Here is a 56536-nt window from a genome sequence, read left to right as displayed (position 1 = left end):
ATGTTGTATTTAACTGGAATGAATAGAAAGGAAAAGGTTTTTCCATGGGCAAGTCATGGCAGAGCATTTTTGGGATTCCCACCCCCCCCCCAACACACACACACACACACACACACACACACACACACACACACAAACAAACACAGTCATCCTCCTTAATGGATACCTGATCATCTATTGGATCATTCCTCTCCTCCCCTCCCCTTCTCTCTCCTCCCCTTCTCTCCTCTCTCCTTTCCTCTCCTCCCCTTCCCTCCTCTCCCCTCCTTTCCTCTCCTCTCCTCCCCTCCCCTCCTCTCCCCTTCCCTCTCCTCCCCTCCTCTCCTCTCCCCTCTCCTCTCTTCTCCTCATTGCTGTAAGAATGAATAAAGTCATCAGGGGATTAAAATAAGGATTTAATCCAAATAAGGATTAAGGAGATGCTTCAAATACAGTTTTTCTCCATTGTATAAACACAAAAAATGTAACTAAGTCTGAAAACTTGAAACTCATGCATCAACAACAGGACTCTAGACTGCTAAACTCGAAGCACAATTCCATTGTTTTCACTCAAATTCTTAATCACATTTTTGCAAAAGTCTAAGCACAAATCGCATCATTTAGCGCACTTTGTTCACCTGGAAAACACTGACCTTTAAAATACCACACCCTAATTACCATTGGTCTCATTCACTTCTCGCTTTGTCTGCCTTGCACAGGGAGATGTGAGCCGCTCTAGCCGGTGGTTCTGGGTAGAACCTGGTGCCAGTCCGGTCTACAGTATTCACACTGGTTTTGAGCAGCGTTCTCCCTGTGGGACTTCGGTTTTGTTTAGCACATGAAGAGGGTTTCCTCCTGTGGCGTTCATGTCAGGTTTCTGTCTGTTTAGTAAAGAGTCCTTAGTTGTGCCAACCGCTGCCTGCTGTTACTCCTTCATCCTGCACCGCACCTGGGTCCACCGCACACCTCAGCGTCACAGCCCCGCTTGGCATCATACGGGCCAGGGGGTAGAGGAGGCTGAAAGCCCGAGTTTTACACACCAATCAGGCCTGAGTAGCCTACGCACAGTCGAAGCGTGAGAGTGACTGGAAATGCTGGCTACGCCACCGGTACGCACTGTGTAAACCCTCGCAGCCAGCTATTGAACTCGAAGTGGCATCAAGTTTTAGAATGATATTTATCACTACTTTGGCTTGGATGTGATGTGGGTTTGTTTGCTATAGTTAACTAGCCAACTCGGTAACATTAGCGTAGCGAAATATGTGTGAAATTAGCATGTTAGCGGGTGTTTTAATATAAAATGGCCATGCCAACATAAAAGCTATAGCTGACTAGTGAGCCTGCATCAACCTTAATGGTATTCAAGTACGAGACGATTACATTTGTCCTCCCAATTTAAGATACACATTCATCTGTGGTAATAAGTACACAGCGAGCGATGGAATGTCTGGAATGCAAGCGCCGGCAGTCCGGAATGCGCGTTGGCATAGTAACGGCGTTCGAAAGACATGATTACATCACGTGGACACATTTTGGCACCCGGACACTATTTGCCATGTCAGCACCTGTCAAGGGGTGGGATATACACTCACTGGCCACTTTATTAGGTACACCTTTTCAACTGCTTGTTAACGCAAATATCTAATCAGACAATCATGTGGCAGTAACTCAATGTATTTAGGCATGTAGACATGGTCAAGACGTCTGCTGAAGTTCAAACCAAGCATCAGAATAGGAAAGAAAGGTGATTTAAGTGAATTTGAACGTGGCATGGGTGTTGGTGCCAGGCGGGCTGTTTTGAGTATTTCAGAAAGTGCTGATCTACTGGGATTTTCCCGCACAAGCATCTCTAGGGGTAACAGAGAATGGTCCGAAAAAGAGAAAATATCCAGTGAGCGGCAGTTCTCTGGGCGAAAATGGTGGTGGTGGTGTAATGGTGTGCGGGATATTTTCTTGGCACAAATCTTCAGCAACTGTGTGATGTTATAATGTCAATATGGACCAAAATCTCTGAGGAATGTTTCCAGCACCTTGTTGAATCTACGCCACGAAGAATTAAGGCAGTTCTGAAGGCAAAAGAGGGGGTCCAATCCGGTACTAACAAGGTGTACCTAATAAAGTGGCCGGTGTCGTTATTAGGCAGCAAGTGAACAGTCAGTTCTTGAAGTTGATGTGTTGGATGCAGGAGCAATGGGCAGGAGTTAAGACCTGAGCGACCTTGACAAGGGCCATATTGTTATGGCGTCTGGGTCAGAGCATCTCTGAAACAGCCAGGCTTGTGGGGTGCTCCCAGGCTCGTGGGGTGCTCCCAGGCTTGTGGGGTGCTCCCAGGCTTGTGGGGTGCCTGTTTCCTTGTTTATGTTTGTTTATTTATTTGCTCCCGGTCAGCAGTGAGATGTGCTGGACTGACAAGTCCGATCCACGGCGGCTCCACCTCACAACTTACAGGACTTGAAGTTGAAGGGTCTGCTGCTGATGTTCTGGTGCCAGACACCAAAGGACACCTTCAGGGGTCTCGTAGAGTCCATGCCTCGCTGGGTCGGTGCTGTTTTGGTGGCACACCGATGCATGCATGCATGTTAGCATATTACGCAGGTGGTCATAACGTTTTGGCTCATCAGTGCTTGTGTGTCACGATGGTGTTGTTGTGAAGTGGCAGCTTTTGATAAGCTTTTCAAAAACTAAATGTCAAATCCAACTTAGCGTGTAGTATGTAGCTCCTCGCACAAAACACTGAAGGCTTCGAAATTCATGAAAGCATGAAGGCCTTTTTGACACAGTGCCAATCCACACACAGAGACATCAAAATGTCTGTTTTGTTTAGTTTTTTTTGGCAAATTAGTTTTTGTCTGTACAAATAATCAAAAGTATAAAACAACAGTATACATAATATGTCTATATTGTAGAGTATACAGAATATGTCTGTTTTACATTTAAATGGTATGAAAGATTGAAAATGTGATTTATTGAATTGTCAAATTTATGTAAATTCATAGAGCTTCTGAAATGCTGATTTAAGAATCAATCGATCAAAAAGATGCTAATTGCTTGCATTACTTGCTTCACTTTTACCTGAGGCACAATTCCATAAACCTGCCTCAACACGCACACATACACAGACACCCACACACACCCATGTTCGTGCGTGCTTCGTCTAACCCCTCTGGGTTAGACAAATGATGGCATACTCTCAACGAGTGTGTTTGTGTTGTTGATACAGTGTCATACCTGCATATCCTGCATATTGATAATGGCAAGCCTTGTAAAGGGTGTGTTTTGTTTCTGGCATCAAGTCAGCATCTCCTCTTCACTCTCTGGAGACAAGTTTCGTGGGAACTGATCGAGTAGGTAAGCTTGATAGGTATGAGTGGAGCAACGGTCACGAGGTTAACCACCGCCCTTTCTGGATAGCTATGCCACTTCCTATCTTTCCCATCCCTTTAACTATCCCTTTAATATAATACATACTTATTGGTAGAATTGGGAGATTATTGCAGCATTCAAAAACCGCTACTCAGTTAGAGTTGTGGAAACCCTCCCGTCAGTGTTCCAACAAGCCCTGTCATTTGTAGAGCGTGGCAGGTGAGGACAGACTCGTTGTAATGGGTGATTTCTACCTCCACCAGACTCCACTGGTTTGATTCCTGTAGGGACTAAAAGTAGGCCTACAGTATACAACACTTTATTAGGACCACTATACTGATAATAATAATAATAATAATAATAATAACTTTATTTGTATAGCGCTTTTCCTGCAAACGTTGCAGCTCAAAGTGCTTTAATCATTATATAATCTTAATTTAATTATTTTGTAACTTAAATGCAATATTAAAAGGATGGGTTTTTATCATCTTAATTTAATTATTTAGTCATTTAAAGGCAATATTAAAAAGATGGGTTTTTAGTCTTGACTTGAACATACAGTATGTGCTGAGGTTGCATCCCTAATGTAAACTGGCAGTGCATTCAACAATTTGGGTGCATAAAATGAGAATGCAGCCTCACCAAATCTCTTCTTTTGTACATTTGGTACACAGAGAAAACCAGCTCTATTGGGCTGATATGCTAGCAAATATGATGCTGGGTAAGGCCTCCCTTTGCTCTCAAAACAGCCTCAATTCTTTGTGGCATTGATTCTGCAAGATGTTGGAAACGTTCCTGGTCCGATTTTTCAGGTGCACTTTTCAAGCTGTGAATCTCCTGTTCTACCACATCCCAAAGGTGTTCTATTGGTTTAAAATCCAGTGACTGGCAAGGCCACTGAAAAACACTGAACTCTTTATTATATACCAGTTTGAGACTTCTTCTTCTTCTTCTTTTCGTTTCTCTGAAGCGTGGTGGTTATATGACAGCTTCCCATTTCTTTACACAGTCTGCAAAGTTCTTTGAGCTGCAAGGGTTGGGTAGTAGAGGGCAGACAAGGCAGTTTGAGACTTTCGGCTATATTTTCAAAACGATATAAAAATATATCTAATATTGATAATCTGAATCCAATGTAATTATCACTATGTGCAAAGAATTGTTGAGTCTTTGCTTCTGTGCGAGAAGAGAGAGAAAGAGAAGAGAGAGAAACAGAGAGAGAGAGAGAGAGAGAGAGCCATGCCTCACCTTGCGATCATTAGACGCCAGCTCTACCTCCTGTGTTGATGATGTCCCATGCCCTGTCCTTGAAACAACTTTCTGCAAACAAGCTACGTCGACACAGGCAAACCACGTACACGCACAACCAGTACACACACAACCACGTATACACACAACCACGTATACACACAACCACGTATACACACAACCACGTACACACACAACCACGTACACACACAACCACGTACACACACAACCACGTACACACACAACCACGTACACACACAACCACGTACACTCACAACCAGTACACACACAACCACGTACACACACAACCACGTACACACACAACCACGTACACACACAACCAGTACACCGTACACACACAACCACTTACACACACAACCACGTACACACACAACCAGTACACCGTACACACACAACCACTTACACACACAACCACTTACACACCCAACCACTTACACACACAACCACATACACACACAACCACTTACACACACAACCAGTACACACACAACCACTTACACATACAACCAGTACACCGTACACACACAACCAGTACACACACAACCACGTACACACACAACCAGTACACCGTACACACACAACCACTTACACACACAACCACGTACACACACAACCACGTACACACACAACCAGTACACCGTACACACACAACCACTTACACACCCAACCACTTACACACCCAACCACTTACGGATAAAGCAGAGGCCGAGCGAGGGCAGTTCGTGTCTGGGGAGCGGAGCTTGGGGGACGATACAGGGCTTATGCCCCGCCGAGCAACCTGATTAATTGCACTCAAGAACCGATTGGGGGTGGGTGTCATTTGCATGCCGTATAGGGCTGCCGGCTGGGAAGATAGGTAGCCGGGGTGCGAATTTGCGGAACCTAGGATGGTAGGGGAAGGTAGGGCAATACCGCTACCTGATTGGTTGGCGAAGCAGGGAAGGTAGGGCAATACCGCTACCTGATTGGTTGGCGAAGCACTCATTAAGAGCCCCCTCATTGGCTGGCGAGTCGCCAGCCAATGAGGGGGCTCTTCACGAGTGCTTCGCCAACCAATCAGGTAGCGGTATTGCCCTACCTTCCCCTACCATCCTAGGTTCCGCAAATTCGCAGCCGGCGTTGCAGGACGAGGCACCGACTTCACTTTTGCTGTTTCTGTGTGCAGAGCATAACAGTTTGCAATAAAGTGTTGTCATACATGTAGTAAACACACATGCATCCAAATGTATGGATGTGTATTCTGAACAATAACACACACTTTTTTTCTCTCACCCTCCTCATTCAACAAAAGCGCAGTAGAAGAAAACTTAAAGGTTCAGAGCTTAATTACCATTCCTGTATAATTAGCCTAAAACGCCTATCCAATGTATACCCAAAGTAAATTGAAAGCTGTTCTTGAAGCATTTGGAATAATTGCATGGGGTTTGCCTCCTTTTGAAGGTAACACTATATTTTAGTGTCAGGGAAATAAATAAAATTAAAAATGTCCACATCGTCACCCGCCTAAGACCCTTACCAGGGGCCTCCATAATGTTGTTTGCTTAGGGCCCCCAAAAGTCTAGGGGCTCCACGTCCACTCCAATCGTGAGGGAAAACAATTTTTCAATTGGAGAAAATCTTCCTGCGCTTGGCTGAACGTGTGACTAGCTATGAAAAGACAGAGACAGACAGCTCTCAACTTTGAGAAGATGTCTAAAAAGTCCAAACCACCCGATGGACAGAAACAGGTAGCTTGCTGGATGTATGTCATGTCAAACCTACAGCCACATCTGGTGCGCTGTGCAAGCTAGCTAACTAAAGTCTAACATAGCTGCAGGGCTCTCAAGTCTCACGCATTGGGCGTGAGACACACGCATTTCAACCCATTCACACGCTCACACGCCACACCTTGTATTTCTCACGCAGAGAAATTACCAGGGGCGCCCACCAAGTTGCGCCGCTATTTTTAAAAATAGAACAGGTAGAGAATCAAGTGAGTTCCCTCTGGTTCCCCTAGAGTTCAGAATGCCACGCACCAGCTAATCAAATAAAAAATATATAGCTACCGAACAGCCAATCAGAAAATAATAGCATTGCTGTATCCGGGTAACATTTTGATATTCCCGCTACAACAAACAACGTTCTGATTCCAACGACACGGGCTGACTGGAGCTATTGATTCAGATGCTCGCTACACAGAAGAGGACAGATTATTTGAATTGATCATTCACATCTCGAAGTGGCTACAGACTGGTCGACGTGGGAGAAGACCATATCCTTTGACGCTGAGACTGTGTGTGTGAGATTTATTTTTATTTTTTTTACACAAATTGATGTCATTTATCAGATCAGACCCCGTCCCCCCCCCGCCGCCGCCAAAATCTCACTCTGAACTCCGTTCAAAACTTGAGAGCCCTGTAGCTGTTTAGATTTGTAACAGTTAGCTGGCTGGCCTAGCCCATGAGAAGCTAGCTAGTGTTGTGCTGGATTGAGGTCACAGTCACCTTAAAGTATACGTATTTAGTGATCCATAATTTGCTAATCTTGAAACAGTTGAGGTTAAATGTTGTTTTCCCTTTAGGACTCAGTCAGTGTCAGGGATCCTCAAGCAAGCAGTGCCATGGACATAGGGAGTAAGCCATAGCAGCCTGATCCAAAATTCATAGCAGTAGGGAGTCAGGTGAGGTTGTCTAAAAATGATAGTGTGATTAAACATGCTTTTAAACATACAGCATTTTTGCAGTGGTCACTGGTCACACACTATTAATTTTCATTAGACAAATATAATTCCCTGCACACGCAGTTTTTTTCACTTGCTCTGGTCCCTACCAATGTTGTGACCAAACCTACTCTCTTGATCAGACCAAAATACCAGCCCCATTCTCTCAGAGGCAGACAGCAGGTTCCCTGTCACTTCCTGTCATATGCAGAAATCACTCTCTATTGGACCATTGACCATTATTGACCAAATGACTCGAGCTCTATATTGATTATTGGCACACAAGAACATGCTTATGTTTGCATTCTCTTGTGAACCCACTGTCTACACCTGACTCATGATTACATTTACAACATGATTAGAATGCTTACACAGCAATCAGGTAACGCTAATCAGATAAAGGACACAATGAAGCACACTAGTACTCCTGTTAGTCCCCTAATAAGCTACAGGGGACACTATGCTGTGATCATTTGCTCATAGGAACACTAAGACAATTCATGTACATCTGAGCTTCAGAGGAGTACTTGAATGCCAAAAGTCTGAGGACACAATTATGCTCTGGGGCTGTGTTTCCTTGGGTGGGCTAGGCCCCTTAGTTCCAGTGAAGGGAAATCTTAATACTACAGCATACAATGAGATTCTGCCTCCACATGTGGATCACCTCCACATTCTTCTGAAGAAACATCTGTCTTATCTCTGAAGTCAGCTGGCTTGGTGGGAGGAGGGACTGTAGTTCCAGGGTGCAGTTATATAACCTTTAACTGTTATACAACAAAGATGTGCATTACCTGATTGATGTGTAAGCCTTCTAATCATGTTGTTAAAAATGTAATCATGATACCAGTCACCCGTGACTGTGTTTAGGCCCTAATTCAATCAGTTGTAGACAGTGGGTTCACAAGATAATGCAAACAGCAGTTATATAACCTTTAACTGTTATACAACAAAGATGTATAACAGTTAAAGGAGTTAACTTATGGAATACTTTTGAAAAGGAAATGAAAATGTGTAGTACACTAAAAGGATTTAAAAAATTACAAAAAATAAGATGATTAACAAGTATAAAACAGAGGTATAAATATAGTTTTTGTTTGGTATTTTTGAACTTTTTGATAACATGCGTGAGTAAAATGTTGTTTATACATGTTTCTATGTCTTGATTATGCACTCATAAGGGGAAAACCACTAATGTAAAAAGGGTAGGCGCATTAATATAGTTTTTTTGTTTAGTACTTTTGAGTTTTCTGTTAAGATGCGTAAGTGAAATTTTGTTTATAAAAGTTTCAATGTTTTGATTATGCACTCATGGGGAAAAACCATACATGTAACAAGGGTAGGCGCAATAAGCCATGGCTTCAGCCTACACCTTTTTGGTCCTGGTGTTACGCATTGTGACTGTGTACATTTTTTATATCTGTATTATGAATTGTATAAGGGACCAAAATAAACATTCTCAATCAAAAAGAAACATCTGTCTTGGTGGGAGGAGGGACTGTAGTTCCAGGGTGGGTGGGATCTGAGATGGCCAGACACTATAGACACTATATAACTGAGATGGGCAGTTTCCTGACACCATCACCGAACATCACCTCTTTCACTCTCTCTTTGACTGATTGCAGCACTGACTGACTGATCACACACCTGGAGCACCGCTAGGTAAGTCCAAGATATTATACAAGGGTCATTGACGGATAAGACTTTTGAATGGGCCAATTTTAAAATACTAACAATAACAATATATTTGGCCATTATTCAAACATTTGGAATGTAGTGTACACATGCATTTATGCAAAAAAACCAAATTAAGAGATGTTAGTGTTTTTAAAGTTGAATTAATAGGACACGCCCTTAAAAAAAGTCATTTGGGGCGACCGTAATTTATCTAAAAATTCATATATTTCCTTAACATTACTAATATTTTAACAAGTATCAGTAATTAAATAAACTGTTTAAGAAAGACAGGCTTGTGTGCCCTTTCATTTTTTGTAAACCATGTCTTCACAAGTTTATTCTATAATGGCAGTGTCTCCCTCGTAATGCAGTTACAATACCCATTTTTGTTCTAAAACCCATAAAACTGATTTAAAATGTGTACAGATAATATCCACTTAAGCATAGTATACAATTGATTAATATTTGAGCCAAAACTGATGGATATTCGATTTTGAATTTAGTACAGTAATTGCCAATAGTTGGTTACCCCACATGACAGATGGTCGCCCCAAATGATGAAAAAACCGCAAGTAGTTAAAAGTCTATTTAAAATTTACACAATACAGTTCAGACTAAAGAAAACGGAACAAAGTTTTTATTACAATCTTTTCAAGTGGTCAAGTCAAAAATATTCTTAAATTCATTCAAATATCACAGAACAAAAAAAATGTCAAACGTAAAACGCGTAGGTTACAAGTTTCGTCAGGAACATTCAAATATCACAAATTTTAAAAACATTAAACATTTAAAAAGTTAAAGTGCAATGCACATTATATGCTTCAGGAACTTCTTCAAGAACAAATATTTCACAAATGTAAATTTTCACATCCTTGTCATCTCATCTTTGGTTTTGTCAATCTATGAGAGAGAGAAGGAGGGTTAAGTAGCATCACTTTTGTGTACCCTGGTAGTCACATTGCACAGGGATCAACAATTTCAGTCAATAAAAAGTAAACAGTTGTATATGGAATAAAAACTAAACACCAACACAGTTCTATAGAGTCAATAAACAATAAACACCAACATAGTTGCATGGATGAAATCAACACTAAACACCTACAACACAGTTGTATCAGTTCCCTGTATATGACCTACAACACAGGCTGGTTGGAGCAGTGGATCATTTGTTACATTAAAACGATGTTTAGGAACATCAGCATGTAACAAACTAGGCTATTTCCATTTAATTGTTACTGTAATTTCATTGTCTTTGCTATTGTCATTTCATTCTCATTTGTCACTTCCATTTTCTTTTCGTTCCTTTATTTCCCCATTTTATTGCCATTTCATTTTCCTTACTCATTGCATTGTGACCAATGACCATCTAATCATTGTGACCAGACTCATGGTAAACTGCAGGCATTTCTTTAACACCAGGGGCCTCATTTATAGAATCTGGATAAAATGTGATCTTACCCTTGGCGTACGTAGAAAACCATGTCAAAATAGTGAATCATAAAATGTCAACGTGAGTCAATTTGACAGTGGAAACGATCGTAGCTCTACGTCAGGTCTTGACTTGACGTACGCACATTACCTACTAGTTATGCAAAGTTATTACAGGCATGTGAGCCGCACTCGAACACGTTAATGCCTACTTAACTGTAATTCATGCGAAGTGAAAGTGGCTCGTAATAAAATTAACAATGTTGTTATCAGCCGAGAAAATTAGTTTAATTCAAGATTTAAAGGGAACTGATGTTTATGATTGTATTTCAGTCTTCCTTTATATGCCATTAGGCTATTGTATGGTGTAATCATTCTAAATTGAGGCGTGATAAAGGCAGTCGGGTATATCCCAGCCCTCCTTCAGCCGCATCCTGCCTGATGTGATCAGGGGAATTCGGGGGCGAGCGTTTGCGACCGCGCGTCTATTTCTGATAAGACAGTCGATCTCCTCCTCAGTAAAGTTTCTCTTCTTTTGTTTGTCTACCATCATGTGAACTCGTCAAAGGTGCTGCTCAACACCTCAATCAAGCCTATTTATAGCACTTGGCTTAATTCAGCTGCTATAATTGAGCCGCTATCACAGGGCGTAAATACAAAGCTCATTCACCTGCGTTCAATTTCAAGTATATTTGTTATTTATAGACGGAAGTACGTACGACAGACGTACGCAATTTTAAACAAGCACAGCCCGTTTTATAAATAATGCTTACGTCCATTTAGAAAAATGTGCTTACGTGCAAGTTAAAGATGACGTTCAAGTAAATTTTTATAAATGAGCCCCCAGGCATTTCTGAACTTTACCCAGTCTTGGCAAGTCAGCTTCGAGACGCGAGAAGCATTCTGGTGGCCTAACTTACATACAAACTTAAGTTCAAGATATTACAGAAAAGGTCATTCCTAATCCTACTAACATGACAGTTCCAAATACACCAGAGAAAGATATAGCCTACTGCATGTTACCTATAGTTTTTTACCTTTCCTTTTTCCTGGCAAGATAGTCGGCTCTTGCTGCAGGGTCTGCGTTGACCCGCTGCCTGTATCGAGCAGTCTTCTGTTTGCTTGTTTGTGGTGCCATCTAGAACATAGGTTAAACTAGTTAAACATAACTAATACATCTACAATTACCTAAATGGAATGTCATGCTATACAATTTTTTACATTTCTTTCATAAGATTGCACAATAATCAAAAAGAAACGTTAATTCCTAAATAGGAATGGAAAATGACTGAAATGTAGACAAATATGTGTTAAAGTATACAAAGAGTTATGCTAAAACAAAGAACTGTATGTATATAAATCATTAATAAAATATAAATATACAGAAACTACAAATACAGGACGTATATCTATCATGTAAGACACTCAGCAGTGGTCGCCCCACATGATACTAGGTCACCCCAGATGATGTTTTCAAGTTCAGTCAAATATTACAGGCTAACAGTTAGCTACAGAAACCAAACTAGCTACTTCTTACCACATGTCACTATCAAATGTATCATCAAAATATAGATTTGCAGATAAAACGTATTATTCACAGTTTTGTGGGGGTCGTCCCACATGATATCCAAAAGTGGCAAGTACATGACAGCAGTTAAAAAATAGATTTATTTGCAAATATGAGAGAGACTTACTAACATGCCAGTTGTTTCTCTGGGTCCCTCACATGTGACTGGCGGATGCAACATCTGTCCTTGAGGTGGTTTCAAAATAAAAGTCCCACAATTGTGTTTTCTTGATGGTCGCCCGAGATGATATTTCATAAAATTAACATATTCGGACAACATTCGTTTGTATTTTCTGATGGAAATATAAGTGCAAATGCTTAATAATTTTGTCAATTAATGTAAAACATGTTTGAAATTATGCCAAATAGAGCAAGGGATATATTTAAATCGATTTAAAGTGATTTTAAACCGGTTGTCTAAATAGAAGTCAAGGCTGGACGGTCGCCCCACATGATGTTTTGACACTTCAGATAGCAGAAAAATTACCAATAACTAAAATGTTTGGAGAAGTTAGAGTGGTTATGTATATGGGGAAGGTATTAGACATACATGTTATCTTTTTATGTATTTTTATGTTTTTTTGAAGGTAAAAAAATCAGTTGGACAGAAAAAGTAGGCGTCACGTCATTGACCCACAATCAGACAATCATTTAACTCTGCTCCTTTCTCTTATTTCTGACTGGGTCCTAGTGCTGTCTAGTTTTGAAGTCTGTGGTCAGGCTTAAGAAAGCTAAATCAAGCTACTTTCTAAGTGCTATTTCAGATTCTGCTGGTGATCCTACACACTCTTGGAAAACAATGAATGCCCAGAAGCGTTTAAATTCCTCTTACTAAAGACGTTTTTGATCGATGAGAGAGATTATTCACCTCCTAGCAAATCTTTGTTTTCAACCATTCTCGACTTGTGATGTAGTAGATGCTACATACAATTGCCCAATATCCATGCTACCTTGCCTTTCCAATGTATTAGTCTCATTCTAAATGAAATTCTCATTCTAAAACCAATTTGGCTTTAGACGTGGTCATAGCACAACCTTAGCTGCAACACTTATATGAGATGTTAAATTGCCTTCTTTAGAAAACTAAACATTGTGCTGCCTTATTTATAGATCTCTCCAAGGCATTCGATACGGTCGACTATTACTTGTTCAGAAGTTGTCTAAATTGGCCTGGATCAGGCTTCATGTAGATGGTTGAACATGATTTAATGGACAGAACACAGTGTGTGTTAACTGATGGTGTTAAATCAGGTTTCTGGAAATAACAAAGGGTGTTACACATTGGAGACATTGTGGTTGGGTGGTTATGTTTTTTTTCTTCTTTTAATTAAGCATAATCAAAAATTGCATGAATTCAAAAACACCCCTCAGACAGAGATAGAAACACACACACACACACACACACACACACATACATACACACACACTCTCCTCCATCTTATTGTATTCCATGGATTAATATTCATATTCATTCCTACCCATACTTTTCATTGGTCAATGTTGATTGGTGGATCCAATGTCTGATAGCTAACAACTCTGCATTGTGTTAATTTATCCAACCCTGTCAAGTCACGAATGACAATTGGTAAATAGCCTAGACATTCTAAAATGCTACTGTAGTTTATATCTCTGACGGTATCTGTTCTAATTTCACAGCACCCAGTCTCTAGTCAACTCATCTACTACATCTCCTGTGGGTCATAACCAGAGATCAACATGGCAAACATGTGAGTGGCAGTCAGCACATTGCACTGTTATTCCAAATGTTGACCTGTAGTTGATAACTTCATTGATATTCAATCAATATATTTGCTTTGATAACTTATCTTCACTTTGTTACACAGGACTAGTGGCATATCATCCAAACTTAGAGACATTATTTTGAAGAGCAAGCTTGTGCAAGAAGGACCTCCTGCTCGATATCAGCTCTTACCAAAGAAGGATTGTCTAGATGGTAAACTTCAAGGTGAATCATTGTCCAAACTAAGAAGAAGGACCATTGGAGAGAAGGATCCCAGTAAGATTAACAAAACCGTACTGATAGTGGGAGAAACAGGAACAGGGAAGTCGACTCTGATCAATACCATGGTCAACTATGTCTTGGGAGTAGAGTGGGACGACGATGTCTGGTTTGACATCATCGAAGACGAGAAAACAAGTCAATCTGAAAGCCAAACATCAGCAGTCACTGTTTATGAGATCTTTGGATTTGAGGGCGGTAGAGTCCCGTACTCTCTCACCATCATCGACACTCCTGGGTTCGGAGACACCAGAGGGATCATCGAAGACAAAATAGTTGAGGAAGAATTGTATCAGCTGTTTAGATCTGAGAATGGAGTACGAGAAATTGATGCAGTTGCCTTTGTGATGAAGGAGAGCACTAATCGACTCAGTGACAGACAGAAGTACATAGTTGCAGCAGTTGTGTCTTTGTTTGGTAAAGACATGGAGAACAACATTGTAGCCCTATTGACATATTCTTCTGGCTTGGAACCAACTGATGCTCTGCAGGCATTGAATGATGCTAAAATACCAATGGCTAAAGACCATTCCAATAAAGCCGTTTTCTTCCAGTTCAACAACTGTAGAAATGCCTGCTCAAATGTTCAGAAGAAGGCAACAATGAAAGAACAGCGGGTCTTGAAAGGTCACTGGGACATGTCGATGGATGGTCTGGAAGAGTTCTCAGAATTCCTAAATAACGTAGAACCCCAGAGCGTGAAGATGACTGAAGGTGTATTGAGGCACCACAAACAGCTGGAGTCTTGTGTCAACAACCTAGTGGAACGCGTCGACTTGATGGATGTGAAGCAGACAGAACTTGAGAAGACTCAAATAGCCTTGAAGGCCCATCAGGCTGACTTGAAAACATTTAAAATGTCGTCTGAAATATATGTGAAGGAGAAATTACAAATAATGACCTCCTGGCATGGACTGACCAGACAAGCCACCACTTGCAATATGTGTAAGGAGAACTGTCATTTCCCAGGATGCTGGTGGGTAAAAGATCTCTCATGGTGTAGTGCGATGACAGGTTATAACTGCACTGTTTGTTCAAACAAGTGTCACTATACTAATCATGTCAAAGCCGATTATATATGGGTAATCAAGCAAAAGACTGTTGCCTTGACAGGTGAAGATTTGGCCCAAAAATATGGAATTGCTGACAAAGAAGCTCTGATTCAGGAACAGGAGAACAAGTTGGAGGTCGACAAAAAGAAGAAAGCCAAACTGCTGATGGAATGCTACGAAATTATTCTTGAACTGGAAACGACCGGCTTGGTTATTTCACTGTCCACTGCAGAGCACCTGGACTTCCTGATTGAGAGCATGAGGAACATAGGAAGCGAAGACTATGTTAAGAAACTGGAGGAGATGAAGAAGAAATTTGAGGAGGAACGTGGTGGAGCTTTTAGGTACTTCAGTTTCAGCAGATCAATGTAGCTTTAATTGGAGGCATCTCCTCATCTCCAGACATCTCCCATTATGTTGGACAAATAATTTTTCACTTTTGTTTTTTGACGAGCTCCAAACCATGTGCTGTTGTTCCAATGCAGCAAGTGTTCAAGAGCTTTTTTTCCATACCATATTGTTAGCTAGTCCATATATGGTCATTTGCTTTGGAGACATTTCCTGACATCAGCTTGCATCAACCTATCTTTATGGGCAATTTTCACAAAATCACCTTTTTTCCATGGGCCAAGTCCTTTGTTTTAGCCTTCAAATTTGTAATTTGTCTTAGCCTTCAAAGGAGGCACATTTACATTATTATAACTGGTTCCTATGACTTCCTAGGTCCAGAGTTTTATTTAATTTTTTTGTTTATAACTTGTGTTATTTTGATTTGATGTGATGTTTTATCTGTAAATCTATGCAAAATATGCATAAAATATATGTGTGAAATGATGAAGAAAAGAAAATCCATGAAATAACAATATTTGGAGAATCTGTTCTCAGTATGTCTAACAGTGTGTTATTAGAAAGATTGGTGTGATTCTCGTGATAAAAAAATAAACATAATTCTAAAAGTCATCTGTATTTTTATGTCAAGTTTTATTTTGATATTAGTAAAGGTAAACAAAGCATATTAGTGTGTGGTGTCTGGCCTAAAAAACATTACACATGGGACTGTGTACCATTACACATTATTAGACAATCCAGTTGCTCTGAAACATGCCCCATTAAGCAGAGATTACTTGACTGATGGATAGATGATTCACTTATTTAGACACAAGTCGCTTACAAGTGTTGTAAGTTGCTTTGGATAAAGGCGTCTGCTAAATGCCAAAAATGTTAAATGGTAACAAATACGACCCCCACCCAAGTTTTCTAACAAACTGTAGGTATTTAGTGAATGTAAAACTGTTATGATATTGCATGGGTTCTTCATCACTTAAATTTGTGTCATGTAAAACAACTTGATTTGTTTGGCTCGATTGCGAGGTTTCACAATTCCCGACATGCAGACCTTTTCACCAAGCCGTGACACATTTTTCATTTGTGCTGCTTTTTGGTTGTAAGTGAATTCAATTTCACATGCAGCTGAGGGTCATCACCTGTTGTTCTCCCTGTGATCTCCAGCCTCCCTGCATTAACTGACCAGATGTTAACACTCAGCTTACAGTTTTTACCTGATTGCCGACCTTTGAAACCATAATATAACCTCTAAACACTAACCATAAAACCGTACACCAAACCAGCAAAACATTATACATCTCCTGCAAAAGCAAACAATTCTTACAAAAACTCTTCAAACTCTTTTTAAAAGTTGTGTTTTTGTGTCAATACAGTACTGTACCGACCCTGGTTAAATAAAGGCTAAACTGTAGCGAACGTTGGTTCCCATGGCAGCGGGACAATTAATTAGGGATGATGGGGTTCACCTGAGTGGAATTGCCTTCGCTGACAGAGACTCTCCAAACTGACCACAACCACATACACACACAACCACTTACACATACAACCAGTACACCGTACACACACAACCAGTACACACACAACCAGTACACACACAACCACTTACACATACAACCAGTACACCGTACACACACAACCAGTACACACACAACCAGTACACACACAACCAGTACACACACAACCAGTACACACACAACCACGTACACACACAACCAGTACACCGTACACACACAACCACTTACACACACAACCACTTACACACACAACCAGTACACCGTACACCAGTGGCGTACCGCAAAATCCCGAGGCCCACCCGCAAGGTGGCGGCGGGGGCCCTTTCGCAACGGAGGTTAACTCAAACGGATGTAGCGGTACATTTATTTTAAGGCTGCATAAAGCCTACAGCATAGACCGTATGGTTGGCCTGGACAGCTATCAGCTACAGCGCGCTGGCCGTTTGCTCAGAATCATTCTGACACCGTATGTGTGACTGTGTGTGTGACATGTCCATACACAAACGGCAACAAGAACAGACCGACAGGCTACACACCACCCCGAGTTAATTTGATTCATAGATTAATACATATCTCGAATAATATAAAATAATAGGCTATTCTTACCTTAACAATGACCAAAACGTCCTCTCCTCCTGGCATTAGTCTGTGCGAAGTCCTTCACTATGTAACATAGTTGTTTGTTAAATCCATTTGACGTGCGCGCTGACTTTCAATGCTGAGAATCGCTAGTCTGGAGAGTCTGTCCTGGGACATGGTGCTTCTCAGATAGCTTTTGATAATTTTGAGTTTTGAAAACGATCTCTCGGCCGGGTCAGCCTGCTGCAGTAACACTGACCTCCACAGCGGTGCCACAGGTGCATCCACGACGTTTGTCCCTGACCCAGGGCTAACTGCATCCCTACCCGCGTTAGTCGCAGATGCTGCTTTGGGTCGGTTTGTGAGAAAATATGACATTTTGGGAAGTTTCGCTGCATTTTGTTACATTTTATATCGCTCTTGCTGTTTTTGCGCACCACTGAGGTACTTTCGCTTGCTCATTTTTCTGCAGGGTCTTGTGTCTCGCTGCACACAACACACTCAAGCAGTAACTGAATAAACAACTCGGGTACCACGCACTTAACTGTCTGTGCGGAACAATACTCCCAACCCACCGTGGGTGAATTATGTCAACCCACCACAGTATCCAATGTTAGGGGGCCCCCTAGAGGCTGGGGGCCCCCCCGCGGTGCGTCGCTTGCGGGCCCATCCCCTACGCCACTGCCGTACACACACAACCACTTACACACACAACCACGTACACACACAACCACGTACACACACAACCACGTACACACACAACCACTTACACACACAACCACTTACACACACAACCACGTACACACACAACCACGTATACACACAACCAGTAGGCGAACATAATCTCAATCAAAACGTTTGAGATGGTCTGATGAGCTTGGCTCCTTTACATAAATGCTCACCGTAACATTCAAATACGATTAGGTAATCACAATAGAGAAGCAAAGCGAACAGATCCTTCTTAAAAACATATGTAATCACAGATTGATATTCAAATAACAGTATATTTAACTTCCCATTGGAAAGGAAAAACATGTCACTGCATGATAAATATGAGATACCAATACAAGTCGTCACAAGACCAACTTACACGTTACAACTGCAAAGGAATTGACAAGTGGTGAGGGTGTATTATTATTATTATTATTATTATTAATATTATATAATAATTGTATTTGCCATGCAATCAACTTGTCAGTCAATTGTTGGAATTTGGCATTTGGTGCTCTAGGGACTAGGTGTGACTTCTTCAGGATGTCTACCAGGCTTATTCAGCTACAAATAGTTATACACATTGAGATCAAGGCTGACACCCAAAATCCCTCTACATATGGTGCATTACCCTGCTAGAGGTATCCATTAGAAGATGGGTACATTGTGGCCATGAAGTAAGTAAGTAAGTATTCTATGTCTTGATTATGCACTTATAAGGGGAGGCGCATTAATGAATGAATGAATGAATGAATGGTCTTTATTGTCATTGCTACAGTACAGGTACCAAACAACGAAATTTAGGAGGGGTGGCTCCCCTGGTGTTAGGAAAGAAAGAAAAAAAAAACACTTTTAAAAAAATCACAAGAAGGGAAGGAGCTGGTTTACATAAATAAAGGCTATGTACACTATCCACTATACTATACTGTACAGATAGACGACTAGGGTTGTCATATTGCACAATAGTGTTATTGCACATTTATTTAAAGTGTCGCAGTTTGCAGGCTTGAAATGTACATATTTGTGCCTCAGCACTACACCTGATTTTTTCAGTCCAGCAGCTGCCATCAATCCGTCCAGACTGTCCAGGGCCCAGAACCTAGGTCTTTGCTGTGTTCAGGGCCTGGACGGCCCTGTGGTAGAAGCTGTTCTTCAGTCTGTTTGTCCTTGCGGCCAAGGTCCTGAACCGCCTTTTCGAGGGCAGCCTGGTAAAGTGTTCGTACCCAGGGTGGGTTGGGTCCCTGGAGATCTTGGAGGCCTTCCTGAGACAGCGTGTGTTGTACAGCTCTTCCAGAGAGGGGAGGGGGGCGCCGGTGATCTTCTGTTCTGTTCTCACGACTCTCTGTAGCACATTTCTCTCCGCGGTTGTGCAGCTGGAGAACCAGTTGCAGATGCCGTAGGTGAGGATGCTCTCCACTGCGCCGCGGTAGAAGGTCACCAGTATCTCCTGCTTGTTGTGTTCCTTCCTGAGGACTCTCAGGATGTATAGCCGCTGTTGTGCCTTCTTGATGGTGGCTTTTGTGTTGTCCTTCCAGGTCAGGTCATCCCGCATGTGCATCCCCAGGAATCGGAGGGTTCAGACTCTCTCCACGCTCTCTCCGTCGATGAGCAGGGGCTGGATCTCGGACTTTTTCCTCCTGAAGTCTACGATGATTTCCTGGGTCTTTGACTTGTTCAGCAGCAGGTTGTTAACCTTGCACAGCTTGCTCAGTTGCTCTACCTCATCCCTGTACGCCGCCTCGTCCCCCCCCGAGATGCATCCCACCACGGTGGTGTCGTCTGCAAACTTTACGATGGAGTTGCTGGGGTGGACGGGGGTGAAGTCGTAGGTGTAGAGGTTGTAGAGGATGGGGCTTAGCACGCAGCCCTGGGGGGACCCAGTACTGAGTCTGAGGGCTGTGGAGGTGTGGGGGCCCACCCGCACCCTCTGGGGGCGGTCGGTCAGGAAGTCCTTGATCCATGCACATATAGAGTGTGATAGACCCAGGTCTAGTAGTTTGGTCACTACCCTGTCTGGAAGGATGGTGTTGAAGGCGGAGCTGAAGTCCACAAAGAGCAGTCTCGCGTAGCTGTTTCCCCTCTCCAGGTGGGATAGAGTGGCGTGGAGAGTTGTCGCGATGGCGTCCTCTGTGGACCTGTGGGCTCTGTAGGCGAACTGGTATGGATCCAGGTTGGGCGGGAGGCGTGTGAGTATGTGGGCCCGGACTAGTTTCTCGAAGCACTTCATGATGATTGGTGTGAGTGCCACCGGGCGGTAGTCGTTTAGGCAGCTCACCGTGCTTTTCTTCGGGACTGGGATGATAGTTGAGGTTTTCAGGCAGGGTGGGATGGTGGCCTGGGACAGGGACTGGTTGAAGATGTTGGTGAAAACCCCGGCCAGCTGGTCGGCGCAGTCCCTCAGCACCCGTCCCAGGACGCCATCTGGCCCCGAGGCTTTCCTGGGGTCCACCGCCTTCAGCACGCGTCTCACTTCATGCTCTGTGAGGGTGAGGCTGCTGAGAGCTGGAGAGAGTGGTGTTTGTGTTGTGGTTACCTCCGTTCGCCCCTCGTCGAACCGGGCGTAGAAGGTGTTCAGCTTTCCCGCCAGCAGGGGGTCGTCCTCTGCGGCTGTGAGCCTGTTGGCTCTGAAGTTTGTCATGTGCTGAACCCCCTGCCACATCCGCCTGGAGTCGTTGCTCAGGAGGCGTTCCTCAATCTTCTCTCTGTGGTCTGCCTTGGCCGCTTTGATTCCACGCTTTAGGTTAGCCCTGGTGGTGCTGTACACCGGTGTGCTCTTCCCTGCGAAGAAGGCGTTTAATAGTAATTAATTAATTGTTTTTTGTTTGGTACTTTTGAGTTTTCTGTTAAGATGCACAAGTGAAATGTTGTTGTTGTTGTTTTTGATTATGCACTCATGGGGAAAGAAAACATGCATGTAAAAAGGGTAGGCGCAATAAGCCATGGCTTCAGCCTACACTTTTTTGGTCCTGGTACGCATTGTGACTGTGTACATTTTTAAAAATATATATATATGTATTGTGAATTGTATAAGGGACCAAAATAAACATTCTCAATCAATCAATCAAGTAAGTAAAGCTTTATTTATATAGCACCTTTCATACAAGAAATGCAGCTCAAAGTGCTTTACAACAGGAATAAGAACATAAAGTGAATATAAAAAACACATATAAAAACATATACATGCATAGAATGAATATAAAAGCAGGGGAAAACAGTAAAAAGAAAAGGTAAAGATCTAACTTTCCATATCCCTTTCATCTCCCTACCTTACACAGTCTTTTTTTTTTTTTACACAACTTTGTTTATTGAAGTTTTTACACAGTCTTTCTGTACTTCCCACTGGCTTGAAGGGATGCACATGGTCAGCAACCATGCTCAAACAGGCTGCGGCTTTCAAGAGATAATTGATTGGTATTAACCGGCCCACAGTGTGCCAAGAAAACACTCCCCACAGGATTACCAGCTTGGACTGTTGACAGGTGTACAGGTGCTACTATTATAGCGCTTGGTGAGTGTACATCTGACGCTGGTTTTCTCTGTGTACCACATGTACAAAAGAAGAGATTTGGTGAGGCTGCATTCTCATTTTATGCACCCAAATTGTGGAATGCACTGCCAGTTTACATTAGGGATGCAACCTCAGCAAATATGTTCACGTCAAGACTAAAAACCCATCTTTTTAATATTGCCTTTAAATGACAAAATAATTAAATTAAGATGATAAAAACCCATCCTTTTAATATTGCATTTAAGTTACAAAATAATTTAATTAAGATTATATAATGATTAAAGCACTTTGAGCTGCAACGTTTGCAGGAAAAGCGCTATACAAATTAAGTTATTATTATTATTATAATTATATGTTACGGTACATGTGGGAAGACGGTTGAATACACATTGAAATCAAGGCTGACACCCCAACTCCCTCTACAACATGGTGCATGACCCTGCTGAAGTAGCCATTAGAAGATGGGTACATTGTGGCCATGAAGTAAGTAAGTAAGTAAGTAAGTAAGTAAGTAAGTAAATCTTTATTTATATAGCACCTTTCATACAAGAAATGCAGTGCTTTACAACAGGAATAAGAACATAAAGTGAATATAAAAACATACATAAAAACATATACATGCATAGAATGAATATAAAAGCAGGGGAAAACAGTAAAAAGAAAAGGTAAAGATCTAACTTTCCATATCCCTTTCATCTCCCTACCTTACACAGTCTTTTTTTTTTTTTTTTTCACAACTTTGTTTATTGAAGTTTTTACACAGTCTTTCTGTACTTCCCACTGGCTTAAAGGGATGCACATGGTCAGCAACCATGCTCAAACAGGCTGCGGCTTTCAAGAGATAATTGATTGGTATTAACCGGCCCACAGTGTGCCAAGAAAACACTTCCCACAGGATTAGGATTAGTTGGGGATGTGGGAAAACTAGGGTTAGGGTTAGGTGCTAGGGTGCTACGGTTAGGGTTAGGGGTAGGGTTAGGGTTAGGGTTAGGGATAGGATTAGGGTTAGGGTTAGGCATGCCAGCATGTACCAAGTCGACGTAGCACCTAACCCTAATCCTAGTTTTCCCACATGTACCGTCTTCCCACATGTACCGTAACATATATACTTGTTGGCTGCTCATCCCTGGTTAATGTGATCACTCTATAACCTTTGCACTACTTATGTTTACATTACTACCTTTGAACTATTGTATATTGCACATTGCACATGTCTCCTGACATAGCTTCTTTTATACTTCTGCACATTAGATACTGTATATAAACTACCTCACTGTACATAAACTACCTCACTGTACATAAACTACCTCACTGTTCATAAACTGCCGCACTGTACATAGCTCATAACTGCATATTGCTCATAACTGTATATAACCTCTAAACTATACTGATGTTTACAATACTACCTCTGCACATACTATATATTACATAGTTACCTATCATTACCTCGTTCTATTTATATCATGCCTTTATATCACTATTTGTACTTCTGGTTGGATGCTAAACTGCATTTCGTTGTATTGTACTTGTACTCTGCGATGACAATAAAGTTGAATCTAATCTAATCTAATCTAATCTAATCTATACACACACATTATATGCAATCTCTGTTCGATAAATTGCTTTGGATAGAAACATACAGTGTACAGTGCTGAATGAGTGTTAGGGCAACAGCTTTGACCAGATACTGTATTTCCTTAGCAGAAACACTTGCTCTAATGCAGTGTTGTAGTCTAGTTGTTTCTAGTGGGTATACTGTGATTTTTCCCTCCAGCCTCATTTCGGAATGCCATAACATTAAATCTGCGCTCCCTGTCTAACATTATATATATCTAACATTACATGTTACAAGGCTGATCTGTGCATGATAGTGCTGCATTTTGACATATTTCATGTCGCATTTCCCCCCCGTTGATGGTATATGACACTATAGTCAGTCCCAATGGTCCAAAAGTCAAGTGCTTCGTAAAACACAGACGGGGTGAATTTTATGAATGAAAGTGTGAAAGTTCTGTCACAAAACGCTGTTACGTATCCTCACACATTTTTAAATCCTTGGCCTTTCCTAGTGGGTATACGGCGTAGTCCTGCGTATCACGTAGACTACACCACTGCTCTCATGGGACTTGAGAAAGTACCCAAGTATTCAAGCCATGTCAAGTGACTAAGGGTAGAAGAAAGGTACCTCACACCCCTTCATACCTGAAGACAATATAGTCTGCCCGGAAAAGATAACACATGCTGAGACTTGCTGAAAGCCTGTGAAAGCTTTAACATTTCTGAGTGATTTATTTAAGTTTTCTCTCTGGTCTGAGACCAAACTGGTTTGCCAAGTTCAACACAATTGCCTTCATCAGGGTCAATCAAGGCAAGGCAAAGCAAAATGTGTATTTTCACACGATTGACCTTCTACATTTACATTACATTACACTTTGGACATTTAGCAGATGCCTTTATCCAAAGCGACTTAAAACAAATACAATAATATATACAATAGTATATAACAAATACCAAATATATTTTGTCTAATTAAGTGGACCATCTATCCATCAATGATCATAATCTATGCCAAAACTAACAACGTCATTTATTAGCTTCCAAAGTTGTACTTCAATGTATATTTGTTTACATTTTACATTTTTGGCTTTTAGCAGACACCTTTATCCAGAGTGACTTACAACAAATACATTTGTCAAAGTAAGTGAACCATCTGTCCATCAATCACAGCAAGAAAAAGTAATCTATGCTAGGGCTAGGGGCTATTGGCTGTGATAATGCAGATTTTTCTTTCCTGACACATACTAGTTTCACGTTTCAAGTTTATTGTTACGTCATATTACATAAGTGCAAGAGAGTGAAATTCTTAGGCTTCGGTTCCTGAGAGTGCAGCACAAGACAATAAGGCAATAGACATAATTCAAGATAATAAAAAGGTGACTATAGTACAGGACATAAGTGACAAATAAGATTATTTACAATTAGCAGTATCTTGCAATTTGTAGACAGTAAGAATCTAGGCAGTTTGAGCCTGATGGCCTGGGGGAAGTAGCAGCTGGTTAGCATCTGAGTGTTGGCCTTCCGGTTTCGGAAGAGCCTACGCCTTTTGGACGGCATCGGTTCAAACAGTAGTTGGGGTGGGGTGGGGGGGGTGTCCTCGATCACAACATGACCTTTTATAACACCAATAATAATATTATAACACTAAATATAATTATAATCATTATAATACTTATAATAATAATATATACGTATATAAAAAAATGTAAAAAATAATTAAGCAATATCACACGAGAGGGAGTGTGTTATACTGAATATCAGCATGGCTGTGATTCGGTCGTAGGTACGAGGCCGAGGTCGTGCTGTTATTCAGTATAACAGCACGACCTCGAGTGTGATATTGCTTTTATACAACAGTTCTACAGCGCGATTTATTAGTTAACAGTAATAAGCGACAACAGATTATGATTTGTTTGTTTATTTAATCATAAAAATAAACAAAAAATAGTTCCGCAACTGAACTTCAAATGGACTGTTGCCTAGTAACCTGAACACAAACATGTAGTCTAATTAACGGTCATTTAGTAGAACATCTGTGCGGCGGAGTGATACATAATATTATAGTTAAAAGTCCCAGTGCTGTTATACTGTATATCGTAACTCATGGAATGCCTCTTGTCCAATCAAATTACTTGGTCGGAACTAACTGTTGTATAAGAGTAAATAACACATATATAAAAAATAAAATAAAATAAGAGTAAATAACACCAATAGCATCGGAAAAATACTGATTTGTTAAAAAAAATATGTTTTACTGACAATCAAACTTTATTCATATAATAAGTTGTGCATTGAATGCAACTCCAAGTGCTGAACATAAAAACAACAGTAAAAAAAACCACAATACAATAAAACAAGAGGTAGGAGATTAGATAAATAGACAAATAGTAGAAACAATAGACAATAGTAATACAAATGTAGTGAAATGAATTGCAGGAAAATCAATGATATATTTGACTGAAAACGTCCTATGTAAGGTGGGGTTTTCCACACTGTTACCTACCTAGCTGGCCTCACCTTAGGATTAAGGTAAAGGGCACCTGCAGCCTGAAGGCTCTTAGGTTAAGGTTACTAGAATGTGTGATTTACACCACAGGGATTACTTTCAAATGTCATTTGTTTGCAAGCCAGCTGAAGTTAAGGCAACATTCAATGAGTAATAAAAAAGCACGGTGCTCTGGTGGTGGTGACCTTTACAAAAATACTTTCACTGCCGTAACAAGTTTGAGAGGTATGTGTGTGTACCTGCCTGCCCTTTCAAGGATTGTAATTACTGTATCAAAGTGTTATCATTGTCCTCGTTTGACTTTAAAAGGAGTCGAGAGACCAAATCTCCTCACTCACTCTTCTCTTCTCCTCTCCTCTCCGGCCAGAGCAGTAAGACAGCAGCAGACCTCGTCACCATGACTTCCTACTCCAGCAGCAGCAGCTACAGGTCCTCCTCTGGAGGCATGGGTGGTGCTAGCCGCATGTCCATGGGTGGTGGAGGCAGTAGCCGCATGTCCATGGGTGGTGGAGGTGGCGGCATGTCCATGGGTGGTGGAGGTAGTCGCATGTCCATGAGAGCCGGAAGCGTGTACGGGGGAGCAGGTGGCTCTGGGACACGCATCTCCAGCTCCGGCTCCTCCAGGTCCTTCTCTGCTGGCGGTGGTGGTGGCGGTTTCGGCTTCGGCGGCGGATACGGTGGCGGCTCAAGTGGCTTCAGTATCTCTGGAGGGAGCATGTCCGGCAGCGATAAGTTCACCATGCAGAACCTCAACGACCGTCTGGCCTCCTACCTGGTCAAGGTGAGCAGCCTGGAGAAGGCCAACGCGGAGCTGGAGATGAAGATCCGTCAGTTCCTGGAGAGCAGGATCTCCCCCTCTGCTCAAGACTTCGGCAGACACTATAAGGTCATCAGTGAGATCCAAATGAAGGTACTGTTAATAAAAAGTTTTAAGTACCTCAGCGTGTATGTTTGTGCGTCTGTTAGGGCTTCCACACCGGCAAAGTGTGAACATGGGCTCGTTCGCCAGACAGCGCCAACGTTCGGAGGTTCCCAAAACGCGAACGCGAACCGGCACGGTTCTTTGTCGGTGTGAAAGCCCTATGTGTGCGTGTGAACTCCTCAACTGTTAAATTATGTTGGGCATGTTCTGTGAAATTAACCTTTTTTAAAAATGTGTGTGCAGATGCAAGATGCCATCCGTTTTAATGGAACCATTCACCTCAGCATGGACAACGCAAGGCTGGCAGCAGAAGACTTCAGGATGAAGTGAGTCCCCACCTGATATTCACTAGGTTACTGTAGACTACATACTACATTCTACACACTAGACAACAAATACTACACTGAACAAAAATACAAACGCAACACTTTTGTTTTTGCTCCAGTTTCTCACAGGTTGAAATCAAAGACCTAAGAGTTTTTTTCTATGTACACAAAAGGCCTATTTCTCTCAGCCTATTTCTCTGAGCACTTCTCCTTTGCCAAGTTAATCCATCTACCTAACAGGTGTGGCATATCCGGATGCTGATTAGACAGCATGATTATTGCACAGATGTGCCTTAGGCTGGTTTTGAGGGAGTGTGCAATTGGAAGGAATGTCCACCATAGCTGTTGCCCGTGAATTTAATGTTCATTTCTCTACCATAAGCCGTCTTGAAAGGCGTTTGTGGGAATTGGAATTGGAAACGACTTTGCAGACGGCTTATGGTAGAGAAATGAACATTCAATTCACTGGCAACAGCTCTGGTGGACATTCCGGGAGTAAGCATGCCAATTGCACGCTCTGTCAAAACTTGCAACATCCTTGGTATTGTGCTATGTGATAAAACTGCACATTTTAGAGTGGCCTTTTATTGTGACCAATAAAAGGTTATGGCACATCTGTGCTATAATCATTCTGTCTAATCAGCATCTGGATATGCGTACATAGAAAAAGTCTTAGGTCTTTGATTTCAACTCATGAAATATTGGAGCAAAAACAAAAGTGTTGCGTTTATATTTTTGTTCAGTGTAAGATTAGTGTTTCAATGCGGTTTCCCCAGATACAATCACACACAGTGAGCTAGGGTTAGGGTTAGATAGAATATTATGGTTAAATGTACTTCTGTATGTTTCAATAATGTAACAAAAATGTACGGTAGTTTTAATAGACAACACAACACACGGCAACAACAGATGTACAGACGTATAGATGGTAGGTTGTTAGAAACCCAACAGAAACCCACCAGAAATCCACCAGAAACCCACCAGAAACCCACCAAAACAGAAACCCCTATTCATGTCATGCCCTGTCTATGTGTCCAGGTATGAGACTGAGCTGACTATGCGTCAATCTGTGGAGGCTGACATCGGTGGGCTGAGGAGGGTGCTGGACGAGCTGACCATGTCCAAGAAGGACCTGAGCATCCAGATCGAGGGGCTGAAGGAGGAGCTGATGTTCCTCAAGAGGAACCATGACGAGGTGAGTCTCTAGCCTGGACACCAGACTGGTCAACACACACAGTTACAGCCATAACCAACATTATACAGTAGAAATGACACACAGCTACAATAATTACATATGGGGATAATGTCATATTGGTTAAAACAGTAGTATACATATCTAGGATAATGCCTGGGCTTTAGGTCAGCGGGTTCTGTAATGTTCTGTAATGAACAGAAGACAGGTTCATACTTTGTGTGTGGTGCGATACAAGAGACATGAGTTGACCCAGACTGTCCCTGTGTCTCTAGGAGCTGCTGGTTGTTCGCTCTCAGTTGGGAGGTCAAGTCCATGTGGAGGTGGACGCCGCACCTCAACAAGACCTCACTAAGGTCATGTTTGAGATCAGAGAACACTACGAGGCCGTCGCTGCCAAGAACCAGTCTGAATTGGATGGCTGGTTCCAGGCCAAAGTGAGTGTCTGAGAATACAGAGGAAGTAGCAGTAGTCAAAACAGGAAGTAATAGTCAAAATAAGAAATCTATGTGTTTCTATATAGCCATGTCTAATACAATATGAACATAATTGATTGTTTTTTTAATATTGAATATTCAGTTTCTTCATTATTCAATTGTGTAAATATTTCAGTCATTTCTGACCCCTTTTCCTCTTCTGGTGTCACTACCCCTGGTCCTGTGCAGACGCAAAGCCTGAATAATCAAGTGAAGACACAGACCACCGTCCTACAGACCAGCAAGTCCGAGATCACTGAAGTCAGAAGCACCTTGCAGTCCCTACAGATAGAGCTCCAGGCAATGATGAGCATGGTGAGGACTGCAATACACACCACACAAAACCCAGCTTCTGACTTTGATTAATTACATTTAATATAGTATCATCATTTATGCAGCGTACAATGGAGAGTATTACTGTTTTGAACTTTACATTTACAACCTTTGAATCTAATGTTCTGATCTGACACCGGCAGTTGATACAGTATTTTATTGCCCAAATGCAGGTCATTGTTTGGTCTGTTATTTATTCTACAACGTAAATATTGACAGTGTCCTGTGTAGTCTCTATGTGTCCTGTGTAGTCTCTATGTGTCCTCCACAGCTATAAAGCCTGCGCTGTATGAATTACTTTAAATCCTTTTGGTTAGACAAGTGTTATTTAAGCAATATCACACGAGAGGGAGTGTGTTATACTGAATATCAGCACGGCTGTGATTCGGTCGTAGGTACGAGGCCGCAGGCCGAGTACCGAAGATGATCACAGCCGTGCTGATATTCAGTATAACAGCACGACCTCGAGTGTGATATTGCTTTTATACAACAGTTCTACAGCGCGATTTATTAGTTAACAGTAATAAGCGACAACAGATTATGATTTGTTTGTTTATTTAATCATAAAAATAAACAAAAAATAGTTCCGCAACTGAACTTCAAATGGACTGTTGCCTAGTAACCTGAACACAAACATGTAGTCTAATTAACGGTCATTTAGTAGAACATCTGTGCGGCGGAGTGATACATATAGTTTAAAGTCCCAGTGCTGTTATACTGTATATCGTAACTCAAGGAATGACTCTTGTCCAATCAAATTACTTGGTCGGAACTAACTGTTGTATAATTGAAATCAATGCATCACAGTAGCTCCACTCACCTCCTGTCCTGTGTGTCCACTACAGAAATCGTCACTGGAAGCCACCCTGGTAGACACCCAGAACCGCTACTCCATGCAGCTGTCTAGTTTCCAGATGCAGGTGACCAGCCTGGAGGGCCAGCTGGTGGAGCTCAGGGCCGACCTGGAGCGCCAGGGCAACGAGTACAGGATGCTGCTGGACATCAAGACACGTCTGGAGATGGAGATCGCTGAGTACAAGAGGCTGATGGACGGAGGGGCTTCAGCTGGGTGAGAACAACACCTCTAACATATCAGTCCATTCATTAGGTTTATTGAGATATTATTGAGGGTTGCAAGGGCAGGGGGTTATTCCATCAATGTCGCTAAAGAAAAATACAGGCTTATTTTGATACATTTTGTGAGAGTTGTTGATGGAATACCCCCCCAGGTTTTTGGGAGTGTTGCCTGAATCCAGTCTTAGGCTCTGAACTTTCTCCTGGAAGCAGAAGTGCCCTCAACTAGTGACATGTGTCCCACTTGGTTATTTGTCCCACTTGGGGCAATTGGTATTGGCGCCAAGTCAAAGTCAAGTTTTCACAAGACACATAAGAAACTTCACGAACAGCATAACAGAGTAAATAGGTATAAAAAGAATGCTCGGTTTGAGTTTGTTTTGTTCATTCCACTCTGGTCTCATTGCTGTGTTCTGATTGGTCCACAGCATGTCCATGTCCATGTCCGGGGGGTCCTCCATGTCCATGTCCGGGGGGTCCTCCATGTCCATGTCCGGCGGGGGCATGTCCGGGGGCATGTCCGGCGGGGGCATGTCCGGCGGGGGCATGTCCATGTCCGGCGGGGGCATGTCCTCCTCCAGAACCAGCAAGTCGGTCACTATGGTGATGTAGTGTTGACAGAAAGCCTACGAGTTCTACTAAATAAACCTTGCCACATCTACAAAATGAAAAAAAAGGCTACAATCTGACCCTCACAACACACCCTGCATGACTGGAAGGTTTCATTAATTAAAGAATGAGTCAAAAATACTGTATGTTTTGCGTGTTAAATTTTGCTTAGCAGCGGTGCATTTGTACTTAAGCCAACATGTTTCTATCTATGCATAGTTGTGTAGCTTTTTTTTTCTTCCCGTTTGTACATAGAGAGTGATTAATGAGAGAAGCCAAGGTGACTCACTAAATTCTTATTGCTATGGAAAGGCATTTTGGCCTAGAAACATTTACAGTTTCTTTCCCTCAAGCTCAACGCTTCTGAACCCTTGCCAGCATCATACAGTTTCAATCACATGCAAATGCATTTACTCTCTGGCACCTCTCTCAAAATTGCAAATGCTGAACCCTTTAAAATGATTAAGCTACTATGTTTTCTATCGGAAGACAGTATTTTCTTTGTTGTTAGGTTTATTAGTAATACATAGGAAGGGTGCATTTGCCTTGGTACATGGGTTAGGGTTAGGGTTAGGTGCACTAGGAGGTGCATTAATAATAATAATAATAATAATAATAATAATAACAACAACAACAACAACAACAACAATAATAATAATCATGATCGTAATCGTAATCATAATCATAATGATACATTTATTTTAAAACCGCCTTTCTCAGACTCAAGAACACCATAAAAAATACAACATATACAAAAAAAGAAAAAATACGAAAAGATAAAATCGTAGTCAAGACCAAAAATGTGCAAGAGCTCAGGCAACTATAGGGAATAATGTTACTCAGGACCCATGGGACCCAAGTATCAGAGCATCAGATGGCTGGTGGAAGGGTGTTCCACAGCTTGGGTGCAGCATCAGTAAAGGCTGGTGGAAGGGTGTTCCACAGCTTGGGTGCAGGAGCAGTAAAGGCCGGGGTTAAGGGTGTTCCACAGCTTGGGTGCAGGAGCAGTAAAGGCCGGGGTTAAGGGTGTTCCACAGCTTGGGTGCAGCATCAGATGGCTGGTGGAAGGGTGTTCCACAGCTAGGGTGTAGCATCAGTAAAGGCTGGTGGAAGGGTGTTCCACAGCTTGGGTGTAGCATCAGTAAAGGCTGGTGGAAGGGTGTTCCACAGCTTGGGTGTAGCATCAGTAAAGGCTGGTGGAAGGGTGTTCCACAGCTTGGGTGCAGGAGCAGTAAAGGCCGGGGTTAAGGGTGTTCCACAGCTTGGGTGCAGGAGCAGTAAAGGCCGGGGTTAAGGGTGTTCCACAGCTTGGGTGCAGGAGCAGTAAAGGCTGGTGGAAGGGTGTTCCACAGCTTGGGTGCAGCATCAGATGGCTGGTGAAGGGTGTTCCACAGCTTGGGTGCAGCAGCAGAAAAGGCTTGGTCGCCAAGTGTGTGTCGCCTAGTGTGTGGTTTGACAAGGTCAATGACGGAGGATCGGAGACCACGTGCAGGGGTGCAGGGGTGGAGTAGGTCGGTTAGGTAGGCAGGAGCCAGGCCATAGAGTGCCTTAAAGATGAGGAGGAGGACCTTGAAGGAGATTCTGTATTTTATGGGGAGTCAGTGAAGTCGTTGCAGGGTGGGGGGTCATGTGCTGCCAGGGTTTGGTGCGGGTGAGGATCCTGTCCGGCTGGGTGTTGGACAGTTTCCGTTTACAGAAAAGTACCCTGCTGGCCTGGGTGAAAAAATTATATGATTGAGTTCTGCATTTTCACTGAGGGTGGGAAAGAGGAGCATGAAGTAAGCAAAGAAGGTGACACACTGTCCTCGCGAGCAGTGAGATCCGCGCATCGACGTTATTAACACCAGAACAGCCGTGCCTTTTTTACCTACTAAAAGAGCCCTAAAATGACCCCTCTTTACAATAGGAAGCTGCTATTTACACATAACGACCACTAGTTGGCCACTTGTAAATTTGCCTGCTTCCTACACAGAAAAACTGCAAAATAGCTTTATATTAGCTTATCCTGATGTGATTTTGAAAATGTAAGGATACTGGGATACATATCTAGGAAATGTCACGAAAGGAGGGTCCTGAAATTTGATTGAGTGCAAAGATATAACATTTTTCTTTACTCACAGGGGTCAGGTGACCCCTCGTGGCTGTTCTAGTTTTAAGCAGCATCGTCACACACGCTGTCAGACTTCTGTTTATAGTCTATGACCGTCCGAAGTACATGCCACCTCTACATACTACCTCTCACTTCGACCTCGCTTCTGTAATTCCTTTTTGCGGTCTTGAGAGCCTCGGATCTGGCTCTCTTGTGCTCCTCTGAATGTGTTGGTCCGTGCTTCTCTCCGAGCATGGATGTCACCGTTAACCCATGGCTTTTTGGTCAGAGAATGTCCGAACAATGACAGTGGGAACGTATTTAGCAGACGCTTTTTATCCAAAGCGTCTTAAAATTAGAGATTACTGGGACAAGTCTCCCTGGAGTAATTTAGGGGTAAGCCGCATTACTCAAGGGGCACACTAGTGGTGGTGTTCTCAGTGTAACGGGGAGGTGTGTGTTGCGGACCCAGGTGTGGTGCAGGACAAAGTGACGACAGCAGGCAGCGGTTGGCACAACCGAGAGAACGCCTCAACTCCCTGATCAAAGGTCAAAGGTCAAAGGTCTACAGAGGGAATCTCTGGCTAGAGCAGCTCACAACTCCCCGTGCAAGGCAGATACATAACAGAACATGAACAGGGAGTGTAGTAATGTCCCAAGGCCACCAGGGGCCGCCAGAGGGAGGCACCAAGAAGTCGTGAAGGAAATGGCGACCCCAACCGTAATCACCTGTCCAACTCACTATCCACTAGGCCACCACTACCCCCCAATGCATTTGCTTTTTTATTTATTCATTAATTTAATTAACATTAATTTACAGTAGAGCAGTTTCTGTTGTTACTGGAGTAATGGGGATGAAGATGTCTTTAGGAGGGACAGTTAAGATGTAGCCTGAAGAGGCGGAAGATCATAGGGGTGAAAGACCACTCATCCCTGCAGTCTATTTTTGAACAGGCTACTCTCAGACAGGCTAATAGAATTCTCATGAATCCCTCCCATGTCCTACATGCAGAGTATGAACTGCTGCCCTCTGGGAGGAGGTTCAGAGTCCCCCGCGCTAGACTAAATAGATTTAAAAAATATTTTATTCCCGTTTCTGTTAAACTTTTAAACTGCACCAGATGAATGTGAACATATCTTGCTTATCGTTTTATTTCCACTCTTGTTTTAATCAAGGCTGCCTTCTGTTTGTGTGTTAACATTCTGTATTGTCTGTTGCTCTTTGTTGGCTGCTGTGGGGTGCAAGCCCAATACAAATTTCCCAGTGATGGGACAATAAAGTGACTTTTGACTTTTACTTTTGACTTTGAAGATAGGTAGTGACTCTGCAGTCCTGACAGCAGTGTGCAGCTCGGGGCACCAGGACAGTTAAAAGTTGTGAGCGAGTAGCGTGACTGCTGTCTGGTATAGAGGGAGAACAGATGGAGTCCTGGGGGACCCCAGTGGTGAGGGCTTGTGGAAAGCACAGCGGGCAGCGATCATCACCTGGTAAGAGCGATTGGCCAGGTAGGATGCAAACCAGGAGAGTGCAGAGCCAGAGATTGCCCAGCTCAGAGAGTGTGCAGAGAAGGATCAGGTTTACTGTGTCGAAGGCAGAAGACCAGCAGCAGGTCCAGGCGAACGGGAACAGAGGAGAGGGCCTCTGTGACAGCAAGGAGAGCAGTCTCAGTAGAGTGCCCAGCCTTACAGCCGGATTGGTGAGGGTCAAAGAGGTTGTTCTGCAGGAGATTGTGAGACAGTTGGTTAGAGACAGCACGTTCAAGCGGATTTTAGATAAGAAGGAGAGCAGGGATACTGGTCTGTAGTTATGGACAGTAGACGGGTCAAGAGTTGGTTTCTTGAGAAGAGGCTTGACTCTGGCTGTCTTAAAGGCAGCTGGGGCAGGCAGATCCTGGGGATAGAGAGGAATTAATTATGGTGGTAAGGAAAGGGAGGAGGAAAATGGAAATGGATTGGAGATGGGGGAGGGGATAGGATCGAGAGGGCAGGTGGTGGCCCACTTGGATGTGACCAATTTTAGAATATCATCAGGAGAGAGGAGGGAAAGAGCTGAGGAACCAGAGACTGAGTGTAGCGCAGGAAGGTTTGGAAGGGGTGGTAGCTGTGTTCACGTGAGGTAGAGAGAAAGAGCTGTTAATGCCATCAACCTTCTTTTCAAAGTAGGTGACAATGTCACCTGCACACAGGGAGGAGGGAGGAGGGGGGGGGAGGTGGGTTGGGGAGTGAGAAAAATGTGGAGCAGTTTCCTTGGGTCAAAGGCAGAGGATTGAATTTTGGAATGGTAGTAAGAAGCTTTAGCAGCTGATGCAACGGAGGTGTAGTTGAGGTAGTTGAGGAGGAGAGAGAGATAAGGTTTTAGGTATAATCTCCATTTCCTCTCAGCTGCCCAGAGGCCCTATTCTACTACAAGCTTGCAGAGTAAATAGAAAGGTCTAGCTGAGCATCAAGAATTTCAAGTCAGACGTACAGTAGGATGTGAGCGACTCCACATCAGTACATCAGTCAGTTGTGATTAATCATGAAGCACACTCCTCCGCCCTTGCGCCCTTGAGTGCGATCATGTCTGTGTAGTGATTGGCCGGCTTGGTTAATGGCTGCGTCTGGTATCAATGGGGATAGCCACGACTGGTGAGAATGAGGGTGTAACCCCGATTGTTATGGATGGGGGCGCACTTCCCAGTGTGGTTTCCGAGGTGTCTCCCTCAGGTCACCCACTGTGCCCCCATCTCACTCACTCCCTCACTCGCTCAATCATGGATGTATTACCTGTACCTGTGTTTAATTGTCACAGATACTTTATGTACCCTCACTTCCCTTCCCTCATTTACACTTACATTTTTTGGCATTTAGCAGACTCCTTTATCCAAAGCGACTTAAAACAAATACAGGAATACAAATACATAAATGCAATCAGGGATAGCTTGATCAGGGATAGCCTCTTGTCCCCAAGCAGAACTCCATTAGAATCCCCTACAGAAGTGAAGAAACATACATGACATTCTTAAGCTTCAAGTACATTAAGTGAACCTTGGTTAATAGTAATAACATTGTCTTGCCGTGTGCAAACCTCTGCAGTGACAGTGATGATACTCAAAAAATTGACTCGGAGTCATGGACAGAGCCAGGCCACTTTGCTTTGATATTAGATATCAGGCGACTTCCATTGCAGATAATCTGACGGCATATAGGCTGACCTGATGAGGCACACTTTGCTTGGCAGAGAATTCATGTGAAATTGCTCAGCGTGACTAAGAAGCGTTGACATCAAAACAGATGTTAGACTAGAGCAGTGGGGGAGCCTGGAGGAGAGGATTAGGATAATACAGAGGCTTGTCAACCTGTACGCTACTTTACATTTTAACTGTCACATACCTGCAATTGAATAAAACGCCTCCTTGATTCTTTGTGTTTCAAGGCGACCAGGGAAAGCGATGAAAATATTCAGGTACTGCTTTAGAGCACGGTACACCCTTCTTATTTCCTGGCATACGGTCGCCTTCGCAAGACCTTCTGCATCACCGACACTGCGTGACTGCGTTCGAATTATAAGGTTCTATCTCCATTTTTGGTCAAAATTGAGTTTTTTACATAATCTGATCCATTAGGTGTTTATTAATGCCTGTGAGGTGTTATTTTTAAAATGTTGACATTTTCTAGTTAGAAATTAATAAAATACAAAAGTTCCATCTCACAAAACATAATGGAATGTAAAAACTTTGACGCTCAATATCTCTGAACTACCCTAAACGGAGATAGAACCTTATCATTCTAAGCCTGGCTACGGTGAGTGTGCTTCCTTATGTGTGGCTCCAGCAGACTACATAGGTAAACTATGCTGGGCCTACTGAACCTGTACCTCTCCCACAGATACTCATCAGGGAAGCACAGTGGATTAGTTCTGTCTCTGAAGACTCTTGGGGCTGGTGGGGTAAACGCTCTGTGTAGAATCTGAGCATCTTTATCCACAGGGTTGTTGAGGAATGGACATGCCATAGTTGATTGTAACTATAGGCTATATATAAGCAGCACTGCTTATATAGCCTAGGCCCATGTCAATTAACTAATTAAACTATTAACCCACAATCCCTCCCATTCTCTACATGACACTGTGGCAGCGCAAAGAAGTTCCTTTAGCAACAGATCAGTGGTTCTTGCTGTATAATATGTTTCAGATGTGTATTTTTATTTTTAATTATTTTATTCTATTGTCACTTTCTTTTGTTGTTGTTGTCTATTGGCTTTTGAAGATAGTGAAAGTAGTCATTTTCTTAACTTGTTTATTTTCATTAATACGTTCTTTGGAACTTGAGTAAAGACGTAAATTCATGCTGTCACATTGTGAGAAAAAGGTCTGAACTTGTGTTTCCGATCACGGACATGACAAAAGTGATGCGATTGCGAAAAGACACTTGACGAAACGTTCTTTTGTGATTTTGTTTCTTCTTTGAAACTCAACTAAACTAAGCTTGACACACAAACAAACAGTAAATAACAAACAAATAGTCCACAATACAAACAAAACAACAATACAGTACAAGGTGCTTAGTGCAGGGTGTAAAGTTCAGAACAGCTGAACCATGCTCACTGCGCTTGGCACTTTACACCCTGCACTAATAGTTTAGCAGCAAGTCCTCAAAAAAGGCTTTAGTTTTCGAGATACCCCTACCCGAGGTAGAGCAAATGACAACAATGATTTTTCTTATCTTTAGGGTCTCCCATTAATGAAATTGATTGTTGTCAAATTGTATTTTTGGGGAAAATATGTTTTTTTGGTTGTTCTTTAGAGCTACCCCAATCCCTGAAAAAGAGCCAAATTAGACCAGGCCGAATATGGGGAAGGTGACAAAAAAGCCCATAAGTTGAGAATGATCACTCTTTTCCTCTTCAGATTTGCTGAGGTATGAACCAGGTGGTTGTCCTACATCACCAAATAGTCAGGCAACTATTTACCTAAATAAATACTGAATCATAGTCCTGTAAACTTAGCTTTAGTTTAGACAGAAATGTACTTTTTGGTGACAGGAACATAGGACTCCATCACTTTTCTCTCATTTATCAGAAAAACAGAAATCCCTGAAAAATATATCATTACTGAATTGTCTAGGGTGCTATTGAACAATAACCAGTAGTTGTATGGAAATATCTCATACAGTTCTATTGCAAATTAGATTTCTTTAGACATAGGCCTACCTCTTCTCTGATACAGTCAAATTCCGAATGGGGGATAAGTGGCATAATAGCCTATAAGTTAAGAATGCTCACTCTGATGGTCATCATATTTGGAGAGGGAAATACCAGGTGGCTGAACTACATCACCAAATAGTCAGAATAAGAGTAACCCAATCAAATAAAGTTTATTAGTTCTAAATTGCAAGCCTCTAAAACATAGGTGTAAATAGTACAGGTTTTATTAAAACTGGAACCTTAATTCAAAGTACAGTATAGAAATAATTTTTAAGCTTGACAGTGGAACACTCTCTGCCACTCTGGTTTGAGTGACAGCTGCATGTTTCAAAACTGTGTAGCCAACTGGGCAGCAGCAGCCATAACAATCTCCATCTCAGAGGGAGAGGGGCTGTGGATTGACAGTTCTGTTCAGATTATCACCAATCTAATGACAGATAACAGGTAACACATATGTCCAACTATGATATTAATATGTTGTTGAATATGTTGTTAGATTTGTGAGCTTTTAAACCATAGTGCAGGCATTCTGATCTAGGCAGAGGCTAGCAGAGGCTAGCTAACATAGGCTAGCTAACAGAGGCTAGCTAACAGAGGCTAGCATAAGTTAATTGTGTGTGTGTGCGTGTGTGTGTGTTTTCCATATTTACCAGAGTTCACTGTAACAATGGAGCCAACAGGGCCAACGCAGACAGCTAGCCAGCCATATTTACAGACACAGGATGAAAAGGTCTGCTTATTATGTGAAAAAGCTCTACAAGGACATCAAAATAATCCATATGTCAAGAATCCCAGTTTACAAGGACTCAGAACCATACTGAACGTTGCTCAAGGACGAGATAATGAAGTTCATAAGAGACTATCGCCCCACTCAGATGACATACTCAAGGTCAAGGTTTCATATCACAGGTCATGTCGGGCCAGTTCAGCAGTGATCAAGAACCACCCCAGGATCAGTGTCAAAGTAAAAGACTTAGACTGTGCAGAGACACTAGATTTGACATCCGTAGCCAGTGTTTCATTTGCAGCCAATGTTTCAATTGCAGCCAGAAAGTCACAAAGAGAGAAGGCCTGACCCCTATATGTACCGGTACAGGTGAAAGTACAAGGTCAAAGGTCCTCAATGCAGCCTCAGAGAGGTTTGATGAAATAATACATCACCGTATGCTGACCTATGAAGATCTTTTTGCCTATGATGCAAAGTATCGCAGAAGTTGCCTAGGACACTATCTTTCAGAAAGGAACATTCTAGCAGCTAGAAACAAACATTTAACAGAAAAGAAGTTAAATGAACATGAAAGAGCTTTCATTGAGCTAACTGAAGAATTAACTAAGACAGTTTTTTCAAAGCATATGACTGTCACAACACTGAGTGCTGATACTGAGAGCTATAAAGGAAAACTGAGTACAGCTACAGAACCAACAATGTATAATTCCTGGAAACTCAAAGAAAAGATGAACCAGCATTATGGGGATAAACTCATCTTCATTGAACGTCCTGGAAAATCTGATCTGATCTGTTCTGGTGCCATGACTGTTGGCCATGCAATGAGAGAAGCTTCTCTCCTCAGAGAAAACATAACAGAAGACAGGGAGACACAGAGAACAGAGACCCTCACTGACACTCAAATCCTCCACCAGGATGCAGGTATATTGAGGAAAACTATGGAAAAGGTTGAGCATGAGCCTCAATTCTACAAGCAGTGACAAGCTTTCCCTTCTTCAGTGCAGTGAATATGTGCCAAACACTATGATTTTGTGAACTGGTGTGTCAATGCAGGTGCATTTAAAAATGTGCAGACCTGTGATGAGGACCCAGCTCTGAAGAATAACACAAGTGTTATAACCTTTTGCCATGATCTAATTGCACAGTGCTGCAGCAGACGTACACCTATCACACTAGGACTTGGGATTATGATCCATCATGAGTTTGGCAGCAAGGCCCTTATCAACAAGCTACACATGATGGGTCATTGTGTGTCGTATGATGAAGTGCGTCAATTTCTCACATCAGTAGCAGCAGATCAATTACAGAGAAGCAAAGGTGTTTACATTCCAAATGGACTGACAAGAACCACAGAACATGGGATAATTGATGCAGCCATTGACAACTTTGACCAGAATGAAGAGACGCTGGATGGCAAAAATACAACACATTCCATGGCAATTGTTGTATACAGAAGAGGTGATGTTGCCACATCACACAACCCCATCCTGAGAATCTCAGAGAGATCTCTCCATGCCCTGGACAGCTGTGATTTGGATAATGAAGAGGTTCAGAGGTAAATATTATAGACCAACTATCTGCCAGACACATGCAATACTTGATTGAAATGGCTCTGATATACTGTATGTTAATGCAATATAATCCAATATTAAAATGTAAAATGTGTAATGTGCACTGGAGGCTTCAAGTTTCACATTACACTTGTGTAAGTCAGACTAGCATTTGTCCAATATTCAAGTTACACATTATTTGTGAGGTCACACATCATAATCTAAGGAATCTGGAGTGTTGTTGTTTGTAAGGGCATTTTGTTAAAGATTTAATTATATGACAAAAGATGCCTAATGACTTGTTCTTGAATTTCAGATACATCAAGCCAGGTAGGCGATCTGAACCACCAGCAGTTCTACCACAGGTCCTCAAATCAGACAGCACAAAAGCTCAGGCAGCAGAAGGCCAAGACTTACTTTGGAAGGTGAGCCGTATCATGAAAGAAGAAGACCAGAGAATCCCAGGATGGTCTGCATTCAATGCCTATGTATCCACGTCAGACATCCCATTAACAACAGTACAATATATGCCCTTCATAAGAGCTTCACCATCAGACCTATCTACAATCTATACAGCTCTTTTGCAGCTCACACAGCTTGCTCAAGAACTGGGACAGAGGCATATACTTGTAACTGCTGACCTTGCCATCTACAGCAAAGCACAGCAAATTCTGTGGAGCAAACCTGAAGCTTTGGATGGCAAGATCACCATGAGAATTGGAGGAATGCACGTCACCATGGCCTTTCTGGCAAGCATTGGGAAGGTGTATGCAGACGGGGGCCTCTTTGACATGATAACCGAGTCTGGAGTCTATGCTGACGCAACAGCTCTGCAGATGCTTCAGGGGAAACAACTGACAAGAGGTGTGAGGAGCATCAAGGTTGTTTCAGAGGCTCTGTTCAGGCTCTTCTGGATGGCACTGGTCTCCTGGCTGAACAAAAAAGGCCAAAGTCCATTGTCTGCTGAACAAGAACACCTCCTGCGAGATGTGCAGCATGCCTTTCATGGCAACGACCAGGTCTCTGCCAGACAGTTCTTAAGTGAAGTGGAGACAGACCTTCCTGAACTGAGGAGAAGAATACAACAGTTTTCAGAGAGGGGAGTTCAACAATCAGCAACTTTTAAGTACTGGCTGAATTTCCTCAAAGGGGCTGATCTCTTACTCAGAATGCTACGATCAGAGTGTGAAGCTAACTTTGACCTTCATCTCAACTGCATGTCTGAAGCAATACCATGGTTCCGGGCTGCTGGCAGGATGAAATGCAATGTGTGGTCATGGTATTTGACAGGTATGACGGCCCACAGTCAATCAAAGACCTGGAGAGGCAAAGGAGAGGTGCAAGTGATGGAAGGCCTACACATGTTATCACTGGCAACACAAATGTCCCAAACTACAGGAAGTACTTGAGGAGTAGTGGAAACAAGACTGCACTGTGCATGTTTGTGAGCAACTACATTGTCACTGCAGCCCCGCAGAGACTACACTCAGATGACTCCATCATCTTGGCAGGTGGATTTGACAAAGGGGAGGAGGTGAAGAGCATCTGCACAGCAGGAGTCAGCAGTTTGACATCACTGTACAGTGATCAGGAGGAGGCAGACACAAGGATGGTACTCCATGCCATACATCTTGCAGAGTCATATTCCCGCATCATTGTGAGGTCTGATGACACAGATGTGGAAGTACTGCTCATATACTATGCAAGCAAAGAAATGTTTGGTTCATCTCTGGTGTACATGCATACAGGCCATGGAATGAGAGAGAGATATGTCCCCATCAACACCATATCTGAGAAGATTGGAAAAGACATGTCTAACTGTCTACCAGCATGTCATGCACTCACTGGCTGTGACACAACAAGTAGTTTGTACAGAATAGGAAAGACAACAGCATTCAACAAACTCAAGACCCATCTCAGCGAGCTCAAAGATCTGGCCCATTTTGGACTCTCTGCCAGCTTGGAAGAGTCTTTGCCAGTCGCAAGAGAATTTGCGCTACTCCTATATGGAAAAAATAAAATGGAAAATGGATTGATGTGCACAAACCTGGATGAACTGAGGTTCATAATTGCATCAACATCTGATACAGCCTCTGCAAATCTATCGCCAACAGAGGATGCATTTCAGCAGCATGTGCAGAGAGCAATGTTCCAGACAGCGGTATGGTGTCACAGCCACATGCCCAAACCCCTGTTATGGAGTCCTATTGGCAAGGGGTGGATTATCAGAGATGGGGCCATTCAACCTGTCCTTTTTACAAAACCCCCAGCACCTACAGAAGTGAGAGACATCACTCACTTATATTGCAAAGATGCAAAGTGTGGAGAGAGTGGAAAGTGCCAGTGCCTCTCTGTTGGCCTTCCCTGTACAGAGTTCTGCACCTGCTGTGCAGAATGTCAAAATGTGTCCCCTAATGTTTGAGGACTGTATTTAATTGTACTTTAAATTAAGGTTCCAGTTTTAATAAAACCTGTACTATTTACACCTATGTTTTAGAGGCTTGTAATTTAGAACTAATAAACTTTATTTTATTGGGTTACTCTTATTCTGACTATTTGGTGATGTAGTTCAGCCACCTGGTATTTCCCTCTCCAAATATGATGACCATCAGAGTGAGCATTCTTAACTTATAGGCTATTATGCCACTTATCCCCCATTCGGAATTTGACTGTATCAGAGAAGAGGTAGGTATGTCTAAAGAAATCTCATTTGCAATAGAACTGAATGAGATATTTCCATACAACTACTGGTTATTGTTCAATAGCACCCTAGACAATTCAGTAATGATATATTTTTCAGGGATTTCTGTTTTTCTGATAAATGAGAGAAAAGTGATGGAGTTCTATGTTCCTGTCACCAAAAAGTACAATTTCCGTCTAAACTAAAGATAAGTTTACAGGACTATAATTCAGTATTTATTTAGGTAAATAGTTGTCTGACTATTTGGTGATGTAGGACAACCACCTGGTTCATACCTCAGCAAATCTGAAGAGGAAAGGAGTGATCATTCTCAAGTTATGGGCTTTTTTGTCACCTTCCCCATATTCGGCCTGGTGTAATTTGGCTCTTTTTCAGGGATTGGGGTAGCTCTAAAGAACAACCAAAAAACATATTTTCCCCAAAAATAAAATTTGACAACAATCAATTTCATTAATGGGAGACCCTAAAGATAAGAAAAATCATTGTTGTCATTTGCTCTACCTCGGGTAGGGGTATCTCAAAATCTGAGGGCCCTTCCTGCTAGACTATAAGCACCTTGTACTGTATTGTTGTTTTGTTTGTATTGTGGACTATGTTTGTTTCTGTGTGACACTACAGAGAGAGACAAGGCTGAAGAATTTCATTGTATTAATACATAATGACAATAAACTTGAACTTGAACTTGAACTTGAACTTGACAGTTCACTGGTATACATTACCATGGTTACTGAGCAGGGATTCCTTTAAGACACATTCATGGAACGGAAATCTCACTTAAATAAAAATAAACCTGGATTTTCCTTTAGCGACGTTGATGGAATACCCCCCAGCCATCTGTCCCCTGTGGCGTCTGTCACCCGATAGGTAAACACAGTATGTATTTATTTAAATGTCTTTAATTTATTTAAATGTAACCTTTATTTACCGGGTAAGTCAATTGAGAACTGGTTCTCATTTGCCATGACAACCTGGCCAAGAGGCAAAACAGAGGCACACACGTGTATATATGACCCACCTCTTCAAGTTTGCCTTCACCAGTTAACCCTCTCCCCCTCCCCTTCCCATGTGTCCCCAGCACTACCTTAATTAGGCCCCTATACTTTCTTTTATTTATTTTTGGTTTCTTTTTATTATTACTACTCATTCTTTTCAGTTTGTAAAGCGTCCTTGAGTGTCTAGAAAAGCGCTATATAAGTATAGTATAGTATTATTATTATGATTATGATATGTGACACCGTTTCATGAAAAGGTCCTCATGTCGGGAATTGTGAAACCTCGCAATCGAGCCAAACAAGTCTTGTTGAGAAAAAAAAAGTTTTCTGTTTTTTGTCATTGGACGAAAATTGAAGCGATGAAGAACCCACTCGATATCATAACCAACCGTTTTACATTCACTTAATACCTACACATTGTTAGCAAACTTGGGGGGGGGGGTATTTTTATTTATTTCTTTACTTTTGAATGGGCATGTCACTTTCGGGACTCCCGACCCACATTCTCAAATGTCTGTTTGTTGACAAGAGAGGACACTGCAATCAAGCACTATCCACAGAGAAAGTTTCGTAGGTCAACATACTATTCACCGGAGACGGGCTGTTTTCTGTCAGTACAGCTTCTCCTTGTTTTTGGGTAAGTGAGTTACATGCGTTGTTTACTATGGCATAGCCAAACGTGTTAGTTTGTTAACTATGTAGTGAGTTACATGCTAAGCTGTGTCAGTGTTTACAAGGCCAGCTACACAGGTGTTAGCTTGTTAACTAGTGTACTGAGTTACAAAACCGCTAAAGTTACTTAGCGGTTTTGTTTGTTGTGTACGAATGTACACAAGTTATGGTGTGTGTGTGTGTGTCTGTACTAACTAACTAGCTTTGTTAGCAGAGCTGCCAAGTCTCACGCAATCGCCGTGAGACTCACGCATTTCAACCAGTTCTCACGCTCTCACGCCGCACCTCTATTTCTCACGGCGAGAAATAACAATTGTTTTAAATTCCTTGAAAGAAAGCTACCGAACATGAGTTTCGTGGCATCTTTCTGCACGCGCGTTAACTTGAGTCTGCAATCGAAGCGGCAGGCGAGCGCTGATGGAAGAACCTGTGTTCACGCGAGCTGCAAGAACGTAGCAAGCAGTGTTGCCAGATTGGGCTACTTTTGGTCACACTGGACGGGTGGATTTGGCAGCTTTTAGACCGGTTGGGCTGGACATTGTCAATTCCATCTGGCAACCGTGGCAAAATATGTGCATACATTACAACATCGTATCTGGTAGCCTACTGGACTGGGTTGCACCAATTTGGCGTAAGTCATTACTAAATGCAGACATTTAGTAGTTACTAAACCCCTAGTTGTTACTAGCTAGTTTCAAACTAGTTGTTTACTAATTTCGGTTGCACCACGCCAATCTTTTGCCAATCTTAGCTAGTAAATACTCAGTTTTGGTAACTGTTTTTTGTTTCTCTACTGTAACATAACCAGGTACATTAATAATAATAATAATAACAATAATTCATAATAATTACAATTTACAATACAAATACAACAATTGGGGGTCCCTCAAAAAAATGTGGGGAAAAACCCTGGTATATACTGTATAACATGATAGCCATCTATGAGCAATGCACTGTATATAAGATGATGATCAAGGATCTTTCTGCTGCTGACCAAAGGGGCTGAGTCCTGTTGATGGGGCCCATTTTTCTTTTAGAGTCTGTAGGCTACTGTATTTGTTTATTAAGATTTCATAAATATGATATATTGTCTGAATTTTTTTCTTGTTTTATAAAACGTTAATTATTTTCATTTCTTGTGCTGGTTTATTATGAACAACATGTAAAATTGCAGGAAACTAGCACAAATAATTGGGCGGGAGAGAGGGGCCTCCGCTGCCAAAACGCGCACAGTTTTGGGTCGCTCCACCGCCAAAAAATCTCACTCCAAACTTTTGGTGAAACTTGGCAGCCCTGTTTGTTAGAGATATAATAGATTATAGAAAAGGTAAATGCTTTTGTAATGAATGGTACTGTTGTGTGGAATCAAAAATAATGGTTAATTCATTGATTTGTAGATTTGCTGTAGAATAATACTGTGGATTGGAATTATTTCACTAGTCTACTTCTTTCAGCACAGGATGACTTCAACAAGTACAGTACACTATCGTTCATGAGAGTCTATGGAAAGCATACAAGCCTACACTATAGAAGTGTCCACACCTCTGACCTGAAATGTGTGTTACCGAATGACAAGGTAAGAAGTTTTGAGAGATGAGACCTTGATGTGAGTCACCAGCACTTCAGATATTTGTCATTGTATTAGCAAATCTATTTTATCAACCTAGTAGTATTTCCTAAAAATGGTGTGATGGTAACAGTGGGGCAATCATTTTAAATGTACTGTCAAGAGTACTGTCATGTCTATGATTGCCACGCCCCTCAGGCCAGTTCATTCTATAATAAAGCGTGCCCGAGTTAAGACCGCAGGTTCGATGTGTCGTCCCCAGTTATTAACTATCAGTGGCGGGCGGTGCATTTCACACCTAGGCCTTCAGTGATGTCCGACACATTCCTACCTGAATTATTCTACCTCTTAATACCATCGTTATGACGCCATGGCTCTAGAAACTAGACAGAAACACAGTATAACCGGGCGTTGCATCACCTTAACATAGTCAGACAAGTACAACAGAGTTATATTAATATTTCCGAAGCATTTTTAATCAATAAATCCGCATTTACAATGAAGAGTGTTAAACTAACATCTTTAAGATCGCTACATTACCCACGTCTGTCGTCTCGTCCACCATAATAGCGACAAAGGGTGCCTTTTTAATCTCCATTTTGATCTCTTCTCCCATCACTTCAGCAATAGCAAAAATCAGGTCGTTTTGTATTTTGCCTGACGTCCCAGTAAACACTTTGTTTGTGGACAGGTGGTAATGTAAATCTGGGTTGTTTTCAACCAGAAAAGAAAGAAGCTCAACGTAGTTTCCTCTGTTTGTGGACTCGGCGCTTTTATCGTGTCCCCTAAATGAAAGTTATTGTTTACCCAAAAACAGGACACAATCTATCAGTATTATCGATCAGTCAACGAAAGCTTTCGTTGTAGAGCTCCGTTTCCCTGCGCACTTTCAAAAGTTTCACATCTACCGGCATAGTTACGCATCTCAATAGTGAATATCAATAGTGCGTATCAATAGTGCGTATCCAATCAAAAGACGTGCTGGGTGCTGACATCATTGACAGGGGTGCACATAACTGGTGCGCCAGTGCGCATGCGTCGCCAAAATGCATGCTGCGCGGCAGATCAGCGGCATGAAGGCGCTTTTGCGCACCAACAGCTGGGTCCAAGAAGCAAGCCCCACCAAGTAAGTAACTATTTGCCGTCCCCAAATAAGTAATCCATCACGACGACCACGGCGACTCCCCTCACGAAAACATTCGGAAAGTATTGTAACTCGTACTTTCATTCCGCGTATCGCGTATCGCGTATCGCATGGTTATCACGGTTATCACGCCGACACGTGAAAATTCAGTCCCGAACGACTCGTCGCTAAAAGGAAAAACAACACCAAGGGACTTCACGTTTCTTTTCTCTGAAACTTTCAAACGTTCAGACGTTTGTTTTACAGCTTCATTATCGCACCTAGACCCCGGACCCAGGGAATATGGTTGGGAATTATATTAGAAAAAATGAAAAAAAGACTTTGTTGCACAATCAAAATAACGAGCTATTTAAAGTGATGGCCTGCCCTACAACATCCTCTACCATGGTTGAAATTGAGGACAGTGATAACAGCAGTCAAGAGAGCAGTGATGATGATGATTAAGCTTGTAGCGTAAATAAATACTTAGGCTGTAACTTTTTGTTGAAAAGTTGATTTCAGTGTTTACAGAACAGAGCAGTGCTTTAAGAGATGTCCGTTTATTTCATTGTGTTTAAAGAACAGACGTTCAGTTAGTGCTTAAAGAGATGTCAGTTGATTTCATTGTGTTTAAAGGAGTCTGACAGACTTTCATGCTTAAAGAGCAGTCATTTGATTTTGCATTTGTTTCTTTTGTTCTGCACACAATCATTTGTTCGTTCATCTTTATTTATGAATAAATGTCGTTTTGCTGCTAATATAAGTTATCCATGTATCCCTTTTTCATCCATCCTGTGGGACGGGGTCGTGACTCGCGAGCTCGGGGAGCACCAAGCAGCATCCCTAGGTGCTCCTCTGAGCACTGGCCCCAAAAAGTTATGTGCACCCCTGATCATTAAGCCTTACAGCAGGCGCCGTTGTTGCTTTTGCTCGCATCTACGTAGGTTTACTAGGTACGCCACAGGTTTTCTCGTTCCAACGTTAAGTTACAGGTCGTATCCGCGGCACCGTTTAGCGTGCAGGCGGGCAGATTTTGGAGCCCCCTAGCAACACATTTTGATTGGATAAAAGCTCTAACATAAAGGCCAGCCCTCCAAATCTCAATCGGAGACTGGAAGCAGCGCAACCAAGAGGAAAGCTATGAAATGAAGAGAATAGACTATGGGGAATCATTAATACATATTTGTGGAAAAAATATATTAAAATAAAATGTATATTCTGATGATGTTTAGGCCAGCAGAGAAGGCCTTGCTGGCCCTGACGGCACACCACTGTTAACTATTGATTAGATTCTGCAAGGTCTAGTAGAGATTCAACATTGGCGACGAGGAGAAACATGCATTTGTAATTACAAGAATCAAGTTTAGCTAGTTAGTATGGAGAAAACCGGGATTCAACATTTCGCATGCTACACAGAGCCAGCCACGCTAGGTCCGAGATGGAAGCGTTGGCTAACATCGTTCGAGCTATATGCGGACGGAAAAGGGCTCATCTTGGATGACGATTCACCTGATACTACAAAGCAAAGGAGACGTGCACTATTACTACATCTAGCTGGACCAGACGTTCAGGATGTTTTTTCAACTTTACCGGACAACGGTGATGCAACGGACTACATGAAGGCGGTCGAGGCTTTGAACGCATACTTCGTGCCCCAAGTCAACACAGCGCTGGCAAGGTACGGGTTTCAAAAGATGCACCAGAAACCAGGTGAGACAGTGCAGCAATTTGCTACACGCCTGAGACAAGCTGTGAGAGACTGTGGATATGGGGGAGATTCTGATAACCAGATAAGGGATGCAATTCTAAGCAAAGGAACATCAGAGTATCTGCGTAGGAAGCTTTTGGAAGAGGGTCGCGGATTGACATTAGCAGTTGCAATGGAAATAGCTGCTCGTTGTGAGAGCATCGAGGAGCAAATGGCGGACATGTCATGCACAACGACCAGAGCTACCTCGGAGACTGTTAACCGAGTTGATCACAATGAAAAAAAGGGATGGCAAAACTGGAACGAGAAAGGTAAACCGAACAGAGACAATAGAAGTGATGGAAAGTGTTACAGATGTGGAAATTCTGATCACATTGGCCGAGATCCAAAATGCCCCGCACGTGGCGTGACATGCCACAAGTGTCAGGGTAAAGATCATTTTGCAAAGGTGTGCCGCACTAAAGGCGAGAAAGTGAAACAAAGAGTTAACAATGTAGAAGAAGAGGAATACTTTGCATTTGCCATTAATGACAATCACATGTCAGAGAGACTAGATTTCTGTGTGGGGGGAGTGAATATGAAAATGCTCATTGACTCTGGCGCAACAATCAATGTGATGGGAGAAAATGTGTGGGAAAATGTGAAAGCAGAACACATTAAGTGTCATTCCTATGTCCCTAAGACAGAGAGGAAATTGTACTCATATTGTTCCAGTGAACCGTTAACTGTCAAGGGTGCATTTACATGTAATGTGTCAATAGGAAACAAAACTGAACATGCAGAATTCATTGTAAAAAAATGAGACTGGGCGTCCTGAGAATAGGTGCCGACATTGCTGCTGTCACAGAGACAAAGCAAACACTCCAACAACAATACCCTGAAGTGTTCAGTGGAGTCGGGAAACTAAAAACAAGACAAGTTAGTCTACACATTAACCCAGAGGTTAAACCAGTAGCCCAGCCACTCAGGCAAATTCCATTTCACCTCCGGGGGGCAGTAGAGTCCAGAATAAAAGAATTGGAGAATTTAGACATTATTGAACCAGTGAATGGGCCCACCCCGTGGGTGAATCCGGTCGTAATTGTCCCAAAACCTGGAAACGATGTCCGACTCTGCCTGGATATGAGACGGGCCAACGAAGCCATAGTGAGGGAACGCTTCCCAATCCCCACTGTGGATGAGCTACTCCAAGGGATGAATGGCTTGACCATATTCAGCAAGTTAGACTTGAAGTGGGGCTACCACCAACTCGAACTGACTCCTGAATCGCGTGAGATCACCACCTTCGCTGTGCACAACGGCGTGTACAGGTACAAAAGACTGTTGTTCGGTGTATCATCTGCTAGCGAGCAATACCAGCACGAGATAGCCAAAACCTTGGCTGGAATTGAAGGGGTTGAAAACATATCCGATGACGTGATCATACATGCACGTGACCAAGCCATGCACGACAAACGACTGCACGCCGTTATGGCGAGACTCAGAGAAGCAGGATTGACACTAAATCCAGAGAAGTGTCAGTTCAACATGGACAGACTAATTTTCATGGGAATTCTGTTGTCAGAGAAGGGCATTGGTCCAACAGAAGAGAGGGTGCGAGCTGTGACAGAAGCACGGGAGCCAGAGAGCGACACGGAGGTGCGTAGTTTCCTGGGGCTGGTCGGATACAGCAGCAGATTTATCCCTCAGTTTGCTACAATGTCAGAGCCACTGAGACGCCTGACAAGGAAGGACACGCCATTCATATTCGGGCCAGACCAGAAGCAAGCATTCAATGCTCTTAAAGCAGCGCTCGCCAGAGCGACCACCCTTGCTTATTTCGACAAGGACGCGCCGACGCAGGTAATAGCTGATGATAGGGCAGCTGAGAGACACTGTAAAGCCTGCCACGGATGTCAGATAGTGGCTAGACCTGACCCACCTGAACCGCTGAGACCCACACCGCTACCTGATGGACCCTGGCGGGATGTCGCCATTGACCTACTGGGGCCTCTCCCGTCCAACCACTCAATTTTAGTGGTAGTAGACTATTTCAGCCGGTATTATGAATATGACGTCATGATCACAACCACATCAGAAAAGGTCATAGACAGTCTGGAGTCAATATTCAGTCGACATGGACTGCCAGTCACAATCAAGACTGACAATGGACCCCAGTTCAGATCTGAACAATTTAGACTGTACTGTGAGGAAAACGGCATCGCACACATCAAAACCACACCGAAATACGCTCAGGCCAACGGAGAAATTGAGCGTCAGAACGCGTCACTGATGAAGAGGATTCGGATTGCTCAATCAGAGGGACTGGATTGGAAAAAGGAACTGAGAAAATATGTGACAATCTACAGGAGCATCGTCCATCCATCCACAGGTAAAAGCCCTGCCGAACTGCTTTTCAACCGAGAGATGAGAGGAAAGCTACCGGAACTGATTGAAGTGAACACAGATCAGGAAGTGTGTGACCGTGACGCTGAGCAGAAGGCAAAGAGTAAGCTGTATGCAAGCCCGGATTATCCATATATTGCATCGGGTGAACGCCCTGGGGCACCAGACAATGGGGGGGCACCAAATTATTCGGACAATGAATAGACCTTTCAAATATTTTGCGCACATTTGTTAAAATATAGGCTATATTTACTGGAAGACATCCACACAGGTACAAAACTAACGGTTATATTTAGGCTATCATGTATAAAAAGATAAATAATTGCGAGTTCGGTGTAAGTGCCCCCCCCAGTCACAGACAAGTGCGCGATGACGCAGTGCCGCCAAACTATCAACGAAGAAATCAAAATGTACAGGCGACAACTGAGTGGCTCTGCCAAGCGAAAAATTAAGCAAGGCAAAGACTCCAGACATACGGCCACTCTTAAAAATGTCCCAACAATTGGGATTTTTTTTTATTTCACCTAGGCCTAAAATTAGCACCGAAGTTAACAGTGTGGGGGGGGGGGGGCAGCAGAGCGAGCGAGGGAGCGAGCCCATTCACAGCCACACTGGAGCAAGTCTTGCTGAATGTGTAGTAAGAATGGTTCATGTCATGACCTGGGGTTAGACTTGTCGAATTGCCGGGGACAAAGTTACGACAACGCCAGTAACATGTCGGGTAAATATAACGGCCTCCAGGCGCATCTTAAAAAAGCAAACCCCCTGATTCATTACGTGCCCTGTGCTGGACATTCTCTTAATGTTGTCGGTGTAAACAGCATTAATAGCTGTAAGGATGCGAGTGATTTCTTTGACCTACTTCAGTCATTGTATGCGTTTTGTGCAGCATCCCCTCACCGATGGAGCCGGATATTTAAAAATAAGGATGTGAACATCAGCAGGACTCTAAAACCACTGTCCAGTACTAGATGGAGTTGTAGGACTGACTCTACCAAAGCGTTGAGAGAGAACTATAGTGCAATAAGAGAGGCCTGATAATAATAAGATTCCCTGCTGGCAATTGAATCCGAGTTGGTCAAAGAGATGGACTTTGAGGATTTAGTAAACGACTTTGCCTGCGTAAAATCAAGAAAAAAGAAGTTCTGCTAAACTGCTTACTTATGATTATTTGGGGCTAATATGACGCTGTGGCTGATTTGGGCCTGTGTGATGCACAGGGCTATAGCCTACGTCTGATATAGCATCACGAAGGTGAGCAGAGCGGCAAAGAGAGAGGCGCTGTTTATTTCCATAATACCTGTAGTACGCTTCATTAATGCTGACAGAAAATATGTTCTTATTCTTATATGCCTGCAACAGTCGTTATTGGACTTGGTTGGTATTGAGCTTGTTTTATTGTAGTATACAGTATGTGCATTTTCCCCATTTGTTATGGTTTAGCATGTAGTCTCAGGCCATTTATGATGGAAATAATTAGCCTATATTTAGAAAGTCGTGTTGCATTGTGATGTGAGTTGCATTCAGATTTGAGCAGTGTAAAGGCTATACTACGGAATTAGGCCCAACTGTGATGAGCCTGTACTGTAGTTATATGCTCTTGTAAATCTATGGGTTTTGTAACCATAGTAAATATCACACTTTCACTTGCAAAGTAGGAGGGTGTGTGTGTTGGGGGGGGGGCACACATCAAGTCTGGTCACCCTAGGGCACCCTAGGGGGTTAATCCGGGCCTGGCTGTATGCTGATACACGCAGAGGAGCACAGCAGTCAGAGGTCAGAAAAACAGAAACAGAAAAAATGGCGCCGGTTGGGTGGCAGCCAGTTAAACAGCTCAGTCTTACTTCTACTTTTTTAGCCCTTTTAATCTAACTAATCGCCTTTTTAACGCCTATACGACGTTAGTTGGTGATTCTCTTTTTCAACCTTTTATTTCAAACTTTTATCTTTTATCTTTTAACCGGAGTGCTCAATATGTGCCTGATAAACGGAGGAGTGCGGGTGTATTCCAGAGAGGAGTTCATTGCCTTTAGGAGTCGAGCTGCTGCTTCTCCAACAGGAGTGCCCAGCGAAATAAGGACACGCAGACGAGGAACGAGGGCTGGAGCGTTCGTGAGGGCGAGGAGAGACAGACAAGCCAAGAGGACCTACCTGCCGTCTGTTCTTATGGGGAACGTCAGGTCGCTGGTCAACAAGGCTGATGAGCTCTCTGCTCTGATGAAGGGACAGGGGGAATATGGGAAATGTAGCCTGCTATTCCTGACTGAATCCTGGCTGAATCCTGGCATCCCAGACGGAGCGGTGGAGCAAGATGGCTTCACCATGGTCCGAGCGGATAGAACCAGGAACAGCGGTAAGAACAAAGGAGGCGGGATCGCTGTGTTTGTTAATTCCAAGTGGTGCAAGCCAGGCCATATCACAATCAAAGAGCAAGTCTGCACTCCAGACATAGAACTGTTGGCGCTAGGTTTGAGGCCAGATCTCTGTCCGAGAGAGTTCTCCCATGTTGTGGCAGTGACTGTTTACATTCCCCCAAGCGCGGCCCCAGCGCGCGCAAATGACGTCATCCATTCCTGCATCGCGGGGATACAGACTGCACACCCAAACGCATTTGTCATTGTGAATGGGGACTTCAACCACGTAAATATGGAAAAGACATTGACGGATTTTACCCAGTATGTCACATGTAAAACAAGGGAGAACAAAATACTAGACAAACTATATGCCAATGTGAAGGGAGCTTACACATCCACTGCCCTCCCGCCACTAGGGGCATCCGATCACAACATGGTCTGGATGGAACCAACATACACCCCTATCATAAAAAGGCTGCCTATCACCACCAGGACTGTCCAGCAATGGTCAGAAGACGTGGAGGAGGAGCTGAGGGCGTGTTTTGAAACAACCGACTGGGGGATGTTCCAGAGAGTCCACGGGGAGGACATAGATGGTCTGCTAGACTGTGTCACAGACTATATCAAGTTCTGCGAGGAGAGCATCGTCCCCATTAAAAAGGTACGGTGCTTTCCTAACAACAAGCCGTGGATAAATGGGAACATCAAGAACCTTCTGAAAAGGAAGAGGAGGCTGTTTAAGGCAGGGGACACTGAGGGAGCCAGGGCCGCTCAGAAGGAGGTGAAGAAGGAGCTGAGAGCAGCCAAAGAGGAATACAGGAGGAAATTGGAGGGCGGGCTAGTGGCCCACAGCTCCAAGGACGTGTGGAAGGGTTTCAAGAAGATCACGGGCCACAAGCAGCCACATACTGTGGTGGAGGGGACCCGAGAGCAGGCGGATGACCTGAACTGCTTCTTTAACAGGTTTGACCAACCATCCCCCTGTCACCCCCCACAGCCCCCGACCCTCTCCTCCCCTCTCCAATGTACCGCACCCCTGGCAACAGTAGCCCCCACTCCCCCTGACCCCCTCACACCCCAGCAGCAATTGCCTCCCCTTACCAACACCAGGAGCCAGGGAGCATGCTTCACACCTGGAGACACCTGTACTCACAGCTTTATAACATCTGAGCAGGTGAGAAGGCAGCTCTCCAGGGTGAATGTGAACAAGTCCAGAGGTCCAGACAACATCAACCCCAGGGTTCTGAAGGTGTGTGCTGGAGAGCTGGCGGACACATTCCAACATCTCTTCAGTCTATCTCTAAGACTGAGGAGGGTGCCACAGCTCTGGAAGACCTCTTGCATCGTCCCAGTGCCAAAGAAGGGACGGCCCAGCACCCCAAACGACTACAGACCTGTCGCCCTGACACCACAGGTCATGAAGATCCTGGAGAGCATAGGTGAAAGTGGGCCGGAACGCCGTTGGGGGAAGAGATGCAGCTGCCTGTCAATCAAAATCCGATTGCTGCAGAGTGCAGAAGCAATCACGATTCACGATCCATAATTTCCAACAAGGAAACACATGGTTGACGTTATGTTTCCTTGCGTCTATTTTAATACCTTTGAAAAGGACACGTTAACCCGCTTTACAGTAGACCCGACGCGACGTGGTTGGGTGGGCAGCACTGGGCACTGAGACAGTCCGACCGGGATTACAGTCGCGCCGTATGGAAGCATATAGTGGACTTTATTCAAATGTTAATGCAATTTGAGATTGCATTTGCATGTTCCACTTTTGCATGCATTCTTTCAGACAATATTCAAATGCAATTCTAATGATTTGCATTGTCATGTACCTGATGTGCACATCCGCTGTCAATATTAAAATGATAATGCAAAGCCATTTGACATTTCATTTTCAAAGTCATGCGCTGCTTTGTAGCTGACACAATTCAAAAGTTCATTCTAATGTGAAAATTACTATGCAATCCCAAAATAGCATATTCATTTGCCACTTTTGCCTGCGTTATTTGAGTCAATATTCAAATTGTAATGCAATAATGTGATACGCAATTGCTTTTACATGTTCTAGTAAACACATCCTCTTTGTAGCTGACGAAATTCAAATGTTCATTCTAATGTGAAAATGACTATGCAATCCCAAAATAGCATATTCATTTGCCACTTTTGCCTGCGTTATTTGAGTCAATATTCAAATTGTAATGCAATAATGTGAGCAATTGCATTTATATGTTCTAGGAAACACATCCGCTCATTAGAATTGCATTTGAATTTTAATATTGTCTGAAAGAATGCATGCAAAAGTGGAACATGCAAATGCAATCTCAAATTGCATTAACATTTGAACTTAGTCCACTATATGCTTCCATAAGCAAGCCGTGTTGCCAGATTGGGCTACTTTTGGTCACACTGGACGGGTGGATTCGGCAGCTTTTAGACTGGTTGGGCTGGAAATTGTCAATTCCATCTGGCAACCCTGGTAGCAAAATATGTGCATACGTATCTGGTAGCCTACTGGTACTTTCAAATCGCATCGCATCGTATTATTATTATTAATAATAATAATTACAATTTACAATACAAATACAACAATTGGGGGTCCCTCAAAGAAAATTTGGGCGCACTGCGCGCGCACAACATCAACCTCCAAGGCTTGATTCTGACCCAGGAAAAACCCTGGTATGTACTGTATAACATGATAGCCATCTATGAGCAATGCACTGTATATAAGATGATGACCAATGGTCTTTCTGCTGCTGACCAAGGGGTTGAGTTCACTTGATGA

General features: G+C 42.8%; 1 protein-coding gene across 1 annotated transcript; it reads left to right on the top strand.

Moving 5' to 3' along the window:
- Positions 1-26164: 26164 nt before the first annotated feature.
- LOC308150784 (keratin, type I cytoskeletal 13-like) lies at positions 26165-30702 on the top strand (the record flags this gene model as incomplete). The annotated part of the gene is made up of 7 exons (XM_080523580.1): positions 26165-26677; positions 26933-27015; positions 28054-28210; positions 28483-28644; positions 28873-28998; positions 29862-30085; positions 30519-30702. 7 exons carry the CDS (start codon positions 26165-26167, stop codon positions 30700-30702), a joined length of 1449 nt encoding a protein of 482 aa, XP_080379706.1.
- Between the last annotated feature and the right edge of the window lie 25834 nt (positions 30703-56536).

Source organism: Nansenia antarctica (assembly GCF_963989245.1).
Source record: "Nansenia antarctica genome assembly, chromosome: 2".
Taxonomy (NCBI): domain Eukaryota; kingdom Metazoa; phylum Chordata; class Actinopteri; order Argentiniformes; family Microstomatidae; genus Nansenia; species Nansenia antarctica.
Note: the sequence above shows the minus strand (reverse complement) of the source record. Positions and strands in the feature narration are given on the sequence as shown.